This window comes from Apteryx rowi, unplaced genomic scaffold (genome assembly GCF_003343035.1).
Source record: "Apteryx rowi isolate R43461 unplaced genomic scaffold, aptRow1 scaffold_109, whole genome shotgun sequence".
In the NCBI taxonomy this organism is placed as follows: domain Eukaryota; kingdom Metazoa; phylum Chordata; class Aves; order Apterygiformes; family Apterygidae; genus Apteryx; species Apteryx rowi.
In genome coordinates, this window is record NW_020447297.1 from 1,575,128 (window position 1) to 1,647,216 (window position 72,089).

The 72,089-nt window shown below is 40.4% G+C and overlaps 1 protein-coding gene across 1 annotated transcript; it reads right to left on the minus strand.

Moving 5' to 3' along the window:
- Positions 1-5,896: 5,896 nt before the first annotated feature.
- Positions 5,897-35,538, minus strand: LOC112969256 (vasoactive intestinal polypeptide receptor 1-like). The gene is made up of 13 exons (XM_026072386.1): positions 35,481-35,538; positions 26,335-26,434; positions 22,489-22,596; positions 21,636-21,745; positions 18,402-18,499; positions 17,188-17,320; positions 16,578-16,731; positions 14,571-14,631; positions 12,442-12,511; positions 11,517-11,608; positions 10,402-10,531; positions 8,922-8,963; positions 5,897-6,113 (listed from the first exon to the last, which is right to left on the minus strand). The coding sequence occupies exons 1-13, from the start codon at positions 35,511-35,513 to the stop codon at positions 5,925-5,927; spliced, it is 1,320 nt and encodes a 439-aa protein (XP_025928171.1). The 5' UTR covers positions 35,514-35,538; the 3' UTR covers positions 5,897-5,924.
- Between the last annotated feature and the right edge of the window lie 36,551 nt (positions 35,539-72,089).

A 72,089-nucleotide genomic window follows, 5' to 3' on the forward strand; every position in this document is an offset into this window, starting at 1 on the left:
CTCAGCTGCTCCCTAATGGACGGGGTGCCCGGAGCTGAGGGCAATCACACAGTGAGGCGAGCAGGACAGACTCGGAGATGGTGACCAGGCCCAAACCAGAGGCCAGATCATCAGGCAAGTCCACAATGACCAGACAGCTCCAACGTCAGCCCGGGAAGTCAGTTCACAGGTCAATGTCTGGGTCAAGATGGTCCACAGCTGGGCGCAGCTGTAGCTGAGCTGGAGACCGGCACTCCTATGGCAGGAATGGGGCCTTGGGCTGAGCCGAAGGGTGATGAGGCCAGGTGGTTGCCCACGGTCAGGTTGGGATAGAGCAGGGGTATGACCGTGGTGGGGCTGAGATGGGGCTTAGGCAGTATGAGGGGACACCATGGGGGGCCAGGGGGATCTGTCAGTGCCCTCAGGACCTTGACCAGATGAGCCTGATTGCACCCACTAGTTACACAGCTTTTCATTTTTACTATACTTTGAACAATTTTACTTGCCTTATGGGCATTGATTTACTCGGGGAGCTGAGTCACAGCCCTTTCTATGAATGTTGGACCATGCAGTGCAGGTTGTGTCTCCCCTTTCTCCCCTTTCACCGCTCACAGAAGGGCTGCACCAGTCCCCACCTAACTAAACAGGGATTTCAGCAAATGTGGAATAGGGAATGTGGGAAAGGGCTTGTACCTAAACCGTAACTTACAGGAAGTTACACAAGATGACTGAGATCAAAGAAAAGCACATGGATGGGCATCTGGGATGGGATTTATCTCCCCCGAGTGTGTACATCTAAAGGTTACACATGTAATCTGAATAAGGATTTCTTGCGTTCCTGTTATGGGTAAAAGGCAGGGGAAAAAAGGCAACTCCAAAGTGCATTTTAGCCCGCTCTAAAACTTCTTTGGTAACTATCTATAATTTTAAAGAAACAGTGCCACATTGTAGCACATTCGTTCCAAGAACCTGACACCAGGAAATCCTCATTTACTGAGCCTGTCAACACATGAAGGGGAATGCTGCCTTGAATCTCACTGTATTTTCTGAAACTGAATATTTCTTGCTCAGTCACTTAAAACTTGGCTTTCTTGTAAAATTTCAAGACAGGAGCCATTTTGCACAGCAGTATAGCAGGTGACAAGAAAGTCATACTGTGCTGGTGACCACTTGGTGAACACTTAGAGCAGTCCAGGCAGCCCAGATCCAAAGAATTCAAGCTATGGCCCCCTTTAATATCCTTAACATATAAGGTAGAATTTAGCTTACAGAGTAAGACTAAGGGAATAGGTAGGTATGTACATGTGGGCTAGGTGTCTAAGCTTCCATTACAGATAACGGAGACCAAGGGCAGGAACTGGTTTCCTAAAAGTAAGTAGTTGGCATAATTTTAGGCAGGGTGGGGTAGCCTGTCTGACTTTCAGGTGCTTTTCCAGGAGAGTACAAACTTCTAAAAATCTGTATCATATCTCCATGACAGTGCAGGTATCTTGGATGCCTCCAAGACATCTCAAATGGCATTAGATATGTACATTTATGCAACTGAATCCAACTCCAAATCAATAAAATCAGTGATCTCTAGAAAGCTATATATGGCCAAAGGTAGGTTCTTACTTTAGAGAGAACTGAGCAACTCATGGATTCCACTAATTGTACTGCTTATACCTCCACTGGCTTAGATATCCAGCTCATATATACACTGCAACATACAGATGCCTAAATTTAGCTATCTTGTGAGCTGAACGCCACCCTTTCCTTTACAGACATAGTGTTGTATTAGGCATTTCTCATCACAACAATTCATTTTCCAGAAGATAATTTTCTCTCATGCAGCATATTCTTAAAATGATTAGCTGTTTTATCCCTTCATTTGATATGCGCAGAAATTTCAGACATGAGAAGCGCAAGGATGGGATTCGTCTCATCTAGCTTTAGAAATCTACAGCTGCTTTGGCCACCATCCAATGAGGGGCAATGCCCAATGAGGGGCAATGCAAATCTGCTTGAGGATGAGATGAACCAAGGCCTAGACTCCACCAGTTATACCAGATATCCACTGAATTTAGATAGCATAAGGAAAATAGCTCAGATGGAGGCATTGCAGACATGGCTGTTTAGTCCAGAGGTATCTCTCCTCACRTGCTCGGTTCAAACCAAACACTTTTAAATGACACATTTGGACAATCTCCAGTCTGTATTTCCTTCTCGTACGATGTTGGAGCTGCCTCTGATCCCTTGATGGGTTACAGACAGCCTCATAAATAGCCTAGTACCATGTGCTTGTTGGTTACAGTCTCCAGCTCCTCAATTAGTTCAGCTTTTCTGGGACAATAATCAGACCTCATGTTTTTCAGACCACCTTTTTTTCAATAGCTTCTACTATCTCTCTGCACCCCTCTGGAAATCCAGCCCTGGGTGGATTAGTCAACCTTGGGGTAGCTCAGCAGAGTGGGTAAAGTTGCCTGCTGCAGGGATTTCTTCTAATTTGGAGTTCTAGTACACCACACAATTAAGCTTTCAAGAAAAAAAAAAGATGCTGACACTGTAAAACTTAGAAATCTGCTCTCAGTACGAAGTTTCAGTCATTTCAAGAAGCTAGTCTCTGCTGCAGCACCAAGAACAACATCTGCACTCGTTGTTTTTAGCCTTTCCAGGTTGCCATGCAGTTTGTAAAGGGATTTAAAGAGAATGCCTGAAGACTTAGATTGTGTAAAAGATTCTTGGGGATTGAAGGAAAATGTTTTTCCTAGTTGTTACATTTAAAGATATATATTGCAACCATTCTTTGGGAAAAAAAAATTAGCTTAAGTAGTCATTTAAATCCCATTTGGGAAAGGACATATCTTTGATCCGGTTTTAGGCATACTTTTTGTGAACGGCAGGCAAAGCCTTGGTGCACTGCCTCCAATTTCTGGACTGCGAGTGTTAGGATAGCAGTGTGTCCAGCACACACCACACACCACGAGATGGCAGTACCTCCACACAGACCAGATCAGCATTTCTAGACTCCAGTTATGACAACACCTTTGCTGCCTTCACAGGCCTGCTATGAAGCAATATATCCCTGAAACATTTCCCACTCCTGCACACATGATCAAGTCCTTACATATGTCATCAGAAAGGAATCAGCAGCCTTTTCAGAGCCCAAACAAAACCTTTATCCAAGGAGCTATTGCACTCCCCAGGATTATTAACCTCATCACCAGCTTGTTCCAAGTATGGGCTTCATGTAAATTATGCAACTGATGGTTTGAATATATGAATAGATTCATATAGTCCTCAGTTCTAACTTAATTGTTTACACATCCTGCCCCAAAGTGATGGAAAAATAAAGGACTTGGAAATGCCAAAGGAGGGATAAGGATGGATGAAGGGACACTCTGGACAAGGTTGCAGAGCAGGGTGTTGCTAAGGTTGCAGGAGAACATTTGAGGGATTGGGTTAGATCTGAGTGAGATGAGCGGTGAGGGTGACCRGAAAGAGCTTGAGGCAAGAAAGGATATCTGGGGAGTTCGTGAAAGCTGAATTAATATGGTGACTGTAGATGGACAAAATTAAGTTGTGATGTCTGTCTGGAATGGCAGGAGAGCTGGAGTTGTTGAACTGGTTAAGGAGACTGAACGCTGGATGACTCATGTAAAGATCCTTCATGACATAATGGGACCCATCACCTTTGCTTGCCATCATTTCTCCTTTTACTAGAGAAATTTACTTTTATCCTTGGATCTAGTAAAGGAGSTTACCAGTAATAAAAGCAGAGAACATGTAGTGAGATAGGCGGTCATAATATGAAATGCAGGCCGTCCTGGGAGCTCAGCTGTGAAGCGGGAATGTCCGTGTGTCGCAGACGATGGACTGAATAAACCAGAAAGTTGGGTGGGAGAGAAAATAAAGGGGAGATTGTACTAGGAAGAGAAGCTTCCAAAACTTAAAGCCTYAGGCCAGGAATTTTTGGAAGGAACATTCCCAGGTCAGCTGAAAGCAGAAGCATAATTCACTCCAACTCTGTTGCCCTTCCAAGACAAAATAGGGGATATGGGTCACTTCCTTCGCATAGAAAACTCAATAGCCTCTAATACAGCTATTTCCTCAAGAAAACATTCAGTGCTCAAACACTGAAATTAATGGCCTCACCTAATAAATGGATAGAAGCAGGGTATGACAGAACTGTGTCGCAGTGATGGTGCCTTGGAAGGGGTGTGGAGCATCAAGTCAGGCTGCAGGATCAAGGCACTGTAATGTAAATCTTTTCTTAGGTGAAGAGGTCATAACTGTACATGTTCATTAGCTTCAAAACTGTATCCATAGTAAACATAATTATGTGACTCTCCTTTTCTATAAAGTCTCAAATGAAACATCCAAATTGGCATAAGATAAAGAATTAAAAATTAAGAAGTCACAACAGCTGCAATTATCACTTGCATTTTATAGGTGTGTATCATATGAGTGTATCCAAATCACTGTGATAGGTAACAGAGCTTAAACAATGTAGGCGTGAGTATTACATTTACAATGAACTAATAAGGTGGTCATAATAGAAAAGATGACACCTTATAGAGGATATCTGAGTCTTTGGGACAGAGCGGGTAAGTGCCTAATTAATAAAGGAGTGATCAGAATGATAGGAATAGAAATCTGGACAATTCAGCTTGCTCTAATAAGAAGACTAGAAATGAAGTACCTAAGATCACTGAAGAGGTTCCCACAAGGCCAAATGTCTTCTGGCCTAAGTAATTAAACAAGAGCACAGCAAAATGAGGGACTTGAGCACTAGTTTTCTTTTAGGCTAGATGGATATTCCAGTTCACAGAACCCCACGGTTGTACTTGCATGGCCACAGTTTCTAGCAGCACTTTCAAGTCTGGATGCAGGTCCTCCTGGGAATGGTCCTACCTTGAAAGAAACTATGGCTGTATCGAGTGAACCCTTTATGCCCTTTCTTTGCTTTTGGAGAGTTTGATGTGGAATCCAAGTCAGCCTTGAAGAAAGAGCAAGGTCACTCAGAAAAGTGATGCAAGGACTGGCTTGGTTCATTCTGTGGTTCATATTCTGCTTTACTGGACCATAGTGCTTCTTTGATAATTCTGGCTCCTGAAACATCTTTCACCTGAGACATAGTAAGTTGAGATACAGTTGATAGCACTGAGATAAGAGCAGTCACAACAGATTAGTCCATCCTCAAATAGAGGCCCCCAAATAGCTCAAAAGCACAGTTTAACTGTGGATTTCACTGACTGATCCAGTTGACCTTCAAGATTATGGTGGCAGATTGTCTATTCCAGCAACATGTCTTTCCATAAACAAGAAAGGGCTCGGGGTTCTTTGGCCTAATTTAATCTTTCTTGCAGAAGACATGGAAGAAAAACACCAAGTAGATAATAATACCCATTCTTTTTTATGTCCCTCTTGAGATGCCTTGAGACTCCTTTTAAAGGAGGTTGCTGCTCTATAGGTAGGTGCTTAGCACTTTTCGGAGTGTAATTCCCGTTAAATTGTCACAAGCTGTCTCAGAACAACTAGTACAAAAATYACTAATCATTGTTGCAAACCTTTGCCACTGTGTCTAAAAGTAGCTGTTTCAAACAGAGATTAGGAATAGTTCTCATGTGAACTGGGAATTCTGGGAAACACTAGCAAAGGTATAATATACATATGCTGGGCCCCAGAGGAATTTAGTGTAGTCCCTTTGATTTGGGTGCTAACCTGTTAATTCACACCAGCTGCATATTTGGCTTTTTATTACAAATWAAGTGGATTTTGTGTGCTTGAGGAGAGAAAGGACCAGGGTTGTGGTACTGATCTGTATGAGGTGAGAAAAGCAGCTTATTTGGGACAAGAAATTCTCAGAAGTCTGCTGACAATATGGAAATCCATAAAAAATCCAGACTGGCCTTCTCTTAGGTAGTATGTTACAACATCACAGTGACTCAGCCTGCTAGATAAGCTCAGACAGAAGTCACACCATTCTGGTACGCGGATATTTTCCTTTTCGGACTGATTTTTTCAAGCAGTGATAACTGAGTGACGTAGTTAACTGGACTGTTTTCTCTGGACAAAGTCCCATGTTTGTGTGTGAAGTTAAGGTATTCTTGATACTGCCATTTACACAGTTGTTTCTTGAGCTCACTTTGAACCTACAGAAAAGAAATTTAAAAACAAAGAATCAGAAAATTGAGACTTAGAAGGTAATGAGGATAAAAGATGCAAAAATGTTTGCTTGAATTTAGATTACTATGGCCCAGATGCATGAAGGCCCCTAAATCAGTCAGGATTAAGCCTTAACACATTTTTAGAAGGATTTAATATGTCCTTATTTGTGTTGCTAAACAAACAGACTTTATTTCCCAAATCCAGAGTACAAAAGGGAGGTCGTTCACAGTAGTTGCTTTCTCTATTGCTCCAGACCTGCTTCATAAATATTTCCACCYTTCTGTGTAATTTTTACCTTTCCTCATACTGAATCTCCTGTGCCTCCTTGCCATGGCCTGCTACTTGCAATAAGTCCTCATGTGTCCCTCTCCAGGCTTTCAGCCTATTCAAATTGAATTCCCCTCTTAGAGATCCCTTACTGACTCTGAAAGATTTTGAATCAACTTGAATGTGTATTACATTTCAGAGAGGTCTCAGGGATCCTCAAAAGCATAGATAAAACTGAAATTTTTAACCATCCAACATGTAAGAGGTTGGTCAAGAGACAGGTAGGGCGAAGAACCGTGGGAGGAGGTCCCAGGACCACTGTTGACACTTTGGGGAATGGAGTGAGAGGACTAGGGGAAAGTAGCCTCTGTTGCCCCGTATAAACCAGCTTGCACTTAAAGCCACAGCAAAGGGAGTGCAAGTAGGTGCAGGAAGCAGCCAGTCCTTTCCTCTCCTCCCATGGGATAGGGAGGCAGTCTGCTCCCCTAGACAACTGCTCACTGTGCCCTGTTACCTCTGTTCGCATTCAGCCTCATCGCTGTCTGCTTCCGCAGCAAGTGACTGTCTCAGATGTCTGCAATGCACCTTGCAGATGCCATCACAAACAAAGAATATATGGCAAATGCTTATATCTGCATAGCTACCATCTTCCCTGGTTGGCATTAACAATGAAAATCTATGACGGTGTTACAGTTTTAGCAGCATTAGCACAAAACCACTTGAAATTAAATGCAGAAATAAACTATTAAGTGAAGCTATTAAGTGATACAGGGGGGTTAGAATGGACAAATCTGATTTATCTACTCTGACCTTGGATCATCTGGTAATTCTGTTATCTAACCTTTTGCTGTGCAGACACACTAGACTGGCATATAGAAAGGAGGGTGGGACATTTGGAAGTACTTATTTTGGACTTCAGGGCCTCCTGAAAGTAACTGGCAATATCTACTATGGAGATGTCCCTGATTCTGCCTTTAGCATGAAATCTGTTAGTGACACAGACATGCCAGCCTCTATGTGCAACTTCAGGCGTGGGCAGAACATGTCTTCTGGAGCTTTCAGGACTCTAATAAATGAAAAGGGGGCTTCCTCCACCAATCCAGTGCTCCGGTATCCCAGAGAGCTCAGGACCCTTCAACATTCCTATGTACACCATTCCACAAAACAGGACGCAGAATACTAGCCCTCAATTTCATCCCCTACAGACACCAGCCTTCTTGCCAGCAGCACAGTCTCTCACATTGCTATACATACTTAAAACTGAAGAAGCACACACAGAAAATAATTATTATATTTTAAGATTGCAGTGAACCATACAAGATCCGGTAAAGATACAGCGGTAAATTACAAGGATTGGCCAATCTGCTGTGGAAGCAGTCATTCTTAAGCATGGACATAAGCCAATCCATACCACTTGACCTTGGGGCCAGGGATCACTCACTCCTTGTCCCTTTTTTAACACCCACTAGATTAGCATGCTGCCAGATATAATATGCAAGCAATTTAAAAGCTGTCGGCATGGAGTCTATGCAGACAAAAGGCAGGTGGGACGTATAGCATCCTGTGTTTAGTTAGTCCTGAAGACTCTCTCTAAGGGCAGTATTGGCATGGGAGCAGCATTAGCATGGCCATCGTGAGTTATTTTCCTAAGTAGCAAACATATTTTGGCCATCACTCCTCCCTAGGTAGGATTCCTCTTGCCTACCTTTAGCCTCTCTCTGAGAGGTGCCCAGTCTAAGCCAGTCACCTAAGCACACTCTACGGTGAGTGGAGAGAGAGAAGCACCTTCAGCAGGTCATTCCTCCCACCTAACCTACTCACTCTTCTGATGATGAGATGAATCATCTCATGGAGGTGTGTTTTTACATTTTCTCTGGGCTTTTGGTTAATTCTGCTCTTTTGGGGAAAGTGCAAGCAAATTCTGCCACTCCAGACAGTGTTTACACAAGGAAATCCAGATAACTCTCCTCTTTTCCGTGGGAAGCTGTTAGTTTTTAAAAAGGTAGGCACTCTAAAATGTGCTATAGGGACTTTGTCTGAGAGTTCTAATAATGTCACAAAAACAAGAAAGGAAAGGATTTATAACAAGACTACTGAAAACACACAAGTTGCCTTGGAGAAGAAAGGAAAAGGGAAAAGGAAACAGAAAGGGAAAGGACATAAACTCACTAGGAGAAAATAGAATGAAAGGAAATACAGACTGGTGCAAGATTTCCATTGAGACATCATCATGATAGCTATCAGACATAAAGCGGAAAGAACCTCCCCTGACAGCAAAGTCACCAACCACTTGTAAAGGGTCACTGCTTCAAAGCTTATTTTGTGTCCTCCTGTCGGAATTATATGAATACAGATAAAGTCAGCAAAGGCACCAGGGGAAAAAAAGATATGTGTATTTCACGCTTTCAGGAGCAGATCAAAGCACAATTCACTTCTGGGAACAGGAAAAGTAAAAAAAAGCAGGAAAAACAAGGGGAGACTGTGAGTTTCAAAGGTTTTGATAATCTTATGTACTTGCTACTCACCTCTGCATTTGAGAAGCAATACAGGAGAGCAACGACAAAACCCTAGGACAGGCAGAGCAGGGAGAAAAAAAAGTCAGCAGTCAGGATTTGAAGCAGAGAATCAGAGAAAGACATCAGCTTTCATTTTTAATTCAATTAACACAGTAAATACATATATATACACACATATACATGTGCGTGCATGTATGTATACACACACACACTCACATACACACACACACACACACACACACACACACACACATGTATATATATACGTATAAAAAACTTTTGTTCCAGTGGGATTTAGGTGATGTGGCACTATTTATTGGATTTTAACATGCAGACAAAATATCTCCACATGCTGGATATTTATACTTTTGTCCTTTTATGCAGACACTTGGGTTTAATTCATTGTTTACCATATCCTCTTCTTTAGATAAAGTGGCACTGCCCTCTATCTTATTCTAGTCTAGTGGGTGAGGACCAGTTCTTGGTTTGCATCTTTACTGCTAAATTATCCTCTTTCATTTAAAAGAGAATATCTATGTTCAGACAACCTGTTGGGAATGGTCTTCGGTTCATATGCATCCAGAACTATGATCAGGTACTGTCTGGGAGAGTGTTAATCAKCCCGGACCCAAACTATTTCACAGACTGTGGGCAATCACTGGACAGTGCTAGACGACAGTTTACTGTACCATATACTACTGTACACTGTACTGTATGTATTAGAAAACTGAACAAGACTGCCCTGAACATTGGCCCACAATTCTCCATGTTGTTAAAATGTCAACATGGTCTATGGTGGAGCTTTGGCTTGGGCCAATACATGCTTTCCCAAACAGTGTGCAGTCATGGCTGAGAGGTAAGTGGGGAAGAGGGATCATTTCCAGTGTGCATGAACATGGATATGTTGTTGTGGGGTACAGGAGAAAGGGGAAGGAAAAAGACCTCCTTAGCTATTTGGTGCAACTTGTGCCATACCCAGGGAGTTGCCTCTGGCCCTCCCAAATCTGAGATACTGCTCTGACCAGTGATATAGCAAAATAAGAGAAACAAAAAAAAGTATTAGGAACTCCTAACAGCTGAACAGCTGAAGGATTATTATATATTTTCATTATTTCTCCAATCCTCTTATCATCACTTTTATTTTATCCAGAATTAGTTTCAATCAGTTCACCTTAATCCATACCTTTATCTTCATGGCATYGTATAAGGCACCCAGACATTGCTGTTCAATAAAGGTAGATGTTGTATTCTTTTGTGATTAGCAATATGGAGTCTGAGTCAGAACTCATAACTGGCATGAGATTTTAAATAACAATAAGATAGGGGAACAAACAAGAGAAAGAGCTTGTGAAGGAGTAAGATGAATGTGTGTGTTGAATTTAGACATGTTATTAACACCTGCTTTAATAACCAGTCTGAAATATAAAACTCCTCAGTGTGGTGTTTCAGTCCAAGCCCCTTAAGACTGATAAATTTTTGTCCAGCTTACCTGAAAGGAACCCAAGCCCAGCTCAATATAAAGTCGAGCTTCCAGACCAGTGCTTTCTGGGAAAAATGCAAATACAATATAGTGCACTCCAAAGAGAGGGATCAAGAGTAATGTGGATTTAGCAAGTCTCCTGGCAAACCAAGAACAAAATAACAAGGCACTGTTAGCAGCATGCAATTAGTGACAGCAATTATTGGAACAAATTCTATTACAGAGGATCAACTTCAGAGTGGGGGCAACTATGTCCAAAAAAGTTCTGGAAAGATTACTTTCTGTCACTCCCACCATTAACATCTGGTGAACAAAGATGAACAAATCAGCTTACCAGTTTTCTGGAATGACCTTCAGTGGCTCTGTTCCCTGCTAAAAATGCAAAGGTGGAGTCACCCACTAAGTGCTCTGATCTGTCCTTCTGAGATTAATCTCAGTCAGATGGAGGTATCTACCATGTAAGTGTCTAAACTTCAACATCTATCAAAGGCTACCCAACCATTAACCATCCATGGGACTTGATTCAGTTGCGTAAACATGGGTGCCAGGTCCATTTAAGATGTCCTAGGGTATTCTGCTTGGCCTTCAGCTCACTCCAGAAGGCCACTGTAGCCCCTGCATCATGACTAACAGGCATTCATGGATGTCTTAGGATGAGTCAAATATTTCGCTAGAGTCCTCTGACTGTATTGATGACATCTCCATTGAATATGCTGGAGATTGCAAACATCAAGGACTAGATTCAGTTAGCAGACTATAAGCATCATGTTATAGCTGAGAATTTAAAGTAGAGTGTCTGTAGTTATCTTTTTGTGGCCATTTGTGTGGAAAGGTCTGGATGCAGGATGGATACATTACCTGAATACATTTAGCATTTAGTCTTTCAAGCTGGGTCATTTGAAGCCTTAGTACTTTATATTAGATTTTTCATTTCTTCTCTCCCCCCTTCACAAGAAAAAGAGAGGTGTGTGATATTTGGGATGAAAAGGGAAGTCTACTTTTTTATTTGTTCTGGGAACTTCCCTTTCCCCTAGTAAGGAGTAGAACATTTTGCGCTCTTGCTCATAAAACATCTCTTAGAACAGCTAAAACAGGTCATCACCAAAAGACGCAGCAATACTTACACAAAGTGGCTTGAATGGCTCCCTCCTCCCTCTTGAGATTTCAATTTATGGACTAGAATTCTGATCACATTAATAAATATAATAAAGTTAATCTGAAAAGACAAGACAGGACCTGTAAACTTATTACAACATGAGAACATATCCTCTGCTGGTACAAATTACATTAAAAAACAGTCACAGGAATTACACTGATATAAACCAGTGAAGATCTGACCTCAGATCAAATCAATAGCATTTGAAATATTATTTATTTTTCCCACCAAAATGCAGTTATATGCAAACATTTGCTCAATGTTGAATAGGCCTACATATCTCAGCGCTGTTATGTATCTGGTATTAATTCCTTGTGTTCCACTTTCAGCGCTTAGAAGGTCTTATGTGGTCTAAATATCCCCTCCTATTCCCTTCATTGATTATGAAAGGGATGATAATAATTGCCATTTGAAATGACATGATGTTTGCTTCCTAAACTTAGATGGAATGAATCTGTGCCTAAGAAGTAATTTTTGTCTTAAGTTTGCATGCTAAGAACTTGTTTTAAAAATGCACTAGATAAAGCAACCTACATGTATTTCTTGTATTAAAGTAGCTTCATGTGATCTAGAAGTCTTGCCAGTATGGATTGTCTTTCTTCAGAAATGGCTTACAAAGGTACAGACACTACTGTGCTCTCTGGAATGGAGGAGGCAATGTGACTCCATAACCTCCTAGCATGACTCTAGAAGACGTATGATTTGCCCTTCAGATTGTGATTTAAGTTGTAAAGGGGCAGGAGGAGGATGCTGTACAATACTTTCTAGTTGTTAAAAATGCAAAACAAATCAAACATGGCACATGATAGTGCACTTTTCCAATTTACAGGAAGGAGACACAAACTTAGCTTTACGATTTCCAAAGATGCTCAAGACAACATGCAAAAACATACTAATACAGTTAGCAGAATGGGGCCTTTGATGATCCATAACACTACTCCATTTTCATCATCATCCCAACATCTGAAACAGTAGACAAAAGACAGTTAAGTTATCTATTCCATGTGACCTTTTTGGAACACAAGAAACTATTTCTCTCTCAGGAYAGGAAAGCGATGGACATCAAGTTTTCAAAGGCTTCTCCCAGTCCTCCCACTCCCATGCCTCCCAAAAAGTTTCTGTACGGCCCAGTTAAAAGGATGCTTATTCATCAAGAGGCAAGGGTTGAGGAACCAAAGCAAAGTCAAAAAATACACACTTATATTTTCAGGCTTCTTTCCTACTCTCCTGTTGAAAAGTTGATTATTTTACAGGGTACAGATCAGAGATTGAACTACTATGCAGCCAGGAATGCAATGATTTGTGGCTTGTAAGGTAAATGGGTAAGAGAAGTCCAGGCTTCTAGTAAAGGTACCATGAAGGCAGAGAGCAGATTAGGCTTTTGGTCCTTACATCAAGGCTGTTCATGCATTTAACGCTAATAACATTCCAACTTTTCCTTCTTCCAGTCAAATGTCTTACATGCTAGGTTATATCAGGCTCCCTCTTTCTGAACTTTCTCTTCCAGTTTTGTGACACAGGATGCTTGGCTGCACAGTGATAAAGTGCCCAGATAGTGGCTTATGTCAGCATGTCAAACTTTAGGGTGTCTTTGACCTGTGAGCTATGTGAGTTCGAAACAGCTCTGGCTGAAGAACTTGGATTTTCCATTTACTAGGTTATTAGGTAAAAGATGAGTGGTGCTGATACTGTGACTTCTTTATATACCTAATATCAGAAGAGCAACCAAGTGAATGGAGATATCTGCAATGGGATTCATCTCACTGTGTGTTGATGCCTTCATCAGAGCTATTCAGTTACATTTCCTTTGCAGTCAAAGGAGATCAACACAGCAGAGGAGCCTACGGCATCTTGCATCTCATCTTAAACTGGGCATCTAAAATATATGAGAGGAACAAAGCCCTAAGAAAGTCTATTTCTTTCCACGGACTGAAAAGGGAGAACACAGTGACTAGATCAGATATAGACATCTAAGACTCAGTTTGGTTGCCCACACATAGCCATCAAGAGCCATTGGCTAAACTCTAGTGTATCCCACCTGTTCTTCACATACTGCTACAGAAGGGCACAAGCTCACAGAAACTGTCTGTCTGTTAGCCATATGTCTTGGACATCTTAGGGAGTCTCAAACTAGCTGCCTATGAGCAACTAGTAGAACCCCTACATTATGGTGCAACTAGAATCTAGAACCCCACTTCTAATGTGTAGGCTATGGGTAGGCTATGCTGGAAGAGTACCCAAAGTTCAGACACTAAAGTCTTCAGTCCTTTTTTTAACCCTGTGAGAACTTGTCTGAGCTCTTGCTTATTCTTTCCACCTTTTGCTGAACTCTCTTCATAACTAAGTATCTTGTGCCAGATTCTTCCACTACTGATTCAACAAATTAGCCCGCCAATCTGGCTTTTTTTTTTTTCTTGGAAGAGGAGCGGCAGAACAGGACAAGAGTTAAAATCTTCCTCAGACCTCTCCTGACTACAAAGGGAAGCACATGCTGTGGAAAGATAGACAGGTTCTATTTATGAAACACTAAAATAGAGAACAGATCTACTGCTGACATAGTGAAGTAATATAAAGAAAGGAAAATAGGCTGTGCCAAATGGGGTGGACTACAGGACTTACTGCTTCTACATCATTAGCCTGAGTCCTGAGCAGGTAGGTATGAAATAGCATCTTTTTCAATTGATCATCCATATAAAATGACCTGAAAGCCTTCAGGGTACCTCTTAGTAAGCAAGCTTTGGCTTTATAAGTGGATCCCATATTAAAAGATATAAAAGACAAAATGTCCATACTTACAATGACAATTACAGATTTTAGTACTGTCCCTATATACATCAAAATCAGAACACTGAAAATTATTTTCTCATTTATTTGCTTTCAAAATTTAAAGAGTAGAGGCACAAATTTTGGGGGACAAATTTTTTGCTCATCTGTTGTTAATCTCGAACATTTCCATGTTAGCAAATCAAAATGCAATACAAAATAGGTTGCCCTCAGGTTCCTTACCCAAACTGTAACTCACCCCGTATTTTGGTGATGGATTCTTGTGAGGACCCAAGCAGACATCACAAGAGTGGGAGCTCCTGGACAAATCAACATGGAAGACAATTTAATTTTTGTTTGCTTACCACGTCCCATGGAAACTTTATTGCAAGAACCTTCACAGCGTATACGCATTAAAGTTCAGACAATGGGCCAAACAATCTTGCAGCGCCTTTATGAAAGAACTTAACTCTCAGTTCAGGGGGAAAAAAATAAAAAACCCTCTCCTCTCCACCCCTCAGGAGAATTAAATCAAAATGAGGGAGAATAGGGGGATACTTTGGAAGTAGGTTTTCAAAAATAACATTTGAGTATTACGGGAAGGTTTGCATATGAGTTATGAGCACCTGTGGAGTTTGAGGGATCACCTATTTAACTAGAGCTATTTTATCCTGTGAATTGTGGCCAGCACGCAACTCTCTACCCTGGAGAATTTATCTTTGTCCTGAAGCGTCTCTACTGTTCACTGTAGACCAGTCAGCTGATGAACAGTCCATGAAAATTTGTTCTAATGACCTCATTATCTAAGATGCAGGAATCGGTGATTTCTTGTCTCTCTCCATCACCGCTTATCCTTCTGCATTTGTGGTTAAATAGCTATTTACAAGATTTTTAAAATAGTCCTATAAACTAGGTAATTAACTTTTGCTCTCCTTTTCTGGAACTGAATTTCCAAACGCTAAGTGACTTTCAGATCTTCCTAAAAAAAGGACTCTGAAGTAGGTCAAATTTTCACCAATAAATCAATAGAAATTTAGGTAATATCTGCCTAAATGTCATTTAGGATCTAGAAAGATCTAGAAAGAAAGGCACAGAAGTCTTCCTTCCTCATTTTAGGCCTTTCTTTGAGGTCTCTAAGCTGGGACCGTATTCAGTCCCAGCTGCCTTTTTAATTAATGAATAGAAATAGTTACATCCATGCCACCTAAAATCTGAGTTGCCCCAGAGATGCCTCTCATTCCTCATTGACTATAGGAGGAGATGAGGATTATTACGCTCTTAACTGAGGTGTTTTCTTTATTGTGTGAAGTTATTTGTGATTAACCAAGTCCTAAGTCTCTAGTTCCAGGCAGTCAAAATTGGAATAGCTCTAAATTAAAATCCCCTTTTGAAAATTCATCCTTTTTAAAATTTAGGTACCTAAATAAAATCTAAAAATCTGAACATGAAAGCAAAATTCCTGTTCACCTCAGAAGAACTTGGATTTCAATCCTAAGCCAAAAATGTCATATACCCACTCATTTTGGGTGCCTCCACTTTAGAATGATCAAGGTGACGTACAAGAACATCTAGAGCTACAATAAACAATTCTCTGCAGTGAAAGAAATGCTATTTTTCTATTCTGTGCACATACTCTGACAATTTGCCAATTCTGACAATTTTAATTGCTATATAAACTCAAAAGGTTCTTTAAAGCCAGGCCTCTGCAAAAACTACAGTTTTTGCTTCCTAGACCTGAACTCACTCGAACTAAGATTAATATATCGAATTCTGACTACTAAAAGCAAAATGCCAACTTAAAGTTAGTCATCTAAGCTTCTTTAGTCAGTGGAGGAAGAAAAGATGTTTCCAGGAGGTTATCCAGCCACATTAGTCATCTGTTTGAAAACTGGACTAATAACCACCATAGCATGCCTACCTAACTCTACTGACTACAGGAGAAACTTGGAGAGAGAGTTTAGATTAGATGACTTTTAAATGACTGTAGTTGCAAGAAATGAATCCCAACCATAAAGATGAATGCTGTAGTCTTTCAAGCGGACACACTGTGCTTCTAGAAATCCATTATATCCTCTCCTTCAAAGTTTAAAAATGTGAAACATTTCATAAAATAAAAAGAAAGGCAGAATTACCCTGTGGTTTTGATGTGGCACTACTGCATGAATAGGTACCCTTTACTGAAAGAAATCACCTCAGAACAAATATTTTATCTAGTTCTAAAGTGAATGGAAATACTAAACAACACAGAGTGGAAAAGAGTACTAACCCCAGCCAGCAAATATGAACCACCATACATACTGCTTATCAGAAACAAAGGTCAGCAAAAGCAGTGTTTGCAGGTATATCCCTTCTATAAGAAGCCAGAAGAAGTTGGCTAAAATGCTGAACTGAAAGAATGCCACGGCAGCCTTACAAGCAACCTGGAAATGCGGAGGAAGAAAAAAAAAAAAATTAGATCTTCTTTCAGCTGAGTTTAGTTCTTTTTTCTTCACAAGTATAAGCAAAATTCAATGTTGCCACACAAAAATGAAGGAACAAACACAAGATTTCAGTAGGTTTGGCATTCCATCATTTCAGTTGACTTTACCTCAGTTTTTCAAAAGGGAGAGCTTGGCCCTCTTTTATAGGTGAAATTCTTTCCTGATAGAAATGGATATAGCTCCATCAGAGTCAACAGAGCTGTACCTCATATATCAGAGCTGAATGTGACCCATAGCACTAGTTTTTTTGGTCTGTGCAGTTTACTGTGTAGGTTATTTGTTTTATGATTTCAGTTCCAGTAAACTAACAAAGAATGGGATAAAGAAATCTCCATGTTTCCTTCACATCAAGGATTAAACACTAAATCAAGGAAAGAGAGAGGGGAAGATTAGTACCGTTGACATTAGGCAGTGGTCCATGGTTTCATCAGCAAACAAAACAGCATCTTTGGTGAAAACAGCAATTGCTCTCAGGATAAAGGAGACAAACAGGTGCATATGGATGTAATTCCGTGTACAGTGGAATTTTCTGACATGGAAAAAAAAAAAAGAAAAATTGTTCTTCAGGAGAAATTTCTTGGGGTCTTATCAAAACCCAAACAGGAATATGCAGTGACTTCAGACTTTCCAAAGCAAATACATGATCTATCACTACTTGAGAGGGAGCTAGGCACAAGGGGGCAGAGCAACTATGATCTGTTGAGGCTAATAAAAGTGCTAGAATAGCTCTCCTTGAATCACCACACATTTGAAGGAGTTATCAGCAACAGGGATTAACTCTGGGACTCTTGGGCTGTTTTGCAAAAACACCTTTTAATTATCCTAAATAGCAGTTTTTGTTAAGCCTGCAACAGGCTCTTCAGCCCCTTTCTGGCTAGAACAGAACCGAGCATTGAATGGGTGTGCATTGCATGGGACGGCTACCGGAGGAGTAGCTGCCTTTTTCTAGACTTCCCTGTCCACACAGTCTGACCTTGAGCTGAAGGAAACTCCTTCAAGGTTTGGACAGATCAAGGTGTGTCCTGGGTTCTTCTATAGATATGACCTCTGAGACTGTCAATACATGCCTCCTAGGAAGCTGTTTCTGTGCTCTGCACTCTCATCTGCAGAGAAAATTCAGGACTTTTGTTCAAGTGCATTGGAGCTAATAAGAAATAGACTCCTTTTCCTAACAACCAAAGTTATCAAACATGACATTAAAATTTCTTTAAACCTCTTCCACAGCTCCCATTTATGGAAGCAATGGTCTTTCACAGAGGGAATGGGCAATTTAGAGTGATTGCAGGTTCAAGGCACGAGACATACTGAGTTTCTGCACAGTATGTCCCTGTTAAGCACTGGAAGAATAGTTACCTTATGTTAATGGTGATAACAGCCTGGGGCATTTATACTGCATGGACAGATTGCCCAGTCAGCTTTATTGTTTTAGCATCTGCAGGTAAATGCCGCAACATGAGCAGAGAAGAACCCATTGCCATCAACAGAATGTAATGTCTCAGAAAGGTTTGGAAATAATAATAAAAAAAAGGGAAAAACAAAAACACAGAGGGCTTGAAAGGAATAAGTATGAGGCTGTCTTGAGACACCCTGAAAAAAGACCAAATTTTTACCTGAAGGCAGCAAAGACAATTAGAGCTGTAATGAGTGAAGTCACTGATGCTGCATAGCCAGCAGTGTAGACACGCCAAAATGCAGAATAATATGATTTCTATGAGAAAGAGAAAACACAGACCAGTGCTGGTGGTTATGCAGCATGCATTCTGGTGTGCTCATTTCACTAAGATGCGACTTCCCTTAGTTAGGCCTTCCCATCACCTTGTGCTGCTTTGGGAACTTAAGATCTGCATCAGCGTTTTTCCCTTCATCACTAACATGCCTCATTTTTTGAATCCTACACAAGCTTAGGCATGAGACCAGTTCCACAGCCCACTGCTCTCCTGAAACAGTGACTTCTTTGAGTACATTCAATAGGAAAATGTTAACTTTGTACATAACTACATTTTCCCCTATAGGCATGTAGGGGACTATAGGAACTCTTGGGCACGGAAGCCTTCAGATGGGCGATTTGTGAATCAGTAACTTTTGGAACAGGGCCGGACTCTACTCCATTCAGGTCAAAAGGATGTTTCCCACTGAATTGAAAAGTGTTGTTTTCCATAAACAGAAATAGCTAAGCCGCAGTAGCTAATAGAGAAATAAAACTTGCATTTTGCATGTGAGGAAACCAAGACACTGTGAAGAAGTCACCTCACAATGTGGAGATGGGAAAGTTACGGCTGAGATAACAACCTCTCTGTCTTTAATTCCTTGGTCAAACACAGTTCATCCAGTGGCCCTATACTGTAACACTGCAAAATTCATCACAGTTTTTTGTTTGTTTGTTTGTTTTTTATTGAAATATCTTGTATCCCAAGAAAAAAGGAGCATGTTTATAGAGCTTTAGCTATGCAAATTTTATTCTGTTTCACTACAAGATCACCTAATTGTTCAAAATCCCAGGAAACCAAATTCTCTGAATCCAGGTAAATTTCCTCCTTGTAAATGCAATGGACACTTTGTTCTCTAATTGATCCAAACTCTGTTTATCCAAAAGGCAGCAACTCTGCATTGAGACAGCCATTAGCAATTTTAAGTAGATCCATAAATAAATCAGGTAACCCTGACAACCTAAGAATCATCCTGGTGTTTCTGAAATTCTCCTAGTGTTTTATACAGTATTTTTAAAACAAAGCTGCAAGTTAGAAAACACCTTCTTCAGCTGAAGAAGGAAGCATTTGGATGTCTTTTGTATTTTATTGCAGGGTATCTAAAAAAAACAGCTCAGTATGCAGAATACATCATGTGCTCTCACGGCAGATACACAGTATGAAACTAGTGGTTCTCTTGCAATATAAGTGGGATTCTTTTCACCTTTTTCCCTATATTTACAATGCAGTAGAGTTTATTCACCTTGTCTTCCCTTTATATACCCCATGGATATGAGTGGGATAACAAACTAAACAGCCACAGCACAGACATGAGCTCTGCCCTGAAAACCTCCCCAGTGTTAAAATATAAATACAGTCCCTTGCTTGATTTCAGCCTAGACCATATAGGACAGACTATATCTGTGCATGATTCACTAATTAGCGCAAACCAGGGACTGCTACCAGTACACAGCTTGGAGAAAGCTGCCCTGATCTGGAGAGTAAGAGAGTTTAGCTGTGTGGAGGACAGCACTGCGTGCCAGCTGGCCCCAGAGCTGGAGAACACTGTGTGCTAGAAGATACAGCGCCTGGAGAGCTTGTATCCCTTCTGAAGTGATTGCAGGGTTTCCAGAAATGGTCCAGAATTGTTTAATGCATTTATCTTTATAGCCTCCCTTCAGGGTAAAGAAGTGCAAATACCTATATTTTACAGGTGGGGAATTGAGCCTGTACTGCTTATTACAGCCATGCTCAGGTTATTAGGTTCATGGAGCCAAATGGATTAAGCCAATTGCGTCTACACTTCCTAAAGATTTAGATACTTGAACTAGTGCTTTTGCGCTTGAGCTTTCATGCTTGGAGAGACAAATGGTTTAATCCAGATAACAGCCAGAGTGTTAGTGATACGTAGACAGTGTAGGCAATCAACTGAGGGCTTCAAAGTTTGAGGTCAAGACTGACATGATAGTAAAGTTGTAGTGGAAAGCCAAAACCCATCTTCTAATGGCACTTGGTGTCAATTGGCCCAAGAGAATTAGTTGTTGAAGGGAAGGGTGTCTGTCAAATCGCAACCCTCTCCAACTTTACATGTCTTACTCTGGCCTGCAGCAAATCACCTTCTTCCACYGTGAATTCACAACTCTGAACACTCACAGGGAGTTATATAAGTTAGACTTTTCTTTCACAGATTCGGGGGGGGGGGGGTTAGTTGCTTCTGTCAAAATACCACAAGAAGGGGAGAAGGCAGTGGTGGTACCCCAGTGGTCACTGCCTTCATGTGAGATGTATGAGCCTTGCTGGATACAGAGTGGAGACGAGGGCATGGAGACACTCTTATTCCCTTGCGCTGAAACCATCCAATTTAGCAAATGTTTGAACTTGAGACAGAGGCAGAGAGYACAACTCTGTAAATCAGCGCTGTTCAGCTGTGAGGCAGAGGTTACCACTGAGACACTAACTCCACCAGTGCAGTGGGAGGCATTCCCTTCCTGGGGCCTTGGATGATGAGGAGGAAGGCAGAAATTTAAATCGTATGAAGATGTGAGCGAAAAAGTAGTGCTGCTGGAGCCTAATGGAGCACCTAATGATGCTCTTTAGACAGGAAAAAATGGGAGTTCATTTCTACTCCTCTGAGGGGCTAATTTAAAGTGCAGAAATACTCAGTGGCATCCAAGAGTTCCTTCCGAAATAAGTGCCTTGACCACTGTGCTACAAAAATATGGACTTTTTTTTTCCCCTCTCTTTGACTCAAAGAAAATCTGAAAAAACAACAGGAGGGATTCGAAGGGGTCTTCCCTGAAAAATTCCCCACAGACTGTTAGAGCATCCTTAGGAGGTGCATGATATGAATTCAAATCCCCTCTGTCAGTGAACCATGACCTTTGTTACCCAGAACAAGCAACCTAAGCACTGCTGAGTGACACTGAGAGGAGAGAAGGGATGGAGAGGAAAGTGGCCCTGCTACCTGCTTCTTCCATGCTTTGCACTGAGCCTCATTTGTTAAACAGGCTCTAAATGCACCTAAAATTTTGGAGCTTAGCATTGAAGAAGGTTGATAACTGGATTCTGATGGGACTTGGATGTGAGGGAGCATTCAACATCAGCACATTCAAGAAAGGATGCTCTGGACATGCCCACAAACAGGAAATAAAAACTCACCTGATCTTCAGGCCCTTTACTGGAACCTTCATCAAAACCACATGCAATGGTGTAAGGTGGGAATGGTTCTGACCAGTATGCCTCCTCTGTACAGTTTCTCTGAAGGGTGCCTTTAACGGTGAAATATATTAGAGAATGAGCTGTGGATTTTTTTAATTTAATTTTTGACAAGAAACAACATATTTCTATTCCTACTTCAGTTCTTAAGTTAGATACTTACAGGTCTAGTCATGCTCAACAAGATTATCTGTAGAGAATTAATACTATTCTATATACCGATCATTTGAGAAGTTGAGACAGATGTTCCCATTCATTTCAAGATGCAATGGAGCATCTACATTTCATATAGGATATTCATTCAGTGAATTCAGTCTTTACAGAGGAAACCAAATTAGGCAATTTATCCTGCAGTTACAACATAGTTTGTGCCTGTGGACAAAGCCCTGAGCCACTTGATCTAGCTTTGAAGTTAGATCTAATATTTGAACTTGGCCCTGCTCTGACTGGATGGTAGGACTAGATGGCCTCCAAGGGTCCCTTCCAATATTAATTATTCTATGACTTTATAAGTCAGCGACTCCATGATGTACAAATAGACAGTTTATAACCTCAGCAACCTAGTGTGATCACACGTCTTTTTAGTCCACCAGAGAGACTAGATAATTTCACGCAGCATAACACACAAGAGTGCCAACCTTGCATTGACCATAAGCCAAGATGCATATCTGGATAATTACTGTATGTTGACTGACATAAGATAGCATGGTGAGTCATGAAAATATAGGTGTTGGTGAATCTTTAACTGTTATAATTTATTTCAAAAATATCTACAGATGAAAAGAATAAGTCTTGCCATGGATATTGGTGATTTCTTCAAAAAATCCTGGACAGGGAACTTTAACCACTTCCCCAAAAGGGGTTCTGGGCCAGCAACTTAGACCATCCCAGTCTCTGGGGCATCCTGAAAAAAATAAACAAACAAACAGACAAACAAACAAACAAACAAAMAAACCCTTCTCTAAATAAGGAAACAGATACAGAACACCACATAGTGGATTTTCAATAGCGACATGTTTTGTGGCTTTCCCACTAACTCACATGCATGAAGAAGAGTCACAACAGCGCCTGCAGCTCTGCAAATGAAGGACTGCATTGTTTTCCTCTTTGCCTTGAATGCATCGTCTCTCACACACACGCTTAGCATTCCCCCACCTTCTCTTATGAGACAATGTACACGAAATTAAAGCAGGCACAATCTGAAAGTCAAATCAACTGGAGCTCTTTCCATTGTCAAAACAGAACATAAATGACCAAAATAAAAAATACAGAATAATTGTTAGCGCTTGAGATTTCTCATTACTGGATTCAGAGTCTGGATGAAAAGCATCAGGCTTAAAAACTCAGCCTTAGCCTCTTAATTCCATGCTGATGGTCTATGAATTCCACCTGGCTTAAAGGAAATAATAAAGAGGCTGAAATCCTGGTCTCACCCAATCAACAGGATTTTTTGCAGTGGACTTCAACAGGGATTAGATTCACCCCGACGTGAAAGAACATCTCTCAGCATCCTCTGAAATAACCATCACCAGGAGTATGTCTGGCTGGTTGGTATTCATGAGGTTCCCTAAAACCAGAGGTTGCTGGTTGATGAGACAGGGCACACTACTAGCTATGAGTCTGATAACAAGTGTTTTCAGAAGAGAGAGTTAATCACAGCTTCGTCGCTGATGCATCACATCGAGACTCAAGCTGCGGTCACGCAGTGTCTGTTGGTAAGTAGGTGTGGGTGCTGCACAGAGAAATTATCAGTATGTAAAGGTGCCTGAACCAATAAAAAAAGCACTGTGCTGTAAGAGAAACTAGTCTCTAGGTAGTCGTAAGGCAGATATAAAACAGTGCATGGGTTTCATTTGGGAGATGTTATTTTGTTTCACTGATTCTTTTTTGTTTCCTCTGTGACTGATGACAAGGCAAATCTAAAATTGTCAAGAGTTGAAATGTGGAAGTAATATTACTGTTCTGTAGCTAAACAAAGTTACTCTCTGGCTTCYGAAACGATAGTACTGAGACTCTCCTATAGGAATATGTTCACATCACCCTTGGGAGGATGAAATTCCTGGTATCCCCAATTTGCCAGATGGGAAAAAAGGAGCCTAGATTCCTTATCCTTAATTTTAATTGTCTAAAATGAGTTACCTAATCTAAGCTATGTTCCTTGTTTAATCAGTAAAAAGAGACGTGGACTTCCAGCAGATGATTCATCCCATATATTGGCTGTTCCTTTCTGAGGATGGGATGAATCACTCACTGCATGTAGTAGGTGATTATAGCCTGAACTAGGCTGCTAATTCTTAAATGACTGCAGTTAGGTAATGTGAGTCCCACCAGCTATGCAGTGGCCCACTCTTAAGAGACTTGGATACCTAAAGGGACTCTCTTACAGGGACTAAAACATCTCAGAAGAACTGGGCCTAAAAAAACTAACCTATTTGAGGACATGGGGTTGAAAAAAACAGAATCAGGTAACATTATGTGGGAGTTGTACCTAGATGTTTTAAGTCCCAGATCTGTCTTCATTTCCAGCGACTGCTCAAGTTAATAGCAGGGAAACCACTGAGTGCAGAGGCAGCAAGAGCATCTTACCCACTGAGATATTCAAGAGACTAATGATTGGGACATGCCACCTGAGATGCCATAAAGACAGCTGCAGTAGGATTTGTATCAAGTACTGTTGACATTGCAGATATTGAAGTCTGCTTCAGTCACCTAGGGCTCTTTTTTTTTTTTTTTTTCCAGACAATGGAGAAAAATAAGCATTTTTAGAACCTGATTCAATTGACCTGTTTTACAGTTCTACTTCAAGATGAGAGGAATTGCACCCTGGACTCTGCTGATGGCACTCATTACACAACGCTCTGCACAAAGAGAGTAATGAGGAACTAGTTTGGATTAAAAAGTCTGCAACATAGACGAATTCCACCTCCAATTCTCTGCAGCTGCTGGGAAGTAACTCTTTACAAATCATAATCTTTCATAGTGTCTCATGTACAATTCCTGAAAACTGAACCACAAGCCAGGGACTCTTTTAAAGTCTTAGTCTATTTTAAAAATACATTAAACTAAATGGTGGGTATGAATTGTTTTTCCAGATCTAATGATTGTTTTTTAAATGTTCTGAGATAGGCTGTAAATACAGCAGGTTTCTGTTAAAGTCTTTCCATCTCTATCAGATAAATGTAGAAAGGAGAACCTTGAAAAGATCAGAGTTGGCAAGGCTCAAGATTTTTAAATATTTAACAGAAGTGTGAGGATTTTTTTTTTTACTTTGAATAGCTTTTGCTACAAAGAAGTTTCCAAAATCATATAATTATCTTTCTGGTAAAAAAGAAAACATTTGGAATGTTACACTATACTTTTCAAACAGAAAATGCACCTGATAAATCATTATGGAAAATGCCCGAATTTTGCCAGAACTTTTTTGGGGGGTTAATGAGTGCAGAATCTCTTCAAGAGGCATTCTGGACTTGACAAGATTAGGGAAAAAACACTAAAATAGAATAGACAGCCATAAGACGGAGACTAGGCATTAGAGTACTCGGTTAGCCCACAGAGAAATAAATAGGAAAACAAAGGACATATGCTGGGGCTGATCTCTAAATTTCTATAGGTTGCTAAAAGTAGACTTTCAGATGGTCTAAGGTGGTTGCAATGTTTCTATTCACACCAAATGTATGAGGCATCTTCATCTCATAACTCCTCAGTAGAAAATGACCATCTGATAATTCATGCCAATTGAAAATTTCAATGAGATGGATTAATATTTCCTAACAAAAGCTGGCCAGAAAAGTATAACTGAACTTTGGAAAGGATTTGGACATTTTGAAATTTCACTTCGAATCAATTCACAACAAGCCTCCCAAATGCATAAATCCTAGCAAAGAGAACTTACCTCCACACACCATTTCTTAAATATTTTATAGACTTTCTGAAATATTCTTTATAATTTTCAAATTTTATATTTGAGCATATAGTATATTTCAAAATACCACCACAATAAATCATTAGAAAAAAAAACTCTGCAAATGTTGAAATAGAATATTTTGAAGTAGACAGGATTTTTTTTTTTTTTAAGAACATTTTCAAAAAACTGGATTGATTTGCAAAGCAATACAATTTCAGGGTGCTGTTTAATTTCTTATGTGGAAGTTTCTTTGTAGCTTTGAATATAAGTAAAGAACACACAAAATACTTCATCAGTTTAAGACATTACAAAAAGGATTTTTCTGCCCTAATTCAAGTATCTAAAGTTGTTAAAGTCTGAATGAGTTGCCTTAGTCTCATTCTGTAGTTAGTAAAGAGAAATATGCCCCCACAGAATGATTCATCTCATCCTAAAGTAAGCATCTATAACAAACGTTATGAAGCATATTCTAGAGTCACCCATCTTCCTCCATTTACTATAGAGGGGAACCCTAGAAGACTAGTCCAGACTTAGACACTGAGCTTTTAAAGAAGCCTGAAATTAGATAATGTGAGGCCTCAGCCTGTAAAAGCAAAACAGCTATTCAGAGATGATATAAAATAAGAATGTGGAATCAAAGCTTCGCTCAAGAGAACAAATAGTACCCTCACACTGTGCCCCTGAAGTGATATGAGATATATTCTTATCAATCAGAGGCTTTCAGGACTGTTATTTTACCTTTAAAATCAGGCGAAATGGATTCATTCTTTTCTAAGCAGAGAGCCTCCTCTTTCATCACCTGTTGGAATATCTTGCATTCTGGATGGATTCCCGCAACCTCAATAAAAAAAGGACAAAACAAGCCAAGAAGTTCGGTGATTATCACAATGAATAGATCCAAGTTTCCTTCCAGTTTGTACCTCATGGATGATGCTTTATCCAAGAATGTGAAAACTACACCTGAAGATTTTTCTGCAAATAGGGTATGTAAAGGAGGAGGACAGACAAAGAGAAGAAGAGAATGCTATCTTGCATGTGTATCAATTTGCATACACATGTGGGCATGGATACTCTCATGGATTTTTGGCATATCATAAGAGTTGAGCTCATGCAGCACCTTTTCTCAAAGTTGAACATTTATACAATCTCCCATTTCCACCTACCTTTTTCACAAAATTTAAATGGATTTCATAATCTTTGGATCTTCACCTCTTTGTCAACTGGCCAAAATTGGACAAAGAGTTCATCAGCTACTGGAATGGTCACATTGAGTTCCCCAAACATACATGCAGCCTGACCACACACACTTTGTTTCTTCCCTTAAAAAGGCAAATAAAAAGATAAATAAAAATAATTTTCTTTAATCATAAAGAGGATTTCTTTAGTTAATCAGTTTGGGTGTTCAGAAGTACTATTGTCAAAATATTCCTATTCACTCTTGGGAGCACCCAAGAATCAGTTTTTCTCTATCAAATGAATTAGCCGCAAGCCTGACAATATAGATTTAATTACTCTTCTGGAGGGAGTACCTACTCTGCCTTGATGTTGAGACTAACAGAATGGTCTCTCAGTCTTCTCTGAGACTTGTAGGCATCTACATGTGACCTAGTTATCTGGGCTTCTTTTACAGGCAATGGAGATCTAAGGCATGTTTAACTCACCCAGAGATGGTTAGTGCTGTTTGGGATGCTATAAGGTATCCCACCTGTCCTTCAGCTGCTACTGCAGAAGAACACTTGTCTCGTGTAGCTCATGCGACAACTTTGTCAGCCCCTGGTGGAAGTCTCAGTCACTCCAGGATGTCTTAAATAATTCTATACACCCATGTTTAGGCAACTGAGTTGCACCCATAATCAATAGAGTCCATAGTCTAGAAAGCAACTAAACTGTGTTCGGACAACTGAGTCCTGCCCTAAATCTCCATTGGTTATAAAAGGATCTTCTACGCATAGAGTCTTACACAGAGTAGAGCAGCGGGTTTGCTCCTTTGCAAGCTATGCTATTCAAAGCAAAACCAGCTCTGGGGATAGTGATTTTAATTGAAATGATGGATTGAAGGCTTTCTGAGACATTTCTGAGGAAGACTGAAGGCCATTCTAAGCCTCTAATGACTTTGAAAATACAGTACAGATGAAAACATCACTGCTATATTGCCTTTTCAGTCACAGGAAGCTGATTTATTGGCCTTCAGAATGTTTTTAGTGAGAAGTGCAACAAGGACTTCTTTTAGCCTCAACAGAAACTTTGCTGGCAGTCATGTAGACTATTGCTATTTTGCAACAATATCTGCCTGGGGGAAAAAAAAAAGAACACAACTTTATCTTTAAAAAACCTTAAAAATTCTTCTAGAACCCTACATCTGGGTTCTGAAGTAGCAGGACAAACTGTTTTTAAATATGTAGCCCTAGAGATCATTCATACATCCTAATATCAGAACAGAAAAAGGATTAAGGACACTGTATGAAAAGAAAATTAAAATATGGCTTTTTTCATACATTATTCTCCTCCAGTGGGTAATTTTAAATACATTTTATAAATCAGCATGAGTAACTCTTAAAATAGTACCTCTTGCTGTTCAACTATATTAACACAATTCTGGAATACAATTTTTCAGATTTTAATAGGATCCCTATGTATCACTTTATCTTTTAAAATACAGTTYAATTTCCATTCTGCCTACACAACAAAAAAAACAATCTGAGTAGCAGTGACAAAGTGATTGCTACATAAATCCCTTACCATTTAAATTTATAAACATGGATTCAGCTGCACAGGAAACAAGTCATTTCTTCACTTTCTATAATTTCTGGACTCTGTTGCTGMTGATGAGAAACCGTATTTGGAATATTCTTAGGCTTGATGGTTAAAAGTCTTAACAGCTCAACACAATGCTATACAATTTACCATCTATACTGGGTCCTCTATCCAGCAAAAGGCTTGAAGGCAATGGCCAACCAGTACCCAAAATGAAATCAAAACCATGAAAGGGGAAGTGATTTAAAAGGTCTTTGAGAAACAAGCATTTGGGACAGATGGGCTAACTCAAGCTCCCTGCTCATACCAGAAATGCTGGGAAAAGTGCAGGCAGACTTGTAATTTATTATGAAAAGTTTCAGGGGAAGAAGTGTTATCTTTTTCTAAAGGCCAACTTAAGCAAGGCACAGGTGGAGCACAAATGAGGGAGCTAAGTAGCTGTGGTCTCCCAAGTGCATTTTCTAACCGAGAATATGTATGCCAGGCTGCCTGCTGCTCTGAAGGAGGCTGCATCTCTTTTTTTTTTTTTTTTTTTTCCCCTTCCTTTAGCAAATCCACACTGTCTGAACCAGACCCCCAGTCACCATAACTCAGCACAGCTCTGCTGAAATCAGTGCAATCCATGTGCAATACCTGGGGAACCATGCATTAGCCAGACCCTTCCTGTAGGGAAGCTGTGCGTTGATTTTACGCAGGACATAGGAACTGCCATAGCAGGTCAGGTCCCTAATCAGTGTAGTCCTGTCTTCTGCCTCTGAGAGCAGACATGCATCACAAACAATAATGATTTTAGGATTTCTGACAGAAATTTGCTGCTTATACTCAACAATGGTGAGATTGTAGTCAGTCTCACTACCCCGATAGCTTAGCAATTAAACAGAATGCACACATCTTGTTTGCTTTTGGGGAACTGGATTTGGGGTGGGAGGTGAGTGTGGCTAAAACAGAGCCCTGAGTTTTTGTCATAGGTTAAGCATTATGGACACTTCAGTGTCCATATCAACATCAAATGCAGTTACAGATGTAACCTACAACCTATCCTATAAGAAACAAAAATGAGACTGGTGTTGTTAACTAAGAATCTTGCAGCCTTACTGGAAGTAATCCCACTGCTATTAAAAAAAAAAAAAAAGGAAAAAATGACACACAAATACAAGAAATTGAAAACCGTAATGATGCTTCAATTTGTTGGTTTTCCTCAGGCTTTAAGAAAAAGAGAGGCATTAAACCATTTTACAGTTAAAGAATAGCCTTCTGGCCAGAACATTATTTGTGATTTGTTGACTGTGGCTTACTTATGTTTCATTATTAATTTCACAGTGCCTTGAGATAACAGTGCAGATTTTTCCTCTAACCTGCCTGGAATAGACTTTCTAGAAATCAGGGTCCCAGTATTTGTTGCTTCTCCATGTGGTGGACAAAGTATTGCATATTGGGAGGCATCTGCTGTTAACCATTGAGCCCTTGTAGGAAAAGAGTTATCCCTGTTGACCATATGGATGGATAATTTAGGAACCAAAGCAAAGCAGAGATTTGAGGGGCTGGGGAGTTCAATCTGACACAGAGGCGGCTTTAAAACGATACTCCTTGGCTCAGCATTTGCTAGTAGCTAGACAGCTTTAAAAGAGTAAGCTGGCATGGACCTTGCTGAAAATCACATTACGGGGTGCCTTCGCCCCAAGGTTTATACAGAAACTTTAGAGTTTTCACACAGTGTTGTAGACAGCACTCCAGGAACTGGGCTTTGCATTGCTGAGTATCGCAACGTTACAGCCTCTTTGCTGGCTTGAGCACTAGTGACCAGCCAAAAGTCACAGTGCTGTCTTAAATCTAAGGCCTAACCACTGAAACAATCTTGCCTGGAGCAAAGCAATCACAAGCGAACATGAAGAAGTTGCCTACAAGAAGACTGGGCCTGCTAAAAACCTGAGACAGAGTTTACAGAGCCAGATTTTGGACTTGTAATTGGATTTTGGACTTTCCTTTACTTAATATCCATAAGGTTAGAGCATTGACCTGAGTGGTACTAATAGGAGGAGGCATAACATTGCTTTTTTTATTCCCTCTATAACATGCTAGTTCATCTATTTGCCCACATATGAACAGTGAAATCAAAGCTCACGGCAATTTGCATTGTGATTTTCTCAGGCGTCATGGATTGGACAATGCCAGACTCAGCAAGCACTGGGAACAGAGTACCTTCTAGCAGCGTTCCCATGCCATAGTGCAACTCAGTAAAGAGCAGTCTTTTTTGAGAGCTCTTCCAAAGATGGTGCCCCTGGGTTGCTATGATGGTAGAAGAACTGTAATTTAGATGCCACATAAAAGAGAGATCTTCACTCATTAGAAAGTCCATTAGCAAGCACACTTGGGGAAAAGTAGGGACATTTTCTATGCTCTCTGAAAACAAGGGCCTCTTAAGTGTTTCAAAGCTGGGCACCTAATATATTAGTCACTTTTGAAAAAGCAATTCAATGGGATCAAAGAGTCAGGAATAAATTGGTAATACGTAGTATTTTTGAAAATTAATCAAAAATGGAAGAAGCAACTGAATTTGCTGGCAAGATGGGAAGGTTTCAAGAACTTGAGGGGTCTTTCCAGTGATGTGATTTAGTTTCCAATGCAATGCAAGCCAAAAAAATCACCAATAGGTTCTGCATCAAATGCATAAATCATTTACTATGAATATTTGTCACTGCTCTTTTTGCCTCTGTCTCTATAGCTTGCATTCATCTCTCAGATTTCATCTCAGATTTCCTGTGAAATCATCTCTGTACTCCCTGTTCTCCCTGTCTCTGCTTCATCAGTTCAGTTTTTCCGATATGACTCTGATGGCTGCATATTTTAGTTCTCCCCTGTATACAAAACCATAGCTGTCTGCAATTCACGTCACACTGACTCCCAGCTTGGAGGATTAAATTTCACCTGGTATTTTGGGATATGGAAAGGCATACCAAGAACATCCAAAAATCCTTCACCCCCTGTCCTTTCTCTGTTGTGGAATGATGTGTTCAGCCACTCCTGCAAGCTGGCCCATGGTACCGAAAGGCGCAGTCCAGACAACTGCTGAATGTGCTCTGAAATGTATACTTTTTTCAACTGAAATTTTGATGAAATGGATAGTGTCACAGGATGAAAAACTGGAAAATGAAAAATTTTGAACACAGGTCTAATTACTGAACAAGTCAAAGAAATCCTCGGCCTTTCATAAATTCTCATCAAGATCTTCCATAAAGCCTAGCTCTCTCCATCTGCTAACTCCTCTCTGAAAAAGCCAAGTACTAATTAGAAAGCTTTGAGACTGCGAATGACAGAGCACCGAAGTCAGGGCCAATGTTTCCACTGACTTTGAAGGGAGTCGAGTCAAACCTTGAGCTCCGTAAAATCCTGTCCATTTCTATGCAACTACATTGGCAATCACCACAGTAAAGATCTTCCAATCCTTTGAGCCCTAGGAGTGATAGTGAGATATTGATAATGTGATTTAAGCAGTAGTAGGTATCACCAGAAATTAGAAGAAACTATAAAAGCTAATCAAAGATTTCTGATGTAGCAAAAAAGTTCGCTGCTCAAATGCACTTGAAAAAAATAGGAGGATTGATTCTGATTAACTGTAAAGCATGAGGTCACCATGGCAGTGACATGACACCAGTCACAGGCAATGTGTTTAGTTATCAAAGTCCTGCCCTTAACTTGAAGTCTTGTACCCAAAACTTTTAACCCCAAATGTGAAGCCCTATTTCCAATCTTTTTCTTCAGTCAGTTAAATAGATTATTTCTGGAGTCTTTTTGGCTGAAAATGACTACCTAGAGGACATTTTCAGTGTTTGTTTCCTCTCTCTAACTTGATTACCTACAGAACAAGAGAAGCTGAGACACTGATTGCCTTACAGTCTTCATTTAGAGGAATATATTTTCAAGATTGTTTTTAAGGCTTTGGAGTAATACTTGAATGCTCTTCTGTGTATTGGATTGCATTTATCTGACTATATTTCATTGCACAGCTTTATACTAAACAATATCTATTATACATACATATCTGTGTATATCTGTATATATTTACTCGTAGGTACTCTGTATGTGACAATATAGGCATACTAATATACTGTGTTGATAAATCACATGTAATTAGTGTTATCTTGAGAAAAATGAAAACAAAATGCATTAGCTTTATACTAGACTTGGTAGAACATTTGATTACCACTAATACTTAAAAAACAAAGCACACCAAAACCCAAAGATCCTTACTGTCCATTTTCACAAGTATTCCCCCATACTAAAGAGAACTTTCTCTCTTTCTGTGTGTGTAGCTTGTTTGCCTAAAAGTGGGGCTTCATGTCGCTTAAGTCAAGCCAGCTGGAACTTAGATGCCTGAGTCTGTCCGCAAGCTCGCTCAGCCAAAGTCCTAGTTATTGTTCTTGTGGTGCTTCCACCTCTTCCCAGTGGTATTAAAGGAGTCTAAATGAGTAGCTTTACACAAGATTCTTGATTTAGGTAGATAATTTTAGATGATTTATRTAAGTTCCCCCATCAAGCCTCCTTTAATAATCAATGAAGGCAGACAGGCAATTCCAGGGAAAGATTCCTCCTGCCTCTCTCAGACATCTCCATGAGGATACAGCGACGCACCCACTATACAGGAACCTGTCTCTCTCCATTAACTCCCTCTGGGCTAACTAACTGCCCAAACAAACTGATCCTTCCACACTTCCAATTCCATATGAAGGGGATTTCAGGTGTGCTGGGCCTGGTAGGTAGTGTTCCTCCAAAGCAGATTGGCAAACTGTAGCTATACTAGCAATTTAGGCACCCAGCTCTGTTTTTTTGGRGGGAATTAAGCACCTAGCCACGGATTTGGATCCATGTTTCTACGACCACAAGAAATGCTGTGTTAAAGCAACTGTATAGCTCAGTGATAGCCCATTAATGTTTCCATTCCTGCCTCCATTCCTTAGCTTAGACAGAACCCCTTCCCCAGAACTGTGAAAAGCTATTAAATGATCAGAGAAGAAGACAGTTTAGCTTAGTGGGAAGGATAGTGAACGCACAGTCTCTTTTGTTCCCCACCCTTGGTTTCTTGAGACTTCAAACTCTTTAAGACAGGAAATGTCTTTTTTATGCATTTCAGCACCCACTTCTCCATTTCTTGTCACTTACAAGCAAATGGTAATTTTTGATGTCAAGGGCTTTATTCTGCAAAGGCACAAAGTATATCCTGAAACATACAGCTCCCTGTGGAGCTGATAGGAGTTAAAAGTGCCTGATTACACAGAAGAAGTTTTCATGATGACTCTTCTGGTTTATTTTCACATCAGAATAAAGAATTATTTGGAGAATCTGCGTTAGAATTCTTCCTCCACTCTGATGCGCTCCCTTGACACATGAAAGGACTATTTACTCAGTACGTCCTGTGTGGGTCACTGGCCCTCCCTGACTTTCTGACCTAGAGTACAAAGCTTCTCATCAAACCTGGCTGGAGACACTAAAACCACCAATGCTTAGAGCACTGACTCTTACCAGACATGCAGTTGGAGTTCATATGTAAGCAACAGCTTGATGCTGAAAGCTATGTGGATCATGCATTTTGAAAAGCAGGAATYTCTCTTCTCTCATCCCATCTGAAAAGTATTTCATTATGGACATGATCTGTGGCAGTATGCTAAAATGTTAAAACGGTGCCCAGCAGCCCACAGTTGTGTATGATACATCACCTCAGGTTAGCTCCACTCTGCAGACAGCTGCAAGCATGGATATGGCTATGCCTCTGTAAGGAGGTTGGTCCACATGCCAAAGTCACTCTACCTGTAGCAGCCTAAGACTCCAGCCTGACTAGTTTTCCCTGGAAAAAGGGGATTAGTCATGACAATAATTGTATATAACAAGGTTTATATAGCAAAGATTTATATCCTATCACTTGCAGATAAAGTTGTATAAATACAGAAGAAATCCAGAAGTCTCAGAGGTAGAAAGCCAGATTCCCAGAGGATGCGAGAATTCACGTCTCCTATCTTTCAACTTCTAAAAGTTAAGGATCAAACCTATTCTGTTATCATTTACGCTTTCGTTATCACCAACACTGGAAAACAGGCCCTAGAGGAATATTCATCCCATCTATCTTTCTTAGGACAAGGCAAAATGCTTCCCTAGAGGTGACTTTCCCCATTTCCTACAGACGGTATCTGAATCCCAGCCTACACGAAACATTTAACTGTGAAATCACTAAAGTTAGAATTATGAGTCCCCAGAAATCACACCCATAGGAAGGTTTCCAAACAGTTCTCTAAAGCTGAAGATTAGGGGAAAGAGGAGATATGACTCTACTTATACCTACACTACCTTTTGCTAACCAGCCCAGGCAGCACTAGCAGCGGATCGTGGGGCTTGGATTGCCTGTCTGGACTGATACATCCCCCCTAATCTTTAATGTTACAATCTCACCTGCTGCCTCCAGTGCATAGCAGACATAAGACAGTTCATGCTTCTGCTTGGTGACATTGAAGGCAGCTACCTTCAGCAAGTAAAAAATATCAGTGACTTCTCGAAGAGGCAAAATGTCCCAAATCCATCTGGAGAAATGATTCCCTTCCAGATATCCTCCTTCTTCAGCAAAGTTGCCTTTCTCAGGACAATGAGGGCAACAAGCCATCCCCTTCTGTCCCTCTAAATCCGTACTATGGCTACTCAGTCTACGGATGCTTTTCTGCCCATTGAAAACTGCAGTCCTAACGAATGGAATGACATTTATTAATAGCATCTGAGGGCTGGAAAAATAATAAAAATAAATAAATAATAAAAAAAGAAAAAGACCTCGGTCAAACCTCTAACTCAGAAATTTTTCTTCTTTCATTTTTTTTCCCTCTTTTTTTTTTTCTCTTTCCTTATCTTTCTTTCTGCCAGTCTGCCCCCTGCTCTGGTGGGGCTAAGAAAAGTTGCCGTGCCTCCGCGATCCCCCACTCCCCCGGACCCTTGCGGGCAGCCCCCGCGGGGCAGCGCAAGGACCAGCCAGCTGTGGCGAGCCAGATGTGCGCGTTGCCCTCTCCCTCCCCACCCCAGACCCAGGGGTGGCCCCTTCCCCCCTTCTCCCCCTCCCCCCCCCAAAAAAAAGCCGGAGGCAGCTGCCGGGCACTCACCAGCGGCAGCAGCAGCCAGCGCAAACTTAGCATCCTCCGCAGCAGCCGCCGGGTCCTCCCCGCTCCCGCTGCCTGTTGTGAAGCTGCCAAAAAGCCGAGGCTCAGCCCGCCCCCACCTGCCCAAGACCCGCCCCGCAGGAGCGCCTTGCACCTCCCTTCCCGGACGCCTGGGTCCCTCCTGGGGGAGCCCGGCAATTCCTGCTCTCCTCCCGCCACCTTCCCGTCCCTCAGGGCCAGGCTCGCAGTGGAGGGAGGGAGACGCTCCAACATCTCCCACCCCAAGCCAGGGGGTTTCGAACCCACCTCGGAGAACCTGGCTGTCCTCCGGTCGCCCGCCTCCAAAACTGCAGGGAGCCAGAGCGCTGGCTGGTCTTTGTAGGGGGTGTTTGGAGGCAAATGCTCTCTGTGCAGGAAGAGATGCTGGATTCATCTCTCCCTCTGCTTATGGTCCCGTGCTTGTGGCCCGTGTCAGCAGGTTTGCAAAGGATCTGGGTTTCCCCTGGGTCTGGGAATGGTATTCCTTGGGGACTCTCGGAGATGGAGTTTCTGGGCTTTGGCATCCGCTTCCCCTCAGCTGGAAAACTTAAAGCAGCAACCCTTAGAGCATCTCTTCTCCAACCCACATAAGGTCTTTCTGGCCCTAGTGTTATGAAGATGCCTCAAATGTCGCTTTATTTCTTTGACAGTTGTTTTGGTGCAACAGGTAAAGGCTGAAACCTTTCTTTGCTATGGCCTGGATTTTGTGGAAAAAAGGCACTCGCTCCAGCAGGTCCATGCCTTTCTTGTACTGGGGAGCCCAGCACTGGACACAGCACTCCAGATGTGGCCTCACCAGTGCAGAGTAGAGGGGAAGGATCACCTCCCTCCACCTGCTGGCAATGCTTTTCCTAATGCGGCCCCGGAAACCATTGGCCTTCTTTGCCATGAGGGCTCATTGCTGGCCCATGTTCAACTTGTTGTCCCCCGGGACCCCCAGGTCCTTCTCTGCAAAGCTGCTCTCGAGCTGGTCGGCCCCCAGCCTGCAGTGGTGCATGGGGTTATTCCTCCCCAGGTGCAGGACTCGGCACTTGCCTTTGTTGAACTTCATGAGGTTCCTCTCTCCCATTTCTCCAGCCTGTCAAGGTCCCTCTGAACAGCAGTTCAACCAGCTGGTGTATCAGCCACTCCTCCCAATTTTGTATTGTCTTCATATATCAATCTGTCTTCAAAGATCTTCAAATATCAACTTTTTCCTTCTTCTGTATTCCCTCATCTTTCTAAAAAAGTGTGTAGATCTCCTGTAATTCCTGTGTTGTATTTGCCAGCTCCGTGAAGATGTTTCAGATATACAAGGGCATCTTGAGTGACACTCTGTATCTATGTTTAAGCAACTGAATCATGCCAATGATATGCATAAATTTCTCTCTCAGCTCCCTGACTGTGCTGACTAGATCACTGTCTTTTATAATGGGAGTTTAGACACCTACAGCACACATGGGCAGCAGTATCAAGATGCTGAAATTTGGGTGTTTTATCTCAAGATGTACTCTACCTTAGACTTGCAAATCGAAGGAGTTTGGATCTCAAATTAGATAGTAGCCCCAGGCTCATGCTAGAGAGACAATCAGTTCTACAACTTGTGCAGAATAGAGGGGAATGAAGGCAGGGATTTGTGGGATAACATCTGTAAAATAATTCTCATTTAATGCCTCTTTTCTAAACGCTTGTTTTCCATTAGTCCATAACTGCATCTGACTACTTACCTGTACAGAGTAGCCTCAGACACTTCTCCAGAAAGTATATTTATCATAAAATCCAGATGAAAACAAATATATATATATATGTTTTATTTATTTGTGTATATATATATATATATGTATATATACATATAAATTGGATTTTGACTTTTTTTCCTCTTCTCTAATGGATGAGTTAAAGTTGTTGCCAGCTCTCACAAGTCAGTAAGGTGGTTCTGGCCACACTGACACAACTTTCAGGATCCCACTGCACAAAGCAGGCGTCACACGGTATCGGGCAGTTCCTAACTCTAAGAGCTGCAAAGGAAAATGGAAAGTCAGGACCTACCAAATATCCTCAGGATAAGGACAAATTCTAATTCCTGCCGAACAGTATTCGACCAGCTTAAGTATACAAGATCAAAGAATACTACAACAATTTAATTTGGAAGGGACCTACGGARGTACGGCCCACCCACTCCCCCATAACAGGGCAAATTTCAAAGTCAGGTCATGTTGTTCAGGGCCCTGGTTGTATTTCAAGAAATATCTCTCAAAAATCAAAATGTAAACATGAAAATACAATAAAGTGAATATTAATATGACATTCCAGTCCACAAATTTTCAAAAACATTCCAATAATTAAGGCCCCTCATGTCACCTTGATCTTTTAGGTCATCATAACCAGTCTCTCAGTTTGGACCAGGACCAAGAGAGAATCTAGTTTTCCTTTGTGTAGTTTCTTGACATACATGGTCATATGCAGCCCTTAGGAGAAGGCATTGACTCTTTGAGCAGAGGTGGTCTGTCAGTGCTTCCTGTCTTCAAGATTTTCTCTCCTCTGCCTGTTTTTCTTATCTGATCAACAGATGACCTAAAAAATGGGCCACTTTCCAGTCCTTGAGCTTTAAAAGCAGCTAGCTGGAAACTCCTTTTGTAAGAGTTTTTTATGCGTGCTAAGAAAGAAAACAAAGTTTAGCCTTGTTGGATTTGTATAGTATCTTTGTGTAACTAATGTGGTAAACCTCACCTACATTCAAGTCTTTGAATTTCTTAATCTATTTATTGCTCTGCATTCCTCAAAACAGATCTTTCTGTAAGCCAAAACTTTATTTAGAAATCTAATTTGGTTATCGTATTTATTAACTGTAATCATTCCACTCTGTTATTTCTGTGTAAGTATCCAAAGAAGATCCAATAATGGAATAATGTAGGAAAGTAACTATGCTTCTACTAATCTCGTGTCTGCTGTGATGGATTTTGTTATATTTTGTCACAAAATAGTTCCTCCTTTGATAAACTGACGATAACTAAACAATTTCTCCCTAAGCAACTATAGGATAACTAATCTGAGATAAGGACTGCCTCTATTTTCCTACTGCTCTACAGAACCAACCTGGGCCCAATATATAACACTGAAAATAAATGTTCTCGTATTAGCATTAATGAGCAATCTAACCATTACGACCATGTGAAACTTAATCAATGAGGCAATGGACCTGGGATTCTTGCTAATCCCTGTCATGGATGCTCTGAATCAATTGATGCCATTTAATGAAAACGACTTGACATTTACCGAGCTGCTTAGAACCTTTGTAGGAGCTGGAGAATGGTTTGGGTTTTTTTCTTTTTTTCTTTGATACCATATGCTACCTGTATAAGACTTTTCCATAACAAAAATCTTTCTGAAATGCAACTGCATTTCCTCTGAGTGCATATACAGCACCTTAGACAGAAATATAGTGCTCAAGCACCACACTGCAATATGAGCTGTCAGCCAGAGAATAATGGTGAATTTACTGACATTTCTAAACAATCTTTTGAGGAATTTGACTAAAGGCACAAAACAAAAAGCCCTGGATGGTTGGAAAGAAGGCTGCAATTACTGAAAGCACATAACCCAATGGTTAGGCAGAACATGACATTACAGAGCAACATATTGCATCTATAATTAAAAAGAAAGCTCCACTGTATTTTAGAAATGGAGTGTTTATAAAAAGGATGAAAGCTTTATTCCTGTTGGTGATCTCTGTGTGATGCTGTTGCGAATGGGGAGAAAGCGGGACATGAGACAGCCGAAAAAATGGATTGCTGTGGAGATGCTAAAGAGTTATGGCACTGTATATTGGAAAACAACTACTTAGAGCTGCATGAGGATAATTTGTCCAATTCATTTTCTGCTTATACTCTAGCTGTGTTACCTACTTCCTATTTTTCTTGGGTAAAATTGACTTCTGTTGTGTACTGGGGCTCTGGCTCACCCATATTCCATTACCTCTGCCTGGCCTGACTCCACAGACACCAGAGAAATATAGGTAGAGATGAGGTCCAGTTTTGTTCTCTCTGCTTATAATTAGGGCTTAAAGAGTGACTATTGCTTGCCACCCTGAATTGTGATTTCTCTTTGTTTTCCCCTGCCCTATTCTTTCCATCTGCATTGGAGCTTGGCTTGCTCTTAGAGTATAAGCTTTTGGAGGCAGGGGATCAACTGCCCTTCGGCTGCAGGAAGAAATTCCTGTGCTGACAGATCCTGGTATATGAATGAGGCAGGAGTGCTAAGTATTATTATAATATAATCTACTACTAATATATTATCACAATAGGGAGAAACAAAAGCAAAAGACAAAATAAAGAAAAAAAAAAAGAGGGAGTATTGCATCCTGACTATAGGACCCAATTTGGTGTACATGAAAGCCTGCACTGATGTTAAAAATAGCAGTACTCACATATCCTTTCTTATTCCCACTGTTGTCCTCCCTTTTTTTATGTCATGGCTGAGCCATTTCTGCAGCCATGAAGTGAACTAGATTTTGGAAGAAGCCCTGCAGAAAAGAGGTTTTCCTTTCTAGCATGGGATTTTTCAGTCACATCAGTTAGTCTGGTTCCCCACATAGTCCTACAAATACCTATTCTGGCCAAACACAGTGGTGATTTGAAGATAGAAATGAGTGACTGAAAGGAAGGGAATTGTTTCCTTTGACAATGGCACTAATTTAAATGAGCACTCAACCACAACATCAGAGGGCTAAAAGAGGAGCTGCCAAAACTTAGACAAATGACCAACACCAAGTATTGTGTAGCTTTATTTAGACACCCAGCTCTGGATGTGGAGTTCACAAGCCCAAAGCGGGTGTCTAATGGAGCCCGAATTTGTGTCCATTCCCAGCGAATGAGCAGAGCTCCGTACTTCAGCCCTGGCCAGCAGCCAACTTTTGAGCAGGAGGACACATAACCAACCACAAAAAAATGCCAGACCGGGCCACGATACCAGTGTAAGTGTTATGGTTAGTTATGACAAGACTCATTGTGTCCTGAGCTTTGGGAACAGTTGTGTCATGTTCCTGTACATCATTGTATTAGAATAGGCCCTCCCCTGCTTCCATTTAAGATTCTCTAGGATTTGCATCCGTCCCTCACTTGCTGGCCCAGAAAAACTCAGGCAGCCATATATCTTCTACTGTATCTGCAAGATCCATGTGAATGTCTTGGGTTCCTGAAGGTGTGTGAAATGGTATTAATCATTTATATCTGTAGCAACTGTCATAGAAGCGGGTCACTTGGCTCATGTGAGTTCCATCCCATATGTTTTAATGTGTAAACTTAATTCCATCCCAAGTATCTAAGATGCTTTCTGAATTTGAAAAATATATCCTATGTGTATCTATCTACTACAAAACTACTATTTAAACTCTTTTATAAATAAAGTCATTTAATCTCTCCAGTATCTCTTTTTTTAAAAAAAATCTATCAATAACCACTATTTCTATGATATCTTATTTGTTGAATAGACAAGTCATTTTTTCAAACCTAAGGGAAGTTACTTTTCCCAGTGACACACACTGCAATCTTCATTCCTATTAATAGTCTCTAAAGAGTTGACAACCCAGCTGTTCCTGTCCTCAGAAATAGTTGTATGCATTATATTATTCATTTGTTTTCTTGCTTTCCTCTGGCTGTTTCAACCCAAATTCATTTCTGGTTTTTTTTTGTTTTGTTTGTTTGTTTCAAGATAAGTAGAATGACACTGATTTTTATTCCCTAAAATCTGGCTTTAAGACTAAACTCACTCCTTTCATGGGGGCCAAGAAAAGATTTATGCTCCTATTAGTTATTGGCTGAGTCTACAAAATAGCAGATAGGTAAACACGAGTGACCTAATTTTAACAACACAGGAGTTAGGCAACTAGTCTAAACTTCTTGTCTCAGTTCCCCTTATGTTTAACAGAGAGAGAGAGAGAGAGAGAGAGAACATCTTGTGTCCAGGCATTTCTCTCTGATGCCTATTTCTCCATTGACTGTAGAGGGAGCTCAGACAACTATCTTATCTTAGACCTTTACAGTAATGCTCTTGTCATCTAACTTCAGACATTAATAGTGTAAATGTGAACTGATTATTCAAGGCACCTTCCGAGTCACAGACACTTTTAAATGCAATTTGTCTGACATAATTTAGATGTCTACAAAGGACGAGATAAATCATTTCGCAGAGCCTACTCCTCTCCACTGTTTCTAAAAGGAGGATAGGATGATCACTCAAATATGCTTGTGTACTTTAGGGGTGGGATTCCACATGCAGGTTTGGACATCTAATATGAGTGTCATCTGCTTGAGTGAGCTGGAAAAGTGAGCTCCCACTGTGGTCAATAGCTAGTCTAAGCTAATCATCTAGGCTTGCTTTACAGTTATGGGGAGGAGATGGGATGTTCCTGCTCAAAACTCATTCCTCCTGTGTAGTGCTAGGAGGAACTGACTCCTACAGCATACTGTCTCTCTGAATGACTTTAAAGGGAGATGAGAGGGGGAGCTCATTTCAGACACTGAAAAGTTTAGGTATCAGCATGTAGGTTTCTAGATGGGGGTTAGATGCTTAAACTTCCATTAGGGTCAATAATCATCTAAAAGCAGGCACCTTAATTTAGTCAGTTAAACAGTTTTTTAGACTCCATTGGCTGTATTGAATAGGTTCCCATTCACTATATTTTGACTTTAGACACCTTAAAGCTCAGTTAAGTTTCCAAATAATAGGTGTCTAATGCCAATTTAGATGCCTTGGTACATTTAAGATATTCACAGGAGGCTGGCAGATATGAAATAGGCCCTTTTGGTGACATGGACACTGAAGGCATGGCAGCTTGAGGCTAGCTAGGTAAATGTCCCTAGATTCCTATGGGTGGGCAAATGAATCGAGCCCTGAGATAAAATAAGATACATCCCAGCCAGACTAGACATCTGATTTAGGGTGATTTTTAACTTTCATCTTAGGTAAGATGAATCCCACACCACATGCTTCTCAAAGATAACTTGAACTAGAACAATGCCTGACCACACTCCCTTGCTTAAACCTGATTTTCATTTTGTCATGGTTTTGTTCCACTGTTTCTCCTTAGGATGCTAAGCTTCTTGCATGGATGTATCATCCAGTCACAGTACACCTACAGATGTGATTTTTACTTCCATTATTTAAAGCAGCTCCTTCAATCTCATATACAAACATATATAAAGTCTGAGGGTACATGATCATTAGATTTTTATTTCAATTTATTTCAATTTATTTCTGTTCTTTCAATGAGACATGCCACTACATATGCCTAATTATTTCAGTACATTAAGGCTTATTGAAACTAGCTTTGGAAGAAGAGATGAAAAGGAGAGCAGACCTGTCACATGAGCCATAGCAGGAGGTCTGTGGRCTCTACAATACTTTCCCGGCAGTGGCAGACCAGAGTGCTCTGCCATCAAAAACTCTAGCAGAATGCTTGTTGCTGTATCTTCCCGTGTTATTCTTCACATTAAACAACAGGCAATGTAGTCAGCTCCTTTGTGCATATACAGCAAAGACACAATCCTTCTTCTGAGCTATGCACAGAAGACGCTGCATCCACTACTAATTTTTCTAAAAAAATGACAACCCCCCCCCCCCAAACCTTGTGTTCTAGTTCGTCCTGTCCTTCTTAGAGTTCTCCTTCTAGCTTCCCAGCTTTGCGGAGATACTGTATCTCACTCAGCTCAAAACACGCGTCAATGGAGAGGGCTTTATGAGGGTTGGATCAGGTCTGAAGCTTACATCTGTCCTAGCAAATCAAAAGGGACAAAAGGGACAAGGGTCCATTCTGTGGCTGCACGAGCAAGTCGTAGATATAGTTCTTGTCCRTATGGCTAGCCTCTCTTTCCCTCCAGCCTCATCCGTACTGTCTATTGGAATCAGTCTCTGGTGTGCTGCCACCTGAATTGTGCCCAGGCATAATCTGGAAGAGTGCTAGATTGAAATCCATGTGACACAGTATGCAGATAATGAAACAATATAGACCTGCACAAAAACACCAGGGTTTGTCCATCCCTGGCCCTCCCTAGTTTACTGTATTCACACCATGCAGATAGCCTTGCTCTGAAGAAAATGCCTTTCCAACCAGACTTGGGCAGAACTGAGGGCAAAGATTCAATGAAGTGAGGGTGAATCAAATGTGGAAGTGAATCAAAAGCTCCTTCAAAGCCCATGGATGTGCAGAGAAGACGACAGAGCAAGCACCAGAGCCAATGGTATGTGCTGTTTTTACCCAGCCAGTTAACTCAAGAGATACAAACCCATGAATTTTCAGGACTAAAAGGGGTAGTATGTGATATGGGTGCAAATAAATTTATGGAAGATTTTTAGTGTCTGGGAGAAGCATTACTTCTGGGAGGGACAATATAAAATAAGGTGATACATGGTTGTGACACAAACACCTTATGCATGAGTGTGATGAGCTGGCCAATTTCTTAATGGATAATGTAAGGAATAATGGTTCCTTGGTAGGATGAATGATGAATGATGAATGATGAAAGTAAGAACCGCACACTTAGAACAAGATCACTGTCTGTAAACACACTGATTTTATCTAATTATTGGTTATTAGATAAATAATATAAAATAACTAAATAGCAATAGATGCTAGGACAAAACTCTGATACATATTCAGCCACCATTCCTAGCTAATGAATTTATCTCTGATTCTAGAAAGTATGAGATTCTTCTCCCCTTCTTTAAGTTTCTACACTGTAGATGTCTACAGCTCCCTTTATACTAAAAGGAGAAAAGCAGGCCCTCTTAAGCATCAATCTGATCTTTTTCTTGTATTTTTATTTTGAGATTAGACCAATCAGATCCTGTGTGCCCCTGATTGTACTGATTAAATGTATCCCACACAGAAATCCTTTATTTGATCTATCCCCTAGAGACTCATTATTCTGGAAGCTGGCATTTCAGAAAAGAAAACTAAAGAAATATTAAATCATAATAGGAACTAGAAGCTTTCCTAAGACGGAAACTTTTTGTGCCCAAGGCCAAGCACTGCAAGCTATGTGCAGGGGTAAATTGGTTGACTTAATTTCTGGGAGTGCAAAATATTCTAGTTAAAGATTTCTGAGTCACAACCCTCAGATGGGACAGAATCAAACCTTATAGAGGTGAAACTTTCTTGTAGGTCTCCCAGCTGAAGCTGTAGTCAAAGAGCACTAGTTGGCCAAGTTTTGTTTTTTTTTTTAAGTAGGGTGCCTAGAAAGCAACTACCACACGAAAGCAGGAGGGCCATCAATTTCTAGGGTTAAATAAAATATTCTTTCTGCATCTATCGAAAACATGCAAATAACAGCCTACCCTCTTCTGCATACATATCTGTTTATGGAAGGAGAACTTTCGAATACTAAAACAGAAAAAGTTACAAGTGCTTTTAGCTAGTTTTATAAAATGACCGAAGTCATAAGTATGCTCATTTTTTTTGCACGTTACTCCATGTAAATTATGGCCTTTAAGGGATCTGCAACGTGAAAGGTGGGTAGCACCTGAATTCTTGGACTCCAAAAATCTTTGGTTCTTCTCCAGGCCCTTCATGTAATTGCTTCCTGGGTCCTGGACAAGTCACACGGGGTAAGATTTTCAGACATGCTTTTGTGACATGGGCATGGGCCTGAGTACTGTATATATATATAAGTAAATCTCAGAGGCAGAATTCCTGCCTCTGTGGTTGCTGGATGTGCTCCATGGTGTGGCTCAAAGCCTTGGTACCCTGATGACCTTGGTATCAAAATTATATTCTTGAGATTTCGTCTCGCCTAACTTCAATATTGGGGCTATCTCTTGTGATGTGGTTGGACACTGGAGCCTGGATTATAGAAGGCTTTAATCAGAGGCAATCACACCTCTAAATTTTCACAGAATCATAGTATTGTTGAGGTTGAAAAGGACCTACAGAGATTGTCCAGTTCAACCCCCCCCTACTCAAAGCAAGGTCAGTTACAGCAGGTTGCCCAGGACTGTGTCCAGTTGTGTTTTGAATATCTCCAAGGATGGGGACTCCATAGATTCTCTGGGTGACCTATTCCGGTGTCTGACCATCCTCAGGGTAAAAAACTGTTTTTGTTTTTATGTTGAAATGGAATTTTACATATTTCAGTTTATGCCCATTGTGTCTTCTCCTTTCACAGAATGCCACAGAGAAGAGTCTGGCTCTGTCTTTTTTACTCCTCCCGTCAAGTATTTATACACATAGTTAAGATCCCCCTGAGCCTTCTCTTCCCCAGGCTGAACCATCCTGGCTGTCTCAGCCTCTTTTTGTATGTCAGGTGCTCCAATCGCTTAATCATCTTCACGGCCCTTTTTGTTGGACTGTGATTTTCCATCTACATCAGCTGGCGGATGCAAGATACTACTTCTCTTTATGCACTTCCATTTTTAATGATCTCGGATGAAAGTCTTATATTAGTTTCTTCTAAAGAGATCCAGTCCCCCAAAATGCCAAAGTTAGGTTTTGCCTCTGGAAGGGCATTTCTCTCTCTCTTTCTCTTTTTCTACTGATTACCGGGGTACCTAGGGAGAATGACCACTTATTTAGCGTATCCAAGGACTGACAAAGTGAATATCCCCTAGAAGCTGCCTTGAGAAGTACATCTAAGTAACTGCTCAATCTAAGGTACCAAACATTTAAGAAACAGAAATTCTTGCAAACTCTTAGGAGTTGAAGTGTTTTCTGTTTCATTAATATTATCTGACAGGCTAATAATGAGAATGAATCCAATATCAACAAAAAAAAGCTATCAGCTTTGACTGTGAAAGCTACTACAGGGAGCTCGCTCTTTCTTTATTCCTCTCTTACTTATTCCCCTTTCCCTCCCTGCCTTTCTTTCTCTTTCCTTTTCTAGTATCATTTTTTTTCCCCCAGAAGAGATTAAATATAAAAGAAAATCTTATGGCTGTCAAAGGGTTTTCAAATACCTCCTCTTAGATATTTGATGAAAAAAACATCTTCCAAATAACAACAAGTAACAACGAATAGTAATAACAACAGATAATTAATGAACAGGCCCATGTTAGAGACAAAACATCTCTTTATGAAAATTCTGTTACAAAAATATTATAGAATCCTGTTATTCTTGGAGCTAAGCTTTTATTCAATGTTAACACATGTGTGGTGGCACCAGGTAATTATCACTTTACCCTCTGATTCATAAATGCAGGAAGTAAAATCCACAAACCTCCTTCAGGAATAGACCAATGCAACAAAGAGGAATTTTTTATCCTGCAACATTTGTGAGCATACAACAGCTTAAGTAATTTACAGAAAAACAGTAAAAATTAGATTTTTTCACTATCCTGGCATTTCCAATGAAATTAAAAAGACATCCTGGTTTGACTCAAAGTGAAAATATTGTTTAAACTTTTGGCAAATCAGTAAGTCAAAATACCATCTGGGATGTATGGGGAGGTGGTCAATTTTAAGGCTGTTGTCATTGCTTAAGTGAGATTCTATTTTGAGCAAACTTAGCATTTCAGCTGTACATTTCAGAAGAACAGACTGTGCATTTTATTGTTCTATCATCTGCTACATTTTTTGCTGTTAAACATTTTTTTGCAGCAGCACAGCCATATGACATGTTGAAGGTAAGCGAATGCCATTGTGAGTGCTACTTGAACATCCTGGATATGTTTTATTAAGAAAACAGAAGTAGCAGAAGCAGAATGCCATTCGATCTAATTCTGTAACGCGGGCGACATTACCTGAATCCTGTCTAATAAATCAACCATTACTCGATTTAGTAATTTCAAATGATAAGAAAACTAACTACATTATTTTCATGGGGAAGTATGTGGCAAAGATGCTGTTTTCTGATTATGCTTCTGGGCAGTGCTTGCCCGTTGTTACTTTTATTTTTCTAGGAACCATCACACATAACAAAATAAAACTGCGTGAGGAAAGGATTCAAACATCATTTTCTTTCCATTACAAATTTCATGTAATTCAACTGTAAGGTTTTCTGGAGAGAMGTGCACAATAGTTAGTGCAATGCACAATTATTTTCTGAGAATTAAGGTTTTTTTCCCCCCACAGCATTAGCTGAATAATGCAAGAAAATTCTTACAGTCAATACACATGAAACATAACTACCTGAAAACCAAGTCGGCATTAGGATTGATCTATGCCCAGGAAAGCAGTAATAGAAACTACATAAAAAACAAGCCAGCATTATGATTGATTTGCACCCAGGAGAACAGTAATAGAAAGCACTATATGCATGCAATGCAGCACAGGCAAGCTCACATTTTGGAACTGTGAGGCTTTAGTTTTTCGAACTTCATGCTGTATGAACTCATTTATTTGCCCAAAATGTCATTTCTTTTAAAGGCAATTGTAATTGCCTTCCTCTGCCTTCTCCCAGAATGTTTCAAAGCTAGTAAAAAATCATGAACTTCTTATAGTAGTTGGTCCAGAGAATATAAAACTATCAGGTTCCTCTTAAACAGGGATAATTCCATTTATATTGGTAACAGCTAGTTTTTACTGCTGAAGAAGGTGAACAGTTTGTCGTTTATACATATTCACTGAACCTTTTTTCTTGCTACTTAATTGTTCATAAAAAGATTTTAATTCTCCCTGATTAATTATTCAAAGGTAGTGAATAATTCTTGCATTCTGACCAAATGATTTTGACTGGAAGCTTAAGGCAAATGACATGTCTCTGTTCTCAGATCAGACTAGCTTAGCTTCTGGTCTCAGTTTGCTGACATAAAGAATTACAGTGATTATTTCAATATTTGCTTTTTTGTGTAATATGTAACATTCACTTGATGATATTTTGAAGGTGATTGTTTCCCCACTTTTTCTTACTCTCCCAGGGAAATACATTTGCGGAGTGTGATAATAGAAAGCAAGTCCATCACAAAAGCTTTAAAATAGTGTTGGAGAAAAAATCTTCAGTGTTACTCTGATCTGTAGGAAGAATCAACATTTACACACGAGCCAGCCGAAATACCAGAGTTGCTTCCAATGACACAAAGAGATGAAAAAAATGCCATTGTGCATATCACCCTTGACAAATACCTGTTTTTACTGGCAGCCACTTGTCAATTTTTAGGGGCAAAAATGGCCAGCAGTCATTCAGATGTTACCAGCTGAGCCTAATAACTTGTGCTTGAAGTGATCGATTTGTGTAACGAATAATTAAGCCATTGACCCCCTTGACCCAGAACATTTTGCAGAAGTCGCTGAGCTGCAAATTGCTGGAAGTCGGCCAAGTATTCCTGGAAGAGTCACTGCACAGTTGCTTTCTTCTTATGCTTTTCCTGAACTTTCTGCTATGGCCAGTGTCAAAAAAAAGAAAGACAGTCAGCTATACATGCATTTGCTCTGAACTATACCGCTGGTTTTTTATGTTCTTAAGCTTTAAAATATATATATATATWTWTTTTTTTTCAAATTAAATATTTCAGCGCTGGAAGGTTGATTCCCCCATTTAAATTGAAGCTCCTTGTACAATCGTGTTTTAGTATAATGCTCGCCATTAAGAGGCCCTGAATTTTCTCTGAGAAATTCTTAAGCAAATAATGACACAACAGTCCCATTTACACTCGCTACTAAATCTGCAACTCGTGATGCAAATGTTCTCCTGCAAATCAAATGAAGTAGAAGTAGAAGGTAAGTGAAGGAGAAGGTCCTGAGCAGTCCAAGCCCTTCTGTAGTGCATTGTTAGTTTATTCTTAGCACTGCTTTTCAGGCAGACATATGCATCCTGAAAAGATAAATGATTACATCCTTGAGTACAGGTCTGGCCCAGGAACTCAATCCTCAGATCTTTTCTTGGAAACATCACCACCTTAATTCAGGTTGAAATGATCAGGTGATTAGTAGGTTAGTTCTGCAGCCTCCCATTACAATGGATATAAATATCACTTGTAACTACAATTCTAATTTGAGAACAATGAAAACAGCTCCTGTGGCCTCTGCTAATTAATAGATGGCAGCGAGCTTTGTATCAAGGACTGAAATGTTTCCTCCTAATGCCGGGTTTGTTGTTATTATTGTTTCTCCTCTGGCAATGGAGGGCTTATTACAGGGGAAAAGCAACTGAGATAGAATCACCATAATTAAAAAGACATTTCAATAAAGCATGAAGCTGCAACAGGAAGACTGTCCTCTTTTGTGTTGGCTAAATATAAGACTACTTAGTGGCTTAGGGAGTCTGAAGGGCTGGTGGTATGTGACCAAGCACTGTTTGTTGTGGTTTTCTAGTTGCAACGGTGAATTAAACAAAAAGAGCTTTATGTGGCAGAGAATCCACAGTTCTAGTGGGGAAAAAGAAGGCAAAAAATAACTGGCGACCTTTAAAAAAGTTGGGTATACAGGCAGCCCATACATCCTCCCTCGATGCTCCTCCGTGTATTTCCTTCCCCATGCATTGTCTTCTGCTGTGAGACCTGACAGTAGGTGGGCCAGCCTCACCTCTCATTAACAGCTTTGTGCAGTTTTGCACTGATCTGTTTGTTCAGAGATAAAGGTCTTGCCTCTGACAGGTAGCTGACACATGAATTTCATTCTGGATGCGAGCAAGTGCTGTGGGTTAGGAAGAAAAAGGAAAAGAGTGCATATCAGGGAATTACTGAACTGAGATTTTGTAGCAGAGGAGCAGGAGTAATAGACTTTTCAGCTTGCCATTAGTTCTTATAAATGGAAAAGATTGACTGCTTTGGTTTTTTCCCCCCTTCTTTGAAGTATATCAGCAAAGCAAAAAATTACAGGTTAAAAAAAAAAATTACGAGTAGCAATAGTTTGTTTAGGTTTCATTAATTTTTTATTTTTTAAGTAAAGTTCATGGAAAAATCTCAATCCATTTGGACACAGATGGAAGAGCGATATGTTGGCATTAAAAGATACTGAAATGGAAAATTTAACTTCCTGAGAATTTTTAAAGTTGTTTTTGATATTTAAAACAACTTGGCAAAATCGATATGGATTTGCAGGAAATCTTGGCTGATATGAACCTGTACGTTCTAGTGAGCACTTTCACGCTAGAAATATTTCAATCCCTAAGTGGTAAACAGTGATGTACCAYGACTGCAAAGCCAGACAAAAGAATCTCTTTAATGTATTTATCACCTTGGTTTATCTCTTCATATCTTTGTAAAACTAGAACAAGAAAGTATGGAGCAAATACTTTGAGGCATTAGAAAGTAAATGCTACATGTACATGCAAAACTGAGGGAAGTCAAGCACATGGAGAGGTGCAAGCTTGGGATGCTGCAAGGAAAGATGCTACGTGTAAGGGATAGTTAAACAATTTCTTAACATGCACTTGCTAACCAAAATCACATGGAGTAATTTTAAAACCAATAAACAATCATCCTCATTATGGACCCCCTTAGGGAAATCTTAGTTACATCAGCAAAAGGTGTACAAATCACCAGGAGAAACAATTATGTCTCACACATTTATAAACCTGGTCAAGGTTGGTACAAGCCCARCTCTCTAAGGAACTGCTGGCACATAAATACACCTGCTAATTAAAGACAGTCCTGTGATCAAGGGAAAAAAAGAGCAGACAAAGTTAAATCAGAGATATAAACATTCTAGATRTTGACTTTTTTGAGCAGCGCCAAGCAACAAGCAGCCTGATAACAACAACAAAAAAAAGTCATCAGATTTTATTGTTGTCTGGGCAGTTGGTTTTCGGAAAAGTTGTAGGAATCCCATCCAAGAAAAGCATTCACTCAGACTTTGAATCCTGCATTGGTAAACAGACCTACAAGGCAATATCTGGGGAGATGGTCCACAGACTATTTCTTGCTCAAAATTGTACTTTAAAATACAGACTTGATTCTACAGCAGAATCTGAAACTACATCCAAAGACAGAGGAGGCTGGTTATTTTTTCACTGAACCCAACAGAATGCCACCATGGCAAGGCAATGAGATATTTTGCCTGTAACTTAAATTAAGCGTCCCTTCCTCCCCTGCCCATGTCCACACAATCCTGAGCCAAGAACTGTGTTTTAAAATAAAGTTAGGGATTTTCCAGCTAAATACAACTTCCCCTTTTTCTTTTCTTTTTTTTTCTTTTCTTTTTTTTTTCCAAAATAATGTTTATTTGGTTTTGGTTTTGGTTATGTGATTGCTGTAAAAATACGGTTCTTTCTTTGAAGGGAGATCTGTACCCTCTCTCCCCCTCTGCATCCTGAACCATTAGGTGACCTCAGAGAACATCTACAGGCTGATTAGAGACCTCAGGAAAGGAATCAAATAAATGTCAGTCAAGGAGCTTTCACGTTTGGGGTCTTGATTGGACATTACTGTGAGGAAGGCTGAAACTCCCTCAGCATGTGAAGACGAAGGGCTTCAAAGAACCAGCAGAATAATTTAATGTCAGAAACTCTGGTGTTTATGGAGTTCAGGCACATTCTGCACAACAATTTTTAGAATTGTAATTTGGACTTTGGTGCCCGTATTTTTACAGTTCTGTTTTGAAATGCAGCTTTGAGTAACAAACCCAAGCCCGGAGAGGGAAAACCCAAGCGCTGAACCTTGCTCCCACTGAATTCGCATGCTGCGCACTCCACCAAAGGACCACGGGCGGCCCCTCAGCTCAGAACGGCTCAGCCCCCGTGCGCACAATCCTCTGCAAGTTACTCAGCATCTCCAGTTCCCGGAGACATCGATCATCACTTGCAAAGATGTGAGAAAAAAAAAAAAGAAAGAAAGACGTGCAACTGCAATGTGCTAACATGCCAACCCTTTCTGAAAGAGCGAACACCTTTCTATTCCTGCGAGCGTGTCTTGGGGAGCTGCTAGCAAGCGCGTTACTAGCCGAAGAGTTTCCCTCCGGTATTTTCCCTTGCTTTTTGTGTATTTGATAAATCGCTGGCCGTTTGGCTGTGCGACACTAGATGGAGCTGCGTATCTGCTAAAGGCACCGGCCCGTCTCTGCTTCTGTCCGCAGAGGGCAGCCGAGCTCTTCGCAGGTCTGGTCATCCTCTCACCGTGGGACCGCGAAAAGGTGAACACAGCTCTCTGGAAAACTAGTCAGGGATTTATAAGAGTTGTGCAGGGGCATCTGGAGGGTTTTGGAGGCAGCTACGGGCAGCAAGTCTGAGATGATGGGAATTTATTTTAAACTGTCTTGAGCAATCCAGGGTCTTGAGCAACCCAGATTTTTGGAAGCAGGCAGAGAGGGGTACGGTCGGCAAAGCACACAGCAATGAGTCTGTGAATGAAATGTGTTTTTGATAAGCATGGCCTTATGGTGTTTTCCCAAGTTCAAGAAGTCAAGATGGGAAAGCAAAGACGGGGGGTCACAAAAAGCAGAGCTTTTGAGAAGCTGCATCTTTGCAGAATCATGGAAGGCAGATTAATGTCACCTCCCTGCTTCCTACCTTCAGCAGACAGTGCGGCCACTGGGTGAATGGGGCAGCATGACCTGCCATGCTGACCTGCCTGCTTCTCTCTTGTGCACTTATTTCTCCCACCTGCAAGGAGCTGAGGAGAAGGCAGGAAACACAGAGAAGCTCCTGCTTGAACCTTGAGGTTCCCATCCAATCTCTTCTCTTTGTCACTGGCCACCAAACTACAGAGACAACTCATGCAGCTGTGTGGTCTAGTGTTCCACCACAGCTCCATGACCTGTGCACAAAGTCTCCAGAAGTCCCAAGTGATCACCTGAAGATCTCCTAGCCAAATATTGAGCGAGTCCAGAGCTGCTCAGCTTCCAAAAGCAAGTGCGTTTGGCTGACCATAGTCGCTCTATCACTCAGCTCCACTTCTAGCCTTCCTGCCCTATTGTTAATGGAATGGGATAAAAGATAGAGCTGCTTCAACAAAGGCACCACGAGACGGTCAAAGCTTCAAGGCACTGCCATAATAACATCCCAGATGAGGATGATAATATGCAAAATGGCAATTCTTCGACAACATTTAAAGTTTATTCCCCATCTCAGAAGCAAATTAGAGGTATTTTCTCTCTCTCAGATACTAGAAACACTGCGAAAAGATTTAATGGTAACTTAGTAGTTCGTATACTTTGTGTAAATATACTATATACATTATATATAATATATATGTGTCTGTGTGTTTATGTACATCTATATATATGTATTTGTATGCATTTGCCTTCCATTGATTATTTCTATGTTTATTGGTTATTCACTCTAGGAACAGCAGCCACTGTCACAGAAGGTATATTTGTGGGAGAGAATTAATTGTCTTTTTACTGTTCTGCCTGTCACAATAAAAAAGCTAGACAAATATGAGACCTGTTAGGGATTTTTTTTTTCTTCTGATCTTTGTTGTAGTATGATTCTAATTTAATTTTTGGAATAATATGTAGGAACAGTCCGTATGTAGCAGTGAGGACAATTTTTTTCCAGTGACTTCATATACAATAAACTTCTGTCTTAATGAGATACATGGGCCACACTTTGAAAAGGTCATATTTGTGAATAACTTTGGTTCACATGTCCATAATCTGCTTCATGTGTGATGGCAACATCAAAAATCTGACCTTGTTCCCAGCAAGTCAACAACAAGATTGCTTCCAGCTTTAATGAAGCAAAGTCTGGAAACAGAAGTGATATATATATTTTTTTATTAAAATGACAGACACAACTGGAAAAAGCAAAAAAGGTTTTGAGCATCCTTTCTTTTATTCAAATCTGAAACAGCAGTAATAACAAAGAGTTTGGGAACAATTGGGCTGTTTGGGGTTTTTTTTTTTAACCTTAGTTGTGCTACTCAGTCTTAACATGAGCAGAAACAGGCCCTGAAAAAAGTGAAAAAACATAATTCTATGCCTAAAACTGTAGCTAATTATTTACCTGCTTGCAGATAAATTAGATGCCTGGGAAGTTTTTGCTAAAGTATGCTCATTTTCATTTTGCACCTGGGAGAGATAATGCCATTAATCTTTTTAAATTGACTCAGGCCAGGTAAATTGGATGCCAGGCCAGTAGAGCTGGTTTGTGCTAACCAAAGTTATATTTACCTTTCCATTATGTAAAGTCCTTTGAACAAGGAAACAATGAGTCATAGAAAGAAAGTCCATATAGAAAAAGGGGGAGAGAGAGAGAGAGAGAGAGAGAGAGAAAGAGGCAGAATGCTTTTAAGTAGAGACTCCAACAAGCTATTAGGCTAATTAGTTATGTTTAACTCTCCCGCTCCCTTATTTTTTCTTGCTGTTTGTTTATTTTGCTTTGTTTTGTTTAAAACTTCAGATGCAACATAGAAAAGGTCCCATGCATTGCCAAAGGCACCTCAGCAGTGCAACCAAAATTGGATATCCCGTCCCTGAAGCAGTGAAGCCAGATGACTCTTTCTAGGGGAAAGTAGAGTAGGAAAGTCAAGAATCAGGGTGAGGGAGCTTCAAAAAAACCAAGTTTTTTATTCCTCTTGCTCCTGGGGAGTAGGAAAGGTGCTTCTGAGCAGGGCTGTTGAAACGGGCCACCTCGCTGCAGTAGAGCCTGTCCTGTACCTCCAGCTTCTGCCCTTCTGGGGCACACTAGGTAGCAGAGCCTTAGCTTTTTTTTTTTTCTTCTTTTAGACATTGTCTGTCTCCTGGCCACTTTCCCTATGTCTTTCAGGTAATAACCTTCAATAATGTTTGGAGACTGTTTGATCCTCCCTAAACATCACAGATTTTTATTATTTTTTTTTTCCTTTTCCCCAGTGAACAGCTTTATTCTTGTAATTGGCTGAACATAAAACATGAAATCCAGCTCTGACCAGCAAGTCCAAATGTGAATTCATGCTATCAAGTTAATGAGAGAAATGATTTCAGAAGCTTATGACATGTTCTAAATACAAGGATGCTAGAGACTTTGGGGAAAAAAGTCCATCAAAGAAGTTATGCATCAGGGAAGATGATTTGGCTTATTGTGCTTCTAATGGGCACATTACTGCTTTGAGCTCTGTGAAGTGACTCTTTTTTAAACCTTCTGTCTGATTGCTTTGAATATCTTTTATACACCTGCTAGCTGGTGAAGTAGGAAAATGCATTGTTTTAAGTGTTGTGTTTCCTTGCATTAAAAAGTCATTTCTGTTCTAATCTAGGATGACCACTGATGGCAGAAAGAGTTGAATTAAGCCTGTAATTAGAAGAACCCCATGCTGTTAYAGGCACTAATTTCACTTGCAAACATGTTTCTCTGTTTTATCAGTGTTATTATTATCATTTTTTTATAGAACTTGCTATGAAGTGTTTCTATTTAATCATAATTATTTTTAAGGATCTTTTATAAACACAAGCAATTTTTCCATCTTGCTGATTTTTTTTTCTTCACATCTGCCCTGCACTTTCAGGATTTTTAGGGAGAGGTAACATATATTACTGTAGATGYTGATATAGAAGGAAAAAAACCCTTCTGTCATATCCCAAGACCGTCATGGCTACAACACTATACTACAAAAATGGGTCATCCCAGCATATTATGTCTCCTGCTTTAGTGCAGTCCCCTTCAAGGTGCTGCCTGGACATTGCAGGACCTTAAGATCCCATTGATATCGAAGAGAGAGTCCCAGGTCCAGACTTGTCTTCCACATCTTTATTTCTCACTGAACTGAGGCCAAAGGAACCTAAATGTGTCCATACAGCCCATATTTTGCAATGATACAGGGATTTTTTTTTCCAGAAACGAGCCTACATCTTTTGTTTTTTTGAGTAGAAGAATGGAAAAGCAAAATTAATACATATGGCAGCCCTTTCTAAAAGACAGAGGAGTTCATCTTCTCCTTAGCACCAGGCAGAGGAGATCTCAGAGTATTCTTTTATCTCAATGTTTTGGTTTGGTTTCCAGTTGTCCTACTTTCATATGTACTGTCTCTCTTGTGGATAGTTATTGTATCTCCTGCTTAACATGACTCAGATGTTTGAAGAACATGAAAGTCCACATTCATGATTCATACCAAGTCCACCATGTGAAATGACCATCAAGCAGCTGCTGCTGTTTCAATACAAGTATGAGTTCCTTCAGTCCTGGAGAGTCAACATCAAAGACAGACAGGAAGCTGCATCAGAGTTGTCACCAAAAATAACCCAGACACCTCCCACACAGGAAAACTTGGGAGTGGGAAGGGTGGGAGATCACTCCCAATCAATGTCTTTTTTTATTTTTAGCAGATTTTGATTTTGTTTTGTTTAAATATTGTTTTTGATGAAGCCTAAAAAAGTAGGATTGCAAAAAAAGAAGGCATTTTCCATCCAAAAATCACCAAGGAAAAATGTCACCTGCATCTACTCCCATATGAATGGAATGAATGAGGAATATTGAAGGACATACTTCAGCTCTTTGCTTTACACAGTAATAATAGTTTCGGAGCAGGGATAATATCTGGATAAAAGCAGACAAGGTATTTAGGGAAAAGTAGTGTCATTTTTTATCCCAGTTGTCTATTTTTTTTCCAGCTGCATCAGCTGAAAATACTGAATTCTGGAAGGGTCCTTGTCCAGTTTTCATACCCTTTCCCTATATAGCTGCTGTTGGAAACAGGCTACTGTGTTAAATGAATTCTTGGTCTTACTGTAGTACAGACATTTTATGTTCTTATGGTCCTTCTTGCATGTTTTATTTTACATAAGGACCACTAAATTCTGCAGACGGACAAATCCAAGTGCCCTTGAAATCAAGCATGTCCAAGAGCACCAGTGTGTTTCCAGTAGCTTCCAATTCCACACTGCACCAAACATCCTTGCAGATCTCCGTTTTGAAACCTAAGTGAGATCCTTCTCATTGCTTTGTTAAATCCAAGAACAAGTGTCCAGAGAGGATTCCTGCAGGAATTTATTAGTCTTACCTTCCTCTTCCACTGACTGCAGACACCACATGTCCTTGAACCAAGCACAGTGACACAACACACCAGAACTGGAAGTATTAGGTGCCTGCTCAGTAGCCATCACTGGGGATGGATTTTCCCCAGTTACAGAAACAGACATTCAGCAGCTCAGGGTGAGTGTGGAAATCAAAGCACCTTAGGACAAAATCAGAAGGTCTTAAACCCCATCTGTCCTATGATTTATTTATTTAGTTTTTTTAATGAGGTGAGGGGAGAATTTACTGTGTAACTGTGTGGTTTCAACTCTCCTTTTGAAGATGAAGTTGAATGAAGAAGATTTGGGGGGCTGAAAAAACAAGTTGCTCAGATGCATTACAGAGTCCTCATGCTTTTGTGTGCCTGGACAGTAATCCTCAGTGGGGGGTTTGCTGGCTATCCCCAAAATTGGCATGTGGGCTGAATGCGAAAATGGGCAGGTAGGAGAAAATTACAAGATCGTTTGAAAAGTAGTAGGTGATTTATTTATTTWWTTTTTTGGTTACCAGCTTCTAACAACTAAACATTCTTGTCTTGCTAGTATTATCTTGATATTAAATAGCCTACAATGTTTCTGTTTGGTACAGTATTGTTCTCTTAAACATCTGTTGCATTATATTCACACACACACACATCTACTACAGATTTTTCTGCTGAGATCCCCACTAGCTGAAAAGCAGTGGAGCCACTGAAAACGGCTATGTCCGTTTTTGTTGTTGTTCTCATTCAGATAATTCCTGCTCCTGTGCCTTTTGCTCTACAGCATCCCATCTGGTGACCCACATTAGCTGGCTTTCTCCCAGGCTTATCTCACTTCTGCCTCACTTGCCTAAAATATCTGGTTGTGCTAAGAGCATCTTCTTTTTCTCCAAGCGCACACAGAAGGCTTTTGCTGAGGGTTGCAGTAACTTTCCAAGATTAGCCGCGTTTTTCTCCCCAGACCAATTCTCGAAGCCTTTCTATCTAACCCAGCAGAAGGGGCAGTAAAAAATGAGGAATAAACATCAGGGTGCCTATTGATACAAGACTCTACACACACATGTACGACTTCATTTATGCTCAGTGCAAGAATAAAAATATACATGGGTCTCTCTCAGCTGGGTCTGTCCTGGGGTCCTGTCCATGGGTCTGCCACTGGCTGGGTCTATCGTAAATGCTAGCGCCTCCCTCAACATCAAACATAGCAGACATTCACATGAGAAAACCTGTTAATGAAGCCACTAGCACGGGCAGAGCACACTCTCACGGCTTGTGGGACTTCAAATCCCTGGGTGCATGGATGGGTTAGCACAGTCAGCCCSTAAGGCAGGTTGCTCTGGAGCTCTTGGGCAGACACAAGAAAGGAGGAAGCATGGTCAGCTTATGACTGCTTTTAGAGCCATATAGCTGTGGTCCCTGAGAGAAAATCATCCAGGAATCCTTTGGAGGAGCCACTAGAGGGAGAAATCAAGACTTATTAGGACTGGTTGAAAGTCATGTTGGTGCAGGAAAAGTTTTATTCAGCACCTACCTTACTTCACACTGATCTCCACAGTGCTTTAGCATGTAAATAACGATATTAAGGAAACATTAGACCTGGTCATCTGCACCTGTCTCCTAGTGAGATGGAGGGAAGGCTGGTAATGGATTTACACCATACCACTGCAATTTGGATATTCCTTCAATTCCGTACGTGGCTTCCAAGCAAGCAGAGTTTCCAAGCAGACGTCCACTGTTCTATGCCAGGTTAAAGGTCAGCTCCCCACATCCATCTTTTGGCATTTAGATCTGAGCCTTTGCCTGCCGCGTGCTGCCATTAATGTTCCTTTAACCCTGCCGTTCTCATTGCCACCCACGGCCATCCCCTGGCAGCTGTTAATAGGAATCTCGGCTGTGGGGGGAGGCAGGGGGTGATTTATCAGGCCATTAAGCTTCTGTTAGTGAAGCTGTTTTGGCTATGGGATCTGCTGTATTTACTGAATTATCTCCAGGCTTTTGGTCCTACTGGGTTAAGGCACTCAATATTTTAGGGAGAGGAGGAACATGCTGAGCTAGGAGACAGATGTAATTACCACCATCGACACACAAAATCTTGCTGGAGGGTTTTATGGTGGGGAGGAGGAGGAGGAACCATCAGCTACATATTATCATAATCACAGTTTCCTTAGCCAGCTCATTTAGCCTATGAAGTGGTCTTTGCTSTCCAGGGGATCTTAATAACGTACTTAATATCTGTTCCTCCTTTTTTTTTTTTTTTAATTAACTTGCTGCATTTCCAGCTATTTATGATGTTTCTTTCCTTCAGCTGCAAATTGTCTTTGCATCTCTGATCTAAGAATCTTCCAGTTGCCTCTCTCCTTTTTTAATCTCAAAAGTTTATATTCTGCCCTAGCCAAAAGTTGAGCTAGTTTCCTTCCTTTCAGATTTGGCCATGATTCATAGTTGCTTAGCACATTGCAGAAACAAAAATGGATTAATCATTGTATTTTCCTATTTACTTCTTGARGCACTGTACAAGGAGCATATTTACCAACAGATATTTACTGCAGTTGGGTTTTTTGGKTTTTTTTTGTTTTTCTGTAGTAGCTCCCGGTGTGTGTATTAAATGTGAGGGCAAAACCTCATATCAATCGCATTAAGATCCCCAAGGATACAGAGGGTCAGACCATGGCCAGGAAGAGTAAAAAGTACCAGTCTGGGGCATTGGCTTAACTTTTGCTTCCCACCTAAAAAACTTTTCTGGTCAAGGTTCCTAATAAGTTTACAATATAGCATTAAGTTACCTTATTCCAGATTTTCATCTTATTGGGGAAGAGCACTTATTTTTCTGGAATAAAAATGGCATTAACTCAAGAACTTAAATGCTCATAAGGAGACCTACTCCAAATAAAGTGTTCTGGCCAGTGTCACGGGGCATAGACAAGACGAGACTAAGCAAGGTGGTATTTTCAGCAAATAGTGCTCTCCTGTCAACTTCTGCAGAGAAAAATAAGCCTGCAACAAGCTCTCCCGAAGCTGAGACCCATTGATAAGAAAGCTATTATTAAATTCACTGGACCTATAGGCACAGGTGCACTCATCAGCACTTTAAATGATTTACTTTGCAATCTAGCTCGGCCAAGTGGGGGCCTCACTCGGCCTGCTAGTCCTGGTGGCTTGCCTCTAAAACAGCTCTTTTGAATTTTATTTTACACTTTTATTTCCCCTGCTGAGACAGTGACCTGCTTGGGAAAGAGCTCCCAAGTCTCTGCTCAGCATTTTTGTTTGTTTGTTTGTTTCTGATTTGCCATCCCTTAACATTCACTCTAATTAGTGAATTTTAGCTAGTTTGCTATGCTTGGCTTTTTGTAGAGCCTTTAGAAATATTTTAAGATTTTCACAGATCTGTGGACTGCAGATTGAAAGTCACTGCTGCGTGTACTATTAGCTTGATGGACTGTTCCATGACACTGTAATACAAATGTTGAAAGAAAATTCACTAATTATTAATGAATATGGCAACAGAATTGAGAGCATGGAGTGTCAACTCTTCTTTGATAATGTCTCAGTTGAGTGCTTTCACCCTGATCCAAACACAAACAAGTTAAGATGTGAGCAAAATTCTGACCAAGGTAGTCATACATGCCCCAAAGGGTTCTTCATCTGTGCCATATTGCATGGAAGGATGGAGGAAGGACATGAAGAGTAGTAGTTAATAGTAGCAGGAGATGAAGTGTGGTAGTACTGAGTGATGTGCAATGTGCTTAAAAACAATTTTAAGAAGTACTAACTCCTTTGCCCTTCTCCAGTGGTTTCCATTTGAGGAACTCAAAGCAATTATTCTCCACGTTTCATTACTGGGAAAATCTACAGGTTTTTTTTGACCTTTCGCTAATCAGGCATTCGAATTTGTTTGGGTTAGAAACATTGATCTGCCTTGGATGATCCACACAAGAGTGCTGAAATGCATGCCAAACTTTATATGCTGATACACAGAAACCCATTTCAAATCAGACATTTAGACATTTAAAAGTACAGGAGATTTTTCCAAAGCACTCCCAGCCACCAAATTTCTATCACAATTTGGGCATTTATAGGTAGATAYATAAAGGATTGAGGTGCCTATACACGCTGGGAATCAATGGGAGCCAAACATTACATGTTGAGAGGGGGGAGAATTTTCTATTCTCAAACAGAAAATTTATTTAGAAGTCATAGTGTCTATGGTGTTACACCTGTGGTTTGTAGGCAGAAGGTTTATTTTAGGCAGCAGTAAAATTTTAGTAGACTAGATAGTACAATAAGGCAAAAATAGAGATGCTCTTCAGGGCTTGTATGCTTTGGTCTAATAAAAAAATATTAGCTCTATAAACAAACTCCTCTTGCTTTAGAAGTCATGGTTTCTACCTCTTCACTCTAATCATGAGAAGATTTTTATTTCATTTTATTTTATTTTATGCTATTATCCAAAATCACGCTATGTTATGCCATCAAAGAAGGAATGAAAGAGGATGTCATTGGTAGGTACGTGTGAAAGTGTTTTATGTAAGAGCTTAGTGCACTGATCCAGGAACCGGGACACATAGGTTCAATTCTTTCCCCCTCTGAAGGGGTTCAGACCCAGAAGATGACATGGATCTCCAGGCAATAGGTAATTGTGTGTGAGCATCCCCTCTCCAGCTGAATCCCAGTCACTCTGTAGGAAGGAGTGGAAGCGTTGTGCAGCAAGGAATACGAGCACTGTATCTTCTGCTCCAAGTTCCCAAGTCTTATTGATTTCATTTTGTTCAGAATCTTTATAGAATTTCTTCATTGTTACATCAGTTAAGTCACAAAGACGGGATTTAGACCAAAGCATAGTAAGACTGTGGACAAACTGCCTAAAAGGTAAAGTAAGAGAAAAATAGAAACCTTAACCGTGTGAAAGAATCTGTGGTATTGAGCAAATAACATGCTTTTTGATTTGTTTGCCTCTAGGCCACTGTCAAAATTTCTAAGACAATTATATTCCTTCCTGCTGGTGTTTTATGTCTAGTCAACTGTGCCTAATTAGTGCTTTGCTGAAAACACCAGTAGCCTTTTGCAGATATACAGTTTTCTAGCCACCGTTGTAAGGATCGTAGTAAGAAACCGAACAGCTCTGCGAGGGAACCATTTCAGCCCCTGACTGATGCAAATTAAAGACAACAGGATTGATTGTGCTTCCAGACATAACTGCAAAGATCAAAGGACCTTTCAGAAACTTGTGCTGCCTGCCTTGAATAAATCTAGTGTTGCAACTCTGGCCCCATTCACAGGGGGAATGTTACACTGTCTTATGCAAGGAAAAGTTTGGATGGTGATATATTCGCTTTTTATTGGACCATCCGAGATACTTGGGGAATACAGACAAGGTGTTTGACACTCCTGCTTTTCTCCAGGTCTCAGAAGCAGCAAACTTCAAGCTAAGCAATTACTCTGAGTTTAAATTGGCTCTGTTAGTCCATCAGACATGCTGAGGTGAAATAGTGGTTGATATCTAGGGGCAGAGTTATAACACCCAAGGCAGAATTAAACTGTGGAAAGAGAGACAACTAAGTAACTGTCACCTCCATAAAAGCATTTCTGTGCTCTTTCTTCTACAAAAGGTGCAAAAAACCAGTTACATAGGTTCAGTCCTGTCAGAAATCAAGCATGGCATAAATTGTTTGTGGTCATGTGGGCAATACCCATGATTATTTTTAGGCATGTGATCAGTGAGGACTACTAATATGCTTTTGCCCTTTCACAAAGTTATGTAAGACTCAAGGGACGGCTCCAGAATAGGACCTGAGTAGAACCTGGGTGCCTGCATTTAAAACTGGCATCCTCAAAACACCTGCACAGCTGCCACTTAACCTTAATCTACTTTTCAATGCTGAAATGCACGGACACCTAAACTTGTGGGCTGTCTGTCTCTGAGCATCTCAGTCTTGACAGTGCTAAGGTGCCTGTCTTATATGTTTCCAACATTTTTCTTCAGGGTGTACTGAGCCTTCCTCTCCTTCCCTGAGCAGCTCTTCCTGGCACGAGCCAGACTTGCCACTAGTGGAGGAAACACAAGGCTGTGAGAAGGAAACAACAGGCATCGTGCAAATATATACATGCAACTTTGCCTTGTTAAGGGAACGTAAGAGCTTTATTTCCAAAATTCAGCTAATTTTCAAAATGATCTAACTGATGAAAAAGGAATGGGGAACAATTCATTGCGGAGATGTTGCCAGTGTATCTCCTCCCCCTGCCATCCACATAAAGCCTTCCTTGGAGAGGAGCAGCAATAACTGCCTTTAATTGCTGAACTCAATTCCTAGGCCCTGGAAGAGGGCTGAGTACAAAACCTATAGAGAGAGGGAGGGAAGTGCTTTATGCAGCGACACAGCCATTCTCCACACCCTTGCTTCCCCTCTTGACTAACCTGTCCCCATTTAGAGCTGGTTTGAAAACACTGAATTCATATCACTCCCGATTTCCATTGCAAGAACAGAAAAAGAAGTTTCCAAAATCCCAGCACTACCTGAAAATGGCGTTTAATTCTGAACAATGTAATGGTGCATAATTTAAACTATTTTGCAATGAGCCTTAACAGGGCGACTTCCATAGGAAGTGGGTACCCATTCTTCTGCAAGGCAGGCCAGGCTGGAGCCCCCAGTCTGGAGCACRGCTAGAAAATCTGGGCCTCCCCTCTCATAGCCAAGCGCTTGGAAGGCCATGGGCCAGATACCTGTTTGCATTGGTGTACTCCTCGTGACCAGTGTGTCTCAGCAGCTCCTCCACTGTCCTGTGCATATCCTCACAGCAATGCTGGATCTCGGTCTCTATCCCAGAGCGTCTCTTTTGGCCAGTTCTATGCACAAAGCTGCAGTGAACTGGGAACCGGACCACAGTCATAGCTGTAAAGTTTTACAGTGCTATTACACTAAGTTGTCTACAGTAGAGATAAATGTATGCCATAAAGCCAAAATCAACAGGTTTTAGGAGGCGAGATTAAGGTGGGGAAACAGTAGGAATTACCTCCAACCTCTTGCCCCTCCATGGAAGGGAAGAATTAAGGGTCAAAACATAGTTTCCTTACCTGAAGTAATCAGAATGGCCTCTGAATTATTCACTACTCCTTGACATGATTGCTCTTCTACTTGGAAAAGTGTTCCCTTTGTGGTAGCTTTGAACTGACCCTATATCAAAGATGATTCCTGGTTTTGCTTTCCCAGAAGCAGATCATGTTCAGGACACCTATATGTTGCTGTAACTCCATTGGTTCCAATGGGAAACAGATCTTAGCTCAAGGCTTGTGTTGTTTTGCAATACAAATCCCCTTYGCATTTTCTTCTAGTATTAAGGACACTAGTTCCTTGTTATGTAGCTCTAGCGCTGTAGACAAATTTGGAATTAAGCTTTCAGAGTGGCTTAATATAGCTTAAACATTTCAGCCCTGAAATACCTTGTGGTTCTTTTTGCTCTTAAGGGACACCTCCATCTTGCCATGAGGCTAAACCCTGACTAAGCAATTTGATTCTTCTTTTAATAACTTTTTTTGCTCTACCTGTCTTCCCAGACACTCTCCTTCTTTGCCTAAAATAGTTTCCTTCCTAAATAACAGAGCTAACAAAGCCCAGGGTATCATGATTCTGTTTCCTAATCCCAACTACCTACAATTGTAATAATACCTACTTCTCCTCTCTRTATGTGCCTATAGGCAAGATTAATAGGGAGACCTACCCTCTGCTTCCTAAACACTAGCAAAAGGCAATACACACTCTGGTTCATTCCAAGTTACATATGTACTGATTAGCCTGCTAGCACCTGCAAATTGTTTGATTAGATCAAGCAAAATAAATAACAGCTGATCACACAGGCTTTTTGTTTGGTTGGTTGATTGGGGTTTTTTGTTTGTTTTTGGCTGTAAGAGGTTAATTTGAGTTTTTGTTCTTTACTCAGTTTTTTTTATGGTAGTATAATTATCTTTAAGACTGCAGGAAATAGGGTGAGGTTTCTGAGTCCTCTGAATGGATTTAGTGGTGTTTGGGAGGTGGTGCAGCATATTACAGATTGAGTGTGACTTATAATAACTGTTGGTCCTGTAGGTGCACTCTGGCCTTTATATTTTCTATATAGCTTTGTTTGCAYGTTACCCTTTTGGATGTTGCTTGTGGCATGTAAAAAGCTGATATGGTCTAAGACTTTGGGGGTGTGCATGTTGTTGTCTTAACCTGAAGTTCCTTACTAAATCTATAGTTATTCAGCCTAATTTATAAACCTAGGTTCTTCAGTACAGCTAAGTACATCTATTAGCATTAATAAAGCATGGTACAGTTATTTCATATCTTTTTCCTCTGGAAGCTTGCAGAAATGTTTATGTATTGTTGGATCTTCTGGGCCCTGCRGGTGAAAATGCTGGCTGTCAAAGCTGAGGCTGCTCTTGGTGGAGATGAACTGAATGAACTTGACAGTACAAAAGGCTCAGAGATCTGAGTGCTGCTCTTGTTCTTACAGGACTTAGTTTATTGCTCTCRCTACCCCACTTCCCTCTCGCTCCACTGGAGCTAACAACCTCAGACTTTCCTGTATTACTACAGCCCCAGAGGTACCAGGCACTTTTTTTTTTCTTTTGAATCAACTAGTTAGCATAACTGAATTGTACCTCCAGCAACTGTTCTCAGCATCTATTAAGCTTGAAGTGTGTTACTTCTGTTTCAGACCGACTTCACTTTATAAAAAGTGAGGATACATAAGTCATTAAATTTTTAAGTTTAGCTTTTTAAACAAGGTTTGGCTGGTTTTTCCCTTTTGTGAACTTTGTAATGTTGCAAAGGAGAAGTTACTTTTTTTTTTCTTCTTCCTCTCTCTCTATTCTGTTTTCCCTTTTATTTTAATGTTGCTACTGACACTGGCGTTTAGTCAAGGCATCTAAACTCAATTTGGTCTAGCTAGATTGATTTCTCTATTTATTGAAAGTAAATATCTGTGTAGCTTAAATGGATCTGTAGGGACATGCTGGAATATCCATACAATCTTTATATAGTTTATCAACATCATCTGTTCTTCTATACAGTTCTGACACTTTTACAACCCCATTATTGAAAGATCTGAGCATTTCAGTCTTTTATCTTGCCAGCTCCCTTAAGAGATAGGGACATATTATCATCCCTCTCTTACAGCTGGCTGAAGCCCAGAGGATAAAGCCCAAATTTATTTCTTTCTTTTAAGTGATGTTCTGTCTGTTCTGTTTCTCTGACTCAGCCATTCACTCATTTAGGGACCATAGCTCAACCAAGAATTATTAAAGGTAAGTAGATTTGTAAAGATGCAATACTGAAATCCTGTTTTAATCCTGTTTAAAAAAAATCAAGTGTATTTGGGAAATGGTATTTAAGCATCATGATTACTCTGATCTTTTGATACTGTATGAAGATGTATCCTATATTCTCTTAAGTCTGGCCCAAAGTGACTTGYGCAAAATAATGTTGGGAACTGCATTAAAAGCAACTGAACTTGAACTTTCAGGTTAACCACTGTCCCAATCTCTATTCATATGCATCTATCAAATTGTCCTTGGTGTGTGTGTGTGTTTGGTGTGTGGGGTTTTTTTTTGTTTGTTTGTTTATTTGTTTTTAAACATATGGTACAACATTCCCCCTTCAAAAATAGGGAGAGTAGAGAAGAATATCAGGCTTTCCTAGTCGCTTGTTCTTTTTGTGCCTTCAGGAAAAGTTTTTCTGGTCCCAGCCGCTTCTTTCCTTTAGAAATCTGCATGGGCTGGAGAAACTTTCWCACCTGTCCTTGTGTCTCCTGGTCTTTGATCTCATACAATGAAGTGATGCAATAGGGGAATATGGAATATTCCTGGTCACTTTTGTTCTTTGACTTATAACTTCTCTATCTAACTGTGCATGCAGAATAAAAGACCCACTCTCTTCTGCGAGRCTTCTGCTAGCACTTTGGTACCATAGGCTTGTTAAGATCATTACCCTCCTTGATACTAGACAACTGGTTTCGGCTATACTTTTTGGGTGATGGAACTTAGGTGAGATGAATCCTGCCCTAAGAATGAAGGGAAGCAAGATATAGTAATTATAACAGACTGTACTGGTGGTTGTGTAGATGTTTTTTTATCTCATAACTTCTGCTGAGACTTCAATTTTGGTTCCATAAAAATTCTGCAAAATGATCAGAAGACCTGAAATACAATGTTTGGACACCCTCTCCTGAACAAGCAATCTTTTTCTCATTATTAAAAAATAAATAAAAAATATGGGGGGGGGGGGAAATCACCTCAGATGTTCTGCTAAGCCGTGTGATTTGAGGACTTCCCTCTGAAGCGGCAGCAGCATTTGGTGCACCAGTATCAGKGTCAGCCCTGTGCCTGCCTTTGCTGAGGCCATGCACCCCTTGTTGTGGAGAATAAATGTAGTACCTCAGAGGAATTGAAGGAGTCAAGTCACTCCTAAAATCAAATGAGTGTATGAGGTACAACTTAAGCTTCTCATGTGAGAAATTTGGTTCAGAGGAGAGCCTTCGTCACCACTTGTATTTCGGCAGATGTGGACATCAAAAACTGCTTTCTCTGCCTTGCTACACCAGTGCGCAACCACTGCTACTCAGTCCCTTGATAAACAAGATCAGGATTTACCAGCTACATCTCATCTTGTTCAAACAGTAGTTACTAACAACTTAAACCAGTTGGCCATTGACCTGACTGTAGTCAGTACACTTATTTCTTTTTCTTCTACAGCCTTGTCTCAACTAATATCTTTAGGCTGCAAACTTCTGCATTAAGAAATGCTTCTTGCYGCCTGTCTGCAGTACTTTGCGTAGTGGAGTTCCAATCAAGGCTGGATACCTCCTGCAAATCATCATCATTGTGGTGTTAACAGTGGAGATTTGATTGGATCTTTTATTTCTGGTGAGGAACTTTCACTTTTCTCCATATTACTCTTTTCATTCTCCATGTTACAAAATGTACTTAAACCCAACCTTATAATTTTGAGTAAATTGAGATTATGCAGCTGCTGGAGCTGACAGTGTCTGACAAATTCTTCTCTTTCGGGGTTATGTCAATTATGTTGTTACAGAACATGCTGAGATTTTTTTTTTTGGTGTGTCACTAGGAATTGTCATTTGCAATGATGGATGAAATGGTTACATTTCACGGCAGAACTTTCTAAAGAAAATAGTCCTTCCTGGAGAAAGGTAAGTGTTTGATAGTAGATTGGAACCATTTTAACTTTTTTCTGCTAAGCAATCTGATCATTGAATAAACATGCCTCTTAAAGAACACCTAGGACAGTAGGTTGTTGTAGCAGGCTGGATGCCACAAATCACATCGCAGAAGCTTATTTCTTGCCACCATTTGTAAAGGGAGTCAGGTGACTTCCTCTCATGTTGCCTTCTATTTGGAATTGGAGCCATGGACCTTTAGGAGTATGTACCTTGGTGGCAGGTTAACCACTTTGTTGCAAAAAATCCTGTTAGCTTGGATTCAAAAAAAAAAAAAAAGGATACGTACCTGAAGGAGTCTCTTAGAGTCTTTGTGCATTCAGTTTAGAAAAAGGCTTAAATATTTTATTCCTTCTGGGCCTCTGATACCATTCTTAAAAAAAATAAATAAATAAAAAATAAAAAAAGTAGACCCACACCACCAGAGTGCGAAGACAATTCACCAACACATCCAGTGAGAGTAAAAGAATAATTTTTGCAAAATGGACAGATATTGGATTCAATCTTATACTACAGTTATTAGTCAACTYCACACGTAAGAGCTTATAGGTAGTTGTATTATTCCTGTGCCCTCTTTAGATCTTCACCAGATGTTAAGGTTATCTTAGGTTCCTGCATTTTAAATTCCTGCTGAAATACATTGAATCCAAAACCAATGCTGTATCCATCCATTCCTTAGCACTTCTTTTCCAAGTGTGAGGTATAAGGGTTCTACAACTTCTCATGACACTTAAAGCATATTATTTAATGTCTCTGTTTATCTGATCTTTCCTATTTGTTTGTTCRTTTGCTTTGTGACCTATATGATGGCATTTAACCCTTCTTGGAACATTAAGAGTCTGATGAGATGAATGGCTCTGCTTTGGTTTTGGTTTGGTAGCATAAAACTGGCTCCTGATCTAGGCAAATGTCATAGTCATTTTGGATGTATAACTTCTCCTTCCTTGTTACAAGAAATAATCTCAAAATGTGGTGTTCCTGCTGAAAATTAATATTTGGGATGGTACAGTGACAAATCTGTGAGAACACTCTGAATCTCACATCAATCTGACATTCAGTCAATCGGACAAAAAGGCAGATATGTCTAAGCAGCACAATTTTCAGGTCCTGTTCCTGTGGAGCAGAGAACATTTGTCCTTTACATAATCCGGGACTTTTAAAAAGCTTCATATCAACTTCTTTAGGCTTAAACTAGTTTTTGCTACTGTATTCCTCTTTCATCCTTCCTGTGACACCTGACACTACCAATACCGTAAGCCTGACTCATTGTTTTCCTTCTCTTTTTATATTACCTTCTTCAGATGGAAAACCTTTTAACACATAGACAATTCCAATTACTCTATGCTACCTCAACAGGAATACTAGCTTCATCATAAGTGCCCCCAGGAGTTTCATAAAAGACTTTGCCCCATTACACATCCCAGTGTAAATCAGGATAAATGACTGGGAAGGCCTAATTAAAGAAGAAGAACATGGGTCTTTAATCATCCACACATACGCACTTCTGATCTTTGGGGCAACCCATAAAGGCTGGTTTATTCAGGCTGGATTATTCACGAAAACCTGTACGTGGTGATACATATAGCCTCTCCTGTTGCTCTTGGATTTGTACGTGCTGGAAGCCTGAAACACAAGCTATTATTGCAAAGAAGGAACAAGAAGAGAAGTGGTGGTTCTTGGAGCAGAATTTGTTGTAATGATGGAACCAAGCAGGATTTAAAGAAGAAGTATAGCAGAGTAGATGCTTTATAACTCTTCAGCAACCAATCTGTGAGGACTGGCTTGGAATGTGGCATCTTACTCTGCCAGGCTGAAATAGTGTGTATTTAAGTACTGTCCCAAAGGTGGGACAACTGGGAGTGATGACTGGCTGTTGGAAGAMACTGCCACTCCATGTACCCCAGCACCTATCTCAGCAGTGGAAATAACCCTATTTTGTTTTTTCACAAGCAAAGCTGGTAATTGGGCCATGAGCATTTTACTGACACTATCTATTCTCTTAGGCAACAGTCTGCTTTGCCTGTGCCTGCAGGCTTTKTTGGTTTGCTGCTATGCCCAAATTAGTGAGGCCTGATGATCAGGAGAGTATATTAATCTGGCCATGGGGCTGTGGTCCAAAATAGAGCTAATTCATGTCTGACCAGCTCAGAGTGCAAGCGGAGGTGCTCACATCCCTCTGCTCCTGCCTATTAAGACCTATCCAAAGGCTAGCCYGGGGACATTGTACCGCTTACAAAGTGCAAGTGCAGTTTGAAACTYGATTAAGCTTTGTTATCTGACACAGTTGCTGTATTCATCAGCTTGATTAACATAAAGATAGAACCTGAAAATTAAGCTACTAACAAAGGCTGTTGTTGTTGGTTTTTTTTTTTCCCCAGTCATTACTATTCCAGATAACTAGATGAGAGTTGTCCAATGATTTCCACTTATCTATATTCATAGAAAACTGGCACCTGCAGAGAAATCGCTTTGTAGTATCTATATCTGACAACTTTTCTAGCAGAGTACAAATCCAAGCTTTGCATAATGAAGCCACTATTATGAGATAGCAGACTGCATACGACTTGAATGGGCCATTTCAAGTAAAACTGTATGATTGCCTTAAATATGTGGCATGCAGATGTCCTCAAATGGACTCTGAGGCTACAGATATGTATTAGAAATTGGCCCAGGGTAAACCCATGCTTAGCTTGCGCTGACACTGATCCTGGTAAGCAAGTCGAAACATTGGTGAGAAAAGCTACCGTTTTCTTCCAGCCTAAGTGGAGCCAGAATTAAGATCCTATCTCTTCCTTGTGACATGGTGTCCTCAGTAAATCCTAGAAAATGTTCATGAACTGCTTCATCTCCCTGGTATCCTTTTCCTTGCTCCTTCAGGTATAAGCTGTCCTAAGCATAATTTTAGRAAGAGGTAGTTGGAGACTGTGGCATACTATATAAATGTCTGTTATGCCAAGGGCTGTTCAGGAAAGCTCATTGACAATGTAAATTTTGAGGTTTAAACGTTGTGGGTAGAATTTGTCTCACTTAGCTTTAGACACCTACAGCTGGTAGCTCGGCTGGTCCSCTTGGGAGTCTCTCTGTTGGCAGAAAGGAATGAGCACTTCCAGCACGCTTCATGGTGCCTTTCCAGATGTGCGTATTATGGTGAGGTGAACAGTACTCCAGATTTTGCTGATGATGCTGATTATATCTCCATTGAAGAGAGCCCAGGATCCAAACTTAATTTTAGAGCTACATAGGCACCTGTTTAGTCCAATGTCTTTATCTGTTAATTCTCTGTCTATTGAAATGTAGAACATACAAGTGAGAAGGAAAGACGGTACTGCTTCATGTTTTCATGGGTGAGTTAGGTCAATTACCTCTGAGATCAGAGAACCAAATTGCAGTTTATTTTAGCAGGTATTTGACTTTGGTTTTCCCTCATAGTTAAATGCTATGATTATTCAACTGTAGGCTAGTCTTGAGGATGAGCTTTTGACCAGAAAAATCCATCCTACGTACCAAAACTTATTATAATAAAATTTTTGAGATGGAAATGGTTTCACACAAGTCTGCCTTTAGCAAAACAGATGTTTATGAAGGAGGTGGGGGACCTATTTGTGGTGC

Bases quoted from the DNA above. Each gene is read 5' to 3' on its own strand.
- LOC112969256 (XM_026072386.1), bottom strand. From the start codon at position 35,513: ATGCTAAGTTTGCGCTGGCTGCTGCTGCCGCTG. The intron at 10,532-11,516 runs GTAAGTATTGCT...TTGGTTTGCCAG, and splicing joins AGCCATTCAAGCCACTTTGT to GAGACTTGCTAAATCCACAT. The intron at 8,964-10,401 runs GTAAGCTGGACA...TGCCTGTCCTAG, and splicing joins TGGGCTTGGGTTCCTTTCAG to GGTTTTGTCGTTGCTCTCCT.